Raw genomic sequence first — 72,089 nt, 5'->3', positions numbered from 1 at the left:
GTTCTCCTTGATGTTCTTGGAGATCTATTCGATGTAATTCTTTTTGCGATGTGTTTGCCGAGATCCGATGAATTGTGGGTTTATGATTAAGATTATCTATGAACAATATTTGATTCTTCTCTGAATTCTTATATGCATGATTTGATATCTTTGCAAGTCTCTTCGAATTATCAGTTTGGTTTGGCCTACTAGATTGATCTTTCTTGCAATGGGAGAAGTGCTTAGCTTTGGGTTCAATCTTGCGGTGTCCTTTCCCAGTGATAGGAGGGGCAGCAAGGCACGTATTGTATTGTTGCCATCGAGGATAGAAAGATGGGGGTTTATATCATATTGCTTGAGTTTATCCCTCTACATCATGTCATCTTGCCTAATGTGTTACTATGTTCTTATGAACTTAATACTCTAGATGCATGCTGATAACCCACAAGTATAGGGGATCACAATAGTTTTCGAGGGTGGAGTATTCAACCCAAATTTATTGATTCGACACAAGGGGAGCCAAAGAATATTCTCAAGTATTAGCAGCTGAGTTGTCAATTCAACCACACCTGGAAACTTAATATCTGCATCAAAGTGTTTAGTAGCAAAGTGATATGATAGTAGTGATAACGGCAGCAAAAGGTAACAATAGTAAAAGTAATGTTTTGGTGTTTTGTAGTGATGATAGCAATAGCAACGGAAAAGTAAATAAGCGAAGAACAATATATGGAAAGCTCGTAGGCAATGGATCAGTGATGGAGAATTATGTCAGATGCGGTTCATCATGTAACAGTCATAACCTAGGGTGACACAGAACTAGCTCCAGTTCATTGATATAATGTAGGCATGTATTCCGAACATAGTCATACGTGCTTATGGAAAAGAACTTGCATGACATCTTTTGTCCTACCCTCCCGTGGCAGCGGGGTCCTTACGGAAACTAAGGGATATTAAGGCCTCCTTTTAATAGAGAACCGGAACAATGCATTAACAGATAGTGAATACACGAACTCCTAAAACTACGGTCATCACCGGTAAGTATCCCGATTATTGTCACTTCGGGGTTAACGGATCATAACACACAATAGGTGACTATAGACTTGCAAGATAGGATCAAGAACACTCATATATTGATGAAAACATAATAGGTTCAGATCTGAAATCATGGCACTCGGGCCCTAGTGACAAGCATTAAGCATAGCAAAGTCATAGCAACATCAATCTCAGAACATAGTGGATACTTGGGATCAAACCCTAACAAAACTAACTCGATTACATGATAGATCCCATCCAACCCATCACCATCCAGCAAGCCTACGATGGAATTACTCATGCACGACGGTGAGCATCATGAAATTGGTGATGGAGGATGGTTGATGATGACGATGGCGAAGGATTCCCCTCTCTGGAGCCCTGAACGGACTCTAGATCAGCCCTCCCGAGAGGTTTTAGGGCTTGGCGGCGGCTCCGTATTGTAAAACGCGATGATTTCTTCTCTCTGATTTTTTTTCTCCCCAAAACTCAATATATGGAGTTGGAGTTGGAGTCGGAGACGCAACAGGGGGCCCACAAGGTAGGGGGCGCGCCCTAGGGGGGCAGGCGCGCCCCGCACCCTCGTGGCAAGGTGGTGGGCCCCCTGGCCTTCATCTTTTGCAGGTATTTTTCTTATTTTCTGAAAAGTGGCTCCGTGAAGTTTCAGGTCATTCTGAGAATGTTTGCTCCTGCACATAAATAACACCATGGTAATTCTGCTGAAAACAGCGTCAATCCGGGTTAGTTCCATTCAAATCATGCAAGTTAGAGTCCAAAACAAGGGCAAAAGTGTTTGGAAAAGTAGATACGTTGGAGATGTATCAACTCCCCCAAGCTTAAACCTTTGCTTGTCCTCAAGCAAGTCAGTTGACAAACTGAAAGTAATAAAGAAAAAAATTTACAAACTCTGTTTGCTCTTGTTGTTGTAAATATGTAAAGCCAGCATTCAATTTTTCAGCACAGATTATAACTAACCACATTCACAATAATGCATAGGTCTCAAGTTTACTCATATCAATAGCATAATCAACTAGCGAGCCATAATAATAAATCTCGGATGACAACACTTTCTCAAAACAATCATAATATGATATAACAAGATGGTATCTCGCTAGCCCTTTCTGAGACCGCAAAACATAAATGCAGAGCACCTTTAAAGACCAAGGAATGACTAGACATTGTAATTCGTGGTAAAAGAGATCCAGTCAAGTCATACTCAATGTAAACTAACAGTAATGAATGCAAATGATAGCGGTGCTCTCCAACTGGTGCTTTTTAATAAGAGGATGATGACTCGGCATAAAAGTAAATAGATAGGCCCTTCGCAGAGGGAAGCAGTGATTTGTAGAGGTGCCAGAGCTCGGTTTTGAAATAGAGGTGAATAATATTTTGAGCGGTATAATTTTATTGTCAACATAAAAACCAAGAGATGGTGATATCTTCCATGCTACACACATTATAGGCGGTTCCCAAACAGAATGGTAAAGTTTATACCCCCCTTCCACAAAAAAGCTTCAATCCATGGCTTGCTCGAAACAACGAGTGCCTCCAACTAACAAGAGTCCCAGGGGGAGTTTTGTTTGCAATTATTTTGATTTAGTTTGCATAAAGCATGGGACAGGGCATCCCGGTGACCCGCCATTTATCTCGTGAGTGAGGAGCGGAGTCCACTCCTCTTGAGAATAACTCGCCTAACATGGAAGATACGGACAGCCCTAGTTGATACATGAGCTATTTGAGTATACAAAACAGGATATTTATTTGAAGGTTTAGAGTTTGGCACATACAAATTTACTTGGAACGGCAGGTAGATACCGTATATAGGTAGGTATAGTGGACTCATGTGGAATAACTTTGGGGTTTAAGGAGTTCGGATGCACAAGCAGTATTCCCACTTAGTATAGGTGAAGGCTAGCAAAAGACTGGGAAGCGACCAGCTAGAGAGTGACAACAGTCATGAACATGCATTAAAATTAATCAACACCGAATGCAAGCATGAGTAGGATATAATCCACCATGGACATAAATATCGTGAAGGCTATGTTGATTTTGTTTCAACTACATGTGTGAACATGTGCCAAGTCAAGTCACTTAAATAATTCAGAGGAGGATACCACCCTATCATACCACATCATAACTATCTCAATAGCATATTGGCATGCAAGGTAAACCATTATAACTCATAGCTAATCAAGCATGGCACAAGAAGCTATGATCTCTAGTTGTCATTGCAAACATGTTTATTCATAATAGGCTGAATCAGGAATGATGAACTAATCATATTTACAAAAACAAAAGAGGTCGAGTTCATACCAGCTTTTCTCATCTCAGTCAGTCCATCGTATATCGTCATAATTGCCTTTCACTTGCACAGCCGAACGATGTGAATAATAATAATAGTGCACGTGCATTGGACTAAGCTGGAATCTGCAGGCATTCAATAAACAGGAGAAGACAAGGCAATATGAGCTCTTTTGTCAGATAAACAATAATGCATATAAGAGCCATTTCAACAATTTAATTATGGTCTTCTCCTATCGACCCCCAAAGAAAAGAAAAGAAATAAAACTATTTACACGGGAAATCTCCCAACAAGCAAAATAAGAACAGGAAATATTTTTGGGTTTTCTTTTTAATTACTACTACAAGCATGGAAATTAAAACTAGCTAAAAGCTACAACTGATTTTTTTGGTTTTTCTTAAGGTTTATTAAACATACAAGAAGAAAGCATAAAAAGGAAAATAAACTAGCATGGATGATACAATGAAAAAGTATGAGCACCAACATCTAGCAATGAGTGTGTGAACATAAATGTAATGTCGGTGGGAAATACGTACTCCCCCAAGCTTAGGCTTTTGGCCTAAGTTGGTCTATGGCCACGACTGGCCTGGCGGATATCCATAATAGTAGCTGGGGTCATACTGAGATGCAGCAGCTATCGCCTGCTGAGCTGCAGCGTGGCGATGAGCGGCCTCCTCTCTCCTCTCGTACTCATCTTCCTCCTCTCTAGTAATAGTATATCCTCCTCTTGCGTGATAATCAAAGAAGGCAGGAGCAAGGAGAGTAATATGGATAGCACGTCGTCTGTCAAAGATTAGTCGATACTGGAGAGGTGATTCGTTCCTCTCGACAAACTGGTGGTGAACCATAGCATTAAAATCTAGATAAGCAGGAGGTAATTCAATATCATCTTCATGTATGGCTATACCAAGAAAATTAGCTATGTGGGTTGCATAAATTCCACCAAAGAAATCTCCATTAAGTCTATTAAGATGCAACCTACGTGCAACAATGGCTCCCAAATTATATGATTTGTCTCCTAACATAGCACTCCTAAGAATACTAAGATCGGGGACACACATGTGACATGCCTCATCTTTACCATTAATTCATCTACCTATGAAGAGAGCAAAATATTGTATAGCAGGAAAGTGAATGCTCCCTATGGTAGCTTGTGTAATATCTCTAGATTCTCCCACAGTTATGCTGGCAAGAAAATCTCTAAATTCATATTTGCGAGGATCCCTTATACTACCCCATTGTGGAAGTTTGCAAGCAGTGGTAAAACCCTCTAAGTCCATAGTGTAAGATTTATCATAAAGATCAAACAGGACAGTTGGAGAATTACGTGAAGTTGAAAATTCAAACCTCCTCACAAAGGTACTGGTGAGGTTGTGATACTGGCTGCACTTCTCTTCCTCGAAGCTCACGAGATCAGCGTTACGCAAAAATGCGTTGAATTCTTCCTTAATTCCCACTCGATCCATAAAGTTCTGAGAAGGCCATTCACAAGGACGCACTGGAGCATCTCTTGGTGGCTCTTCATCAGCATCACGCATTGCAAGCCTGGGTCCTTGCTTCCTTGAAGAACCACCTTGGAACATTTTCCTAAGCATATTTCTTCCTCTGAAAAATTCTGAATTTTTTAGTAACTTCAAAATAAAAGTAAACCAAACTCAATAATATTGATAGCAACTACTCCTACAAGTGCCTAGGGCCTATATCATGCATCAAAACTACTTTTGACCATATAAATTTGACATGCAAGCTCAAGAACAGGGTCACCTAAGCAGTAAAAATTTGCAATGAATAAAGCACTAGAACAAAAACTAATTGGACCAATGGAGGAGTCACATACCAAGGAACAATCTCCCCAGGCAGTTTTGTGAGAGGTGCTTTGAGCAAGGAGATCGAAAATGGCAGCAAAGTGAGCTAAAACTCGTGCTTGAGCTGGATATTCGTGTTTGTGGGAGGAAGAAGAAGTGTATGGGTGAAAGGATAAGTGGAGGAGGGCCACCGTGGGCCCACGAGGTAGGGGGCACACCCAGGGGTGTAGGGCGCGCCCTCCACCCTCGTGGGCAGGTGGTTGTCCCCCCTGTTGTGTTCTCAATGCCAAATATTCTCAAATATTCTATAAAAAATCATATTTAAATTTCAGGGCATTTGGAGAACTTTTATTTTCGAGGTATTTTTATATTGCACGGATAATCAGATAACAGACAGATAAGTATTTAATTTAATTTTATTTAATATAAATAACAGAAAGTAAAAGTGGGGTACAGAAGGTTGTGCCTTCTAGTTTCATCCATCTCATGATCATCAAAAGGAATCCTCTAACAAGGTTGATCAAGTCTTGTTAACGAACTCATTCCGAATAACATGGAACCGGAGAAATTTTGAATAACACTATGTTACCTCAACGGGGATATGCACATACCCAATAATAAGAATATCATATTTCTTCTTGACAGTAGGAAGAGGAAATTCAAAACCTCCAAATATAATCGATGGAATTTTTCCAATAGAGTTGATACTATGAACTTGAGGTTGTTTCCTCGGAAAGTGTACCGTATGCTCATTACCATTAACATGAAAAGTGACATTGCCTTTAGTGCAGTCAATAACAGCCCCTGCAGTATTCAAAAAGGGTCTTACAAGAATAATAGACATATTATCGTCCTCGGGAATATCAAGAATAACAAAGTCCGTTAAAATAGTAACGTTTGCAAATACAATAGGCACATCCTCACAAATACCGACAGGTATAGCAGTAGATTTATCAGCCATTTGCAAATATATTTCAGTAGGTGTCAATTTATTCAAATCAAGTCTATGATATAAAGAGAGAGGCATAACGCTAACACCGGCTCCAAGATCACATAAAGCAGTTTTAACATAGTTTCTTTTAATAGAGCATGGTATAGTGGATACTCCTGGGTCTCCAAGTTTCTTTGGTATTCCACCCTTAAAGGTATAATTAGCAAGCATGGTGGAAATTTCAGCTTCCAGTATCTTTCTTTTATTTGTAATAGTATCTTTCATGTACTTAGCATAAGGATTGGTTTTGAGCATATCAGTTAATCGGATACGCAAAAAGATAGGTCTAATCATTTCAGCAGAGCGCTCAAAATCCTCATCATCCTTTTTCTTGGATGGCTTGGAAGGAAAAGGCATGGGTTTCTGAACCCAAGGCTCTCTTTCTTTACCATGTTTCCTAGCAACAAAGTCTTTTTTATCACAACGTTGATTCTTTGGTTGTGGGTTATCAAGATCAACAGCAGGTTCAATTTCTATATCGTTATCATTACTAGGTTGAGCATCATTATGAACATTATCATTAACATTGTCACTAATTTCAGGTTCCTTACCAAATTGAGTTTCAGCATCAGAAATAGAAATATCATTTGGATTCTCAGGTGTTTCAACAATAGGATCACTAGAAGCATGCAAAGTCCTATGATACGTCTCCAACGTATCTATAATTTTTGATTGCTCCAAGCTATATTATATATTGTTTTGGACTATATTGGGCTTTATTTTCCACTTTTATATTATTTTTGGGACTAACCTATTAACCGGAGGCCCAGCCCAGAATTGCTGTTTTTTGCCTATTTCAGTGTTTTGAAGAAACAGAATATCAAACGGAGTCCAAACAGAAAAATCCTTTTTGGAACGTGATTTTCTTCTCAGATAAGACCGAGGAGACTTGTACCCTACTCCAAGAAGTACCGGAGGTGGTCACGAGGGTAGGGGCGCGCCCCCCCTACAGGGCGCGCCCCCTGCCTCGTGGGCCCCTCGGTGCTCCACCGACGTACTCCTTCTTCCTATATATTCCCACGTACCCCCAAACGATCAGAACAGGAGCCAAAAACCTAATTCCACTGCCGCAACTTTCTGTATCAACAAGATCCCATCTTGGGGCCTGTTCCGGAGCTCCGCCGGAGAGGGCCATCATCACGGAGGGCTTCTACATCATCATAGCCCCTCCGATGAAGTCTGTGTAGTTTACCTTAGACCTTCGGGTCCATAGTTATTACCTAGATGGCTTCTTCTCTCTTTTTGGATCTCAATACAATGTTCCCCCCCTCTCTTGTGGAGATCTATTTGATGTAATCTTCTTCTTTTGCGGTGTGTTTGTTGAGACCGATGAATTGTGGGTTTATGATCAAGTCTATCTATGAACAATATTTGAATCTTCTCTGAATTCTTTTATGTATGATTGGTTATCTTTGCAAGTCTCTTCGAATTATCCATTTGGTTTGGCCAACTAGATTGGTAGTTCTTGCCATGGGAGAAGTGCTTAGCTTTGGGTTCGATCTTGCGGTGTTCTTTCCCAGTGACAGAAGGGGCAGCAAGACACATATTGTATCGTTGCCATCGAGGATAACAAGATGGGGTTTATTTCATATTGCATGAATTTATCTCTCTACATCATGTCATCTTGCTTAAAGCGTTACTCTGTTTTTAACTTAATACTCTAGATGCATGCTGGATAGCGGTCGATGAGTGGAGTAATAGTAGTAGATGCAGAATCGTTTCGATCTACTTGTCACGGACGTGATGCCTATATACATGATCATGCCTAGATATTCTCATAACTATGCTCAATTCTGTCAATTGCTCAATAGTAATTTGTTCACCCACCGTAGAAAACTTATGCTCTTGAGAGAAGCCACTAGTGAAACCTATGGCCCCCGGGTCTGTTCTCATCATATCAATCTCCATCACTTTAATCTTGCTTTGTTTTTACTTTGCCTTTTACTTTTCACTTTGCATCTTTATATCAAAAATACCAAAAATATTATCTATCAGATCTCACTTCCGTAAGTGACCGTGAAGGGATTGACAACCCCTAATCGCGTTGGTTGCGTTGAGCTCTTTGTCTTGTGTAGGTACGAGGGACTTGCGTGTGGCCTCCTACTGGATTGATACCTTGGTTCTCAAAAACTGAGGGAAATACTTACGCTACTCTACTGCATCATCCTTTCCTCTTCGGGGAAAACCAACGCAAGCTCAAGAGGTAGCAAGAAGAATTTCTAGCGCTGTTGCCGGGGAGTCTACGCAAAAAGTCAACATACCAAGTACCCATCACAATCCCTATCTCCCGCATTACATTAGTTTCCATTTGCCTCTCGTTTTCCTCTCCCCCACTTCACCCTTGTCGTTTTATTTGCCCTCTCTTTCTCCTTCCCCTTCTCCTTCTCCGTTTGAATTTTTCTCGCTTGTCTTGTCGTCATGGCTAGTCTTATATCTCCTCCGTTATCTCCCGAGAACGAAGTTCTAAATTTTAAACAAAAGGAGGGAGAAAATCTGAAAGATGCTTGGTATAGAATTTGCAATGCTCAAAACAGAGCTACCAGGAAGCAATCTACTTCAGTTCTTCTTCGTAATTTTTATGTGGGTGCTAGTCCTTGGTATAGATATATCCTTGATACCACTACCGGAGGGAATTTCTTGGGTAGCCATACTTTTGATTCTTATAATGCTATGATAGACTTATTTGGCTCACCACCTCTTTTGGTTAATGGAACTATATTAACTTTGGAGCATGTTATGCAAAGGCTTGAAATTATTGAAAACAAAGTTGCTACTATTGAATCAATTGAAAATCTAGATAAAAAGATTCATAATCAAATCACTCAATATGGGTCTAAGGTAGGAATGACTTTGAAAAATATTAAGGAGAAGGAACCCATGGTAGATGAGAAAATAAATCTAGATTCCTCTAGAATCGATAAACTTGAGGGTATCATTACCAATTTGGGAACCACTTTTTCTTCCGCAAAGAATACTCCTAGTCCTCCCACTAAAATTGCTAAGCTTATGTATGTTCCTAAGAATAAGTGTGAATCATCTAGTAAGGAAACTGCGGATCTTAAATCTATAAGTATTCATCCCAATATTTTTGATTTCATTAAAGAACCATTTGCTACAAATGAATTTTTCGATCTTGTGCCTAAAAGTTTGATAATTACTAAAAAGAAAGAGATCTCTAAGAAAGGTAGATGCCTCATTGAAGAATTGCCTTCCAAAGATGGCAACACCTAGATCTATCCTCGCTTTTATGCCTAGCTAGGGGCGTTAAACGATAGCGCTTGTTGGGAGGCAACCAAATTTTATTTTTTGTTTTTTTGTGTTTTTCTTCTGTTAGGGAATAAATAACCCATCTACCCTCTGTTTGGATGTGTTTTTGTGTTTTAATTAGTGTTTGTGCCAAGCTAGACCTATTGGATCTTCTTGGATGACAGTTATTTGATCTTGCTGTAATTTCCAGAAACTTTGCGTTCAGTGCCCGAATTACTAAAAATCATCAGAACGTGATAAAATACTGATTACAATTTCTGCTGATCAATAAACAAATTATCTAGGTCGTCTAATTTTGGTAGATTTTTGGAGTTCCATAAGTTTGCGTTAGTTACAGATTACTACAGACTGTTCTGTTTTTGACAGATTCTGTTTTTCGTGTGTTGTTTGCTTATTTTGATGAATCTATGGTTAGTAAAATAGTTTATAATCCATAGAGAAGTTGGAATACAGTAGGTTTAACACCAAAATAAATAAAGAATGAGTTCATTACAGTAACTTGAAGTGGTTTTATGTTTTCTTTCTCTAACGGAGCTCACGAGATTTCTATTGAGTTTTGTGTTGTGAAGTTTTCAAGTTTTGGGTGAGTTCTTTTGATGGATTATGGAACAAGGAGTGGCAAGAGCCTAAGCTTGGGGATGCCCATGGAACCCCCAAGATAATCCAAGGACACCAAAAAGTCAAAGCTTGGGGATGCCCCGGAAGGCATCCCCTCTTTCGTCCACTTCCATCGGTAATTTACTTGGAGCTATATTTTTATTCACCAACATGATATGTGTTTTGCTTGGAGCGTCTTGTATTATTTGTTTCTTTGTTTGTTAGTGTGCCACAATCATACTTGCTGTACACAACTTTTGAGAGAGTCATCTATGAATTAAAATTTGATAGAATACTCTATGAGCTTCACTTATATCTTTTGAGCTATGTAGTTTTGCTCTATGTGCTTCACTTATATCTTTTGAGCGTTGAAATTTTGCTCTATGTGCTTCACTTAAATCTTTTAGAGCACGGTGGTGGTTTGTTTTAAAGAAACTATGATCTCTCATGCTTCACTTAAATTATTTTGAGAGTCGTAATAGCATGGTAATTTGCTTAATAATAACTTGCTTGGTATCCAATATTTATGAAACTTTCTTTTGAGTGCGTTGAATACTAAGAAAAGTTGGATGCTTGATAATTGTTTTGAGATATGGAGGTAGTAATATCAAAGTCATGCTAGTATAGTAATTGTGAATTTGAGAAGTGCTTGAGTTAAAGTTTGCAAGTCCGGTAGCATGCACGTATGGTTGACATTATGCAACAAATTTGAAACATGAGGTGTTATTTGATTGTCCTCCTTATGAGTGGCGGTCGGGGATGAGCGATGGTCTTTTCCTACCAATCTATCCCCCTAGGAGCATGCGTGTAATACTTTGGTTTTTTTGATGGCTTGTAGATTTTTGCAATAAGTATATGAGTTCTTTATGACTAATGTTGAGTCCATGGATTATACGCACTCTCACCCTTCCATCATTGCTAGCCTCTACGGTACCCTGCATTGCCCTTTCTCACATTGAGAGTTGGTGCAAACTTCGCTGGTGCATCCAAACCCCGTGATATGATACACTCTTTCACACATAAACCTCTTTATATCTTCCTCAAAACAGCCACCATACCTACCTATTATGGCATTTCCATAGCCATTCCGAGATATATTGCCATGCAACTTTCCACCATCCAATTTATCATGACACATTCATCATTGTCATATTGCTTAGCATGATCATGTAGTTGACATAGTATTTGTGGCAAAGCCACCGTTCATAATTTTTACTTGTCACTCTTGATTCATTGCATATCCCGGTACACCGCCGGAGGCATTCATATAGAGTCATACTTTGTTCTAGTATCGAGTTGTAATCATTGAGTTGTAAATAAATAGAAGTGTGATGATCATCATTTAATAGAGCATTGTCCCAAAAAAGGCCAAAAAAAAGAGAAGGCCCAAAAAAACAAAACAAAAAGGGGCAATGTTACTATCCTTTTTTCCACACTTGTGCTTCAAAGTAGCACCATGATATAGCGAGTCTCATATATTGTGCTTCAAAGTAGCACCATGTTCTTCATATAGAGAGTCTCTTGAGTTATCACTTTCATATACCAGTGGGAATTTTTCATTATAGAACTTGGCTTGTATATTCCAACAATGGGCCTCCTCAAGTGCCCTAGGTCTTCATGAGCAAGCAAGTTGGATGCACACCCACTTAGTTTCTTTTGTTGAGCTTTCATACATTTATAGCTCTAGTGCATCTGTTGCATTCTGATCCCTACTCCTCGCATTAACATCAATCGATGGGCATCTCCCTAGCCCATTGATTAGCCTCGTTGACGTGAGACTTTCTCCTTTTTTGTCTTCTCCACACAACCCCCATCATTATATTCTATTCCACCCATAGTGCTATATCCAAGGTTCACGCTCATGTATTGCGTGAAAGTTTATGAGTTTGAAATTATTAAGGTATGGAACAATTGCTTGGCTTGTCATAGGGGTTGTGCATGATGAGAGCATTCTTGTGTGACGAAAATGGAGCATGACTAAACTATATGATTTTGTAGGGATGAACTTTCTTTGGCCATGTTACTTTGAGAAAACATAATTGCTTTGTTAGTTTGCTTGAAGTGTTATTATTCTTTATGTCAATATGAACTTTTGTCTTGAATCTTTCTAATCTGAATATTCATACCACAATTAAGAAATTTTGCATTGAAATTATGCCAAGTAGCACTCCGCATCAAAAATTCTCTTTTTATCATTTACCTACTCGAGGACGAGCATGAATTAAGCTTGGGGATGCCCGATACGTCTCCAACGTATCTATAATTTTTGATTGCTCCATGCTATATTATCTACAGTTTTGGACTATATTGGGCTTTATTTTCCACTTTTATATTATTATTGGGACTAACCTATTAACCGGAGGCCCAGCCCAGAGTTGTTGTTTTTGCCTATTTCAGTGTTTCGAAGAAACAGAATATCAAACGGAGTCCAAACAGAAAAATCCTTTTTGGAACGTGATTTTCTTCTCGGATAAGACCCAGGAGACTTGGACCCTACTCCAAGAAGTACCGGAGGCGGTCACGAGGGAGGGGGTGCGCCCCCCCTACAGGGTGTGCCCCTGCCTCGTGGGCCCCTCGGTACTCCACCGACGTACTCCTTCCTCCTATATATACCCACGTACCCCCAAACGATCAGAACAGGAGCCAAAAACCTAATTCCACCGCCGCAACTTTCTGTATCCACGAGATCCCATCTTGGGGCCTGTTCCGGAGCTTCGCCGGAGAGGCCCGTCATCACGGAGGGCTTCTACATCATCATAGCACCTCCGATGAAGTGTGAGTAGTTTAACTCAGACCTTCGGGTCCATAGTTATTAGCTAGATGGCTTCTTCTCTCTTTTTGGATCTCAATACAATGTTCTCCCCCTCTCTTGTGGAGATCTATTCGATGTAATCTTCTTCTTTTGCGGTGTGTTTGTTGAGACCGATGAATTGTGGGTTTATGATCAAGTCTATCTATGAACAATATTTGAATCTTCTCTGAATTCTTTTATGTATGATTGGTTATCTTTGCAAGTCTCTTCGAATTATCCATTTGGTTTGGCCAACTAGATTGGTAGTTCTTGCCATGGGAGAAGTGCTTAGCTTTGGGTTCGATCTTGCGGTGTTCTTTCCCAGTGACAGAAGGGGCAGCAAGACACGTATTGTATCGTTGCCATCGAGGATAACAAGATGGGGTTTATTTCATATTGCATGAATTTATCTCTCTACATCATGTCATCTTGCTTAAAGCGTTACTCTGTTTTTAACTTAATACTCTAGATGCATGCTGGATAGCGGTCGATGAGTGGAGTAATAGTAGTAGATGCAGAATCATTTCGATCTACTTGTCACGGACGTGATGCCTATATACATGATCATGCCTAGATATTCTCATAACTATGCTCAATTCTGTCAATTGCTCAACAGTAATTTGTTCACCCACCGTAGAAAACTTATGCTCTTGAGAGAAGCCACTAGTGAAACCTATGGCCCCCGGGTCTATTCTCATCATATCAATCTCCATCACTTTAATCTTGTTTTGTTTTCACTTTGCCTTTTACTTTTCACTTTGCATCTTTATATCAAAAATACCAAAAATATTATCTATCGGATCTCACTTCCATAAGTGACCGTGAAGGGATTGACAACCTCTAATCGGGTTGGTTGCGTTGAGATCTTTGTGTTGTGTAGGTACGAGGGACTTGCGCGTGGCCTCCTACTGGATTGATACCTTGGTTCTCAAAAACTGAGGGAAATACTTACGCTACTCTGCTGCATCATCCTTTCCTCTTCGGGGAAAACCAACGCAAGCTCAAGAGGTAGCATCCTATCATTTTTCTTTTTATTCTTTTTAGTAGAACTAGGTACATCTATATTATTTCTCTGAGAATCTTGCTCAATTTTCTTAGGGTGGCCTTCAGGATACAAAGGTTCTTGAGTCATTCTACCAGTTTGTCGGTGTACTAGAGTAGGGGTACCCTAGTATCCCGAACTTGTGCACGGGCAGTTGCAGCGCCGCGCGGCAAGGCTTGCCGGACGACCGCCAGAGTCCTCCGTGGGTTCCTTTGGGGCCATTCAAGAATAAAGCATTGAAGATGAAGAGACAAGGCCCCGGCAAGAGGAGCTTGCCGGGAAGGCCAACCACGGCACTTCCAGAAACTTGCCGCGATGCACCGCACGTCCCGGCAAGGTCCGGTGAGCGACAAGCTTCTGGACTCGACAAGACGACGACCCCGACAAGGTACTTGCCGAGGCCCGCTGCCACTCTGTACCCACGCTCCAGCGCACCCACCCGCGTGTCGCCATGAGGCTTCCTCAGGGGCGCGTGGCGGGAGCCTGTGCAGCCAGGGGTACGCGGTGACAAGCGGAGATAAAGAGAAGGCCATCGTGGCAAACGGTGGCGCTCCTAACGGTCACTTTTTGCACTGTTTAGGCAACTCAGATGGGCATTCAATGACCTTGTCCCCTGCCGTCAGAGTTAGGTAGGGTGCACTGTGTCCACAGTAGCGGTAGCTGCACCTACCGCATCCTTTTCCATTTTTACCCTTCTAGTCTACGTTGCCACCTGTCGGTGACCCCTTGAAAGTATAAAAGGAGGCCCAAGCGCAACGTAGAAGGGGTTCGGCTCATTCGAAACATCAGGAACACTCTCATGCTCGGTCTGGCAGCGTCCAACGCTCCTGAGCAAGAATTCAATGCACACAAACAAGCAGCAGTAGGGTTTTACGCATCCGTGCGGCCCGAAGCTGGGTAAAACTGCTCACGTGTACCGCCTCGATCCGCTCTTTGTGCGGCCTCTGCCCCCCTCCGAACCGAAAGGGGCCCGGTCCCCATAGGTGTTGGTGGATCAGTTTCCCCGACATCTTTGGCACGCCAGGTAGGGGGCATCGAGATTGTGCGAACCCGATCCGGCGTGCACGCGAGCTAAATCTTCATCGTCTTCATCGACATGCCACCGAAGAAGAAGGATTCAGAGGCAGCTATTCCGTCTGCGTTGCTTTCACCGCCTCCGGAGCAAACGGGTGGTGGAGTGGACGCTGGCGGAAGAATGGGCGTCGACGAGGGAGCCCTCAATGCGGCCAAGTCCAAGGACAAGGCGGCACAGACCTCGGCGTCCATGCGTGCACCGCGGCCCTCTCAGGAGGCGCGGGACCAGCAGCGTCATGGCGTTCGCAGCGCCATACGTCCGCTGGGCCAAGATCAAGCTGGTGGTTCTCGTGGTGCTCAAGACCAGAACTTTCGACAGGCTGCACAAGTGCGGAAGAAACTGGATCGAGGAGCTGCCGGTGATTCTTTGGTCGATCAGGACGACGCCAAATCGAGCCACTGGCCAGACACCCTTCGCTCTAGTCTACGGAGCAGAGGCAGTTCTCCCCATGGAACTCGTTTACGGGTCGCCTCGAGTGCTCGCTTATGATGAGCTCGAGCAAGAGCAGCTGCGACAAGATGACGCGCTGCTCCTTGAGGAAGACCGTCTTCAGGCTGTTGTGCGAGCCGCTCGCTACCAGCAAGCTTTGCGTCGCTACCATAGCCGCAAAGTTAAAGCCAGAAGCTTCGAGGAAGGCGACCTTGTTCTTCGGCGTGTTCAGTCCGCCAAGAATTCCAACAAGTTGACGCCGAAGTGGGAAGGCCCTTATCGGGTGAAACGAGTCACTAGGCCCGGCGCTGTCCGCCTTGAGACCGAAGATGGCATTCCGGTGAGCAACTCCTGGAACATAGAACATCTTCGTAAGTTTTACCCGTAGGGCGCGGTTGCCGGAAGCTTTTCCGGCAACCACCTTTTGTACAAGTCTTGCCGTTGTTGCATGTAATCCTTTGTACAAAGCCGGGCGCAGACCCCGTGCACCAGTAAAGTTCATGTGCCCCGCACATCTTGTCAGTTTTTATGCTATAATCCTTTTTTGCATATGTTATCTGACACTTCGTGCAGCACCAGACCCCGGTAAGTGATAACGAGCCCAAGGCTCCATATCATAACTTTATTTCTCTGTTTCTTTCTCAAAAGAAGGAAGGTTCCCTCGCCCACAAGGTTTACCGGGGGGGAAGGAGAAGATAATGGTGTGGACCAGGCCGTTCAAGAAAGTTTCTCCTTGCCGGGAAGCAGACGACAGAAAAGCTAAGTTGCTAAAGTTTGAGCAATCAGTTTTTTAAGTTTTTGAGTTATTTTCCTTGAACGACCGTGCTTTGTATGGAAAACCTGTGCGCGGAGGAACCAACTCGTAGCTAGCTGCGCCCTTACTTTGTTTCGAGTCCGCTCAACAACTTAAGTGAGCTGCAACTAGTTGCGACAAGGTTGCTTGTCGGTAGCGACCCCGCCAGCAGGCTGCTGAAGTTCCGCACTCGGCGCTCGCGGCAAGGGTGCCTGCACCGGCAAGTTTCCCTAGAAAGCATAGGGCAGAACCATACAAAGCCAAGAGTCGAGTAAAGGAAGTAACACAGCAATTTTTTGCCTAAGATAGAGTTATATTACAAAAATAACTTGTCGCGCCTCTAATAAAGTGTTCCCATGACATGACTGGCAGCGACAAGAAAAGAAGAAAACGGACGGCCTAATCTACGCGACCGCCGTCAACCCTTTTGACCTCATTCACCCTGTCCACAATGGGTGCGACGAGGGCCTTAAGTGCGTCAAGATCAGCGTCCGCCGGCAGCCTCTTGAGGACGTTGGTGAGGTTGAGGCCCGGATTGCGGAAGGCCACCTTCACCAGCACCTTCTCCAGAACTCCGGCACAAATCGAGCGTGACTCGTCGGCCAACTGCTTTGGGATCCGTTCCCGGAGTTGCTGGAGCGCCGCCGCCACGCCTTTGAAGAACAGAGTGAGCTTGGCGCTGGGTTGGAGGTTCTCGTCGGAGGAGTACCCGAAGCCTTCCACCCCGAATTGCACCAGCTCCTCTTTGATGACTGCAGCAATGTTCACGAGGCCCTCCGTCCAGAGCGCCACAGTATCTCTGAGAAGATTCTGGGTTTCGGCGGCCCTCGCTAGCAGCGCCTCGTTGGCCTTGATGTCCTTCTTCAAGTCCGCCTCCCGTTTCTTGGCGCCGTCCAACGTCTCCGTCAGGGTGGCCAGCTTCAGCTCCAGATCAGCATTGGAATTCTTGGCGGCGCGCAGCTCTTTGCCCTTCTCGGAGAGTTGGCCCTGCAGCTCACCATGGGCAAGGGCGTCCTTCTCGCGCTCCCGCTTGAGCGCGGCAAGCTCTTCGCCACCCACCTTCAGATCAGCCTCCAGCTGCGCCACCTTTACTTCCAATTCCTTCTTGGCGGTCTCGGCAGCCGTAGCCGCATCCTTTGCCTCTTGGAGCGACCCGCCAAGTGCCCGTTCACGCCCGGCAAGCTCCTCCTCGTGGCTGTCGAGGTTCACTTTCCGCTGAGTCAGCTCGCCTTCTCGCGCGTATAGCTTCTCGCCGGTGAGCCGCTGCTGCTCTTCAGCTTCGGCCTTCTCGAGGAGGAAGGCCTTCCGCTCTTCAGCAAGCTACTCCTGCTCCTCCGCCAAGGCCCGGAGAGCTTCCTGGCGAAAACCCCGGAGCTCCTCCGCGTGCTTCTCTATATCCACGCTCGCTTTCACGACGAGCGCTTCCCGGGACTCCAACTTGACTTGACGGGCGCGATAGAGCGCCAGCAGCCTCCGCAGCAGCCGCTCCTCCTCGGGCTCGTCACTGCTGCTTCCCGGCGCGTCAACGATCGACAACCCGGCGGAGGCGAGCACCTCCCCATCCAAAACTTCTCCTTCCACCGGCGCCTTGGAGCTTGACGCCCAAGGGAGCTTGATGAAGATGCCCTCGCCAGCCTTCAGATAGGCGCCGGGCTGGGGCTCCTCGGAGCCTGACGCTGTGGCAGCGGCGGAGGGATCGGCGGTCGGTGCAGCGCCTGACGCTCCTGCGGCCTCAGGGCCGTCAGTGCGATCGCTAGATCCCCCGCCAGCTTCCTCGGCGGCAGCCTTGGCGGCCTCTTCACCGGCAGGCACATCGGCACCAGCTCCGTCTTCGGCGGCCACGGCATCATCAGTGTTGCCGCGCGCGTCCTCTCCGCCGCCCGCCTCGGTCTCCATCGGATCCGCGGAGGGTGGACTTGACGACCGGAGAAGAATGAGAAGTCAAACAAGCACTCAAGAAGAAAAATCAACAGAAGAATACAAAGAAAGTTTCGGGCAGGAAGGATTACCTGTGCTGGGATCCGCTGTCATAAGCTCCACTACCGGTGGATCGTTAGCACTGTCCCTTGCCGGAGACTCCTCCCTTGCCGGAGGCTCCTCCCTTACCGGAGAATGTTCCCTTGCCGGGGAGTCCGCCCTTGGCGGCATAGTCGAAGCAGACGACGAGTCGGAGGAGATCACCACGCCCTCCTGATGAAGCTGTTCTGCTCCTGCACAAACAAACCAGTGATCAGATGTCAACAAAGGAAAAGAGCAACCTCGCGCACCCAGAAGCAGAAAGTAAACCATATGCTTACGCTGGGGGCTGCGCTGGGAGCTGCTCTGTGAAGTGATGGCCGGATCCGGCAAGATGGTCTCGGGCGCGCCTCCTGTTGTCGCAGTGGGCTCGTCCTCGATGACCACCACCTGAGCCTTGGCCCTCTTCGCCGCCCTCTGGGCCAGAGTCCTGAAAAGGGAGAGTCCAGGGTGGGTCAGATCAGATGCAAGACAGGAATGGCAAGTTGAAGAACTACAAGAACAATAAGGGAATCTTACTCTTCTTCCTCTTCCTCGTCGGAGCTGAGCGCGGAGAGGTCGAAGTTCGGCCCACCTCCGGAGCGACGAGGTGGAGGGGTGGGATCCCTTGGCCGCTTGGCGGGGACTGCGGCGCCAGCCCGAGATGACCCCGCCCCAGTTGCCACTGCGGCGGGAGGCACACCCGCGGCAACTGTACTTGCCGCAGCGGAGCGCGTCGCGCGGAGCTGCGGCTGTTGACCAGCTTGCCGCCCTGCTGCGTCCCCGATCCTGCGGAGGCGCCTTCTTGGCTGCACTGGGGGCTGCGTTCCGGGCCCTGTTCCTGGCAAGCTCCCCGGAGATGGCGGGCCGCTCGCACCCTCGGCGGGCTCACTCAACTCGGCGTCGGGCGCGGCAAGCTCTTCTTCGTCTTCGGGCCACTCCCGCTCAGCAAGACTCATCGCCGAGGCCGCGTCCGCTTCCTCCACCGTGAACCCAAATTCACCCGCGGCTGCGGCTGCCGCCGCCTCTTCCGCCCTGGTGGCGATGCGTTCCATCTCTTGATCGGTGGTGTCGCGGGTGAGGAGCTTGTTGTCGTCAGCATTGACCGCTACTTCCACTAGGCTGTCGAAGAACTGCTGCACAACGTCTCCGACAGGCTCTTGCCAAGTTGGAGCGATCCCGTGCGAATCACACAACGGCATCATGGCGCATATGCGGTCGCGCGAGGAGTTGTTGCACAGAGGAACGACGCCTGCCGGCAACCTGAACCACTCGGGATGCTGTGGGTCGTGCTTGAATATCTCCTTGAGTATCCCGTCCAACTCTATGACGGTGAAATTGAAGTTGAGGCCTGGGCGCAACCTCATGATATTTGCCGGGCCTCCAAATTCCCAGGCGGGTCTTCCCCTCGCCTGCAGAGGGGCGATGCGCCGGCGAAGGAAATCTGCGCCGACAGCTCCTACAGTCAGCCCGGCAAGCCTGAGACGCAAGATCCGAGTGGTGGCGATCTTCAGCTTGTCGTCGTCCACGGACAGAGCGCTCCAGTCATTGCCACGCACTGCTGGGGCTTGGCGCAGGGCGGTGAACGGCTGCGGACTCTCTTCTACGACCCAGCACCAATCTGCTCTCCACTCATCCCACTTGCTGCGGAGCTCCCCCTCCAGATAGGTCTCCTTCTTGCCGGCCCGCGAGATCCAGGCGATCCCGCCGACAAGAGGTTCCCCTCTCTCGACACGAGGCATAAAGAAATGGCGGAAGAGAGCTACGTTGGGGTGGACTCCGACAAAGTTTTCACATAGATGGGCGAAAACTGCCATGGTCAGAACGGCGTTGGGGGTGAAGTCAAGGAGGTGGAGTCCATAGGTGTTCATGACGTCGCAAAAGAAATCAGAGAATGGCGGGCAGAGCCCACAGTAGAAGAACACGGCGAAGAAAGGATATCCGCCAACTGGAGCTGCTTGCGAGGCGACGGCGGAGAGTACCTTCGTGCGCGGATGCGCCCGCGTCTCCGTCGACCAGAAGAGATAGTACCACTCCCTCAGCTCCTTCGCAGAGAACTCGGGGGGGGGGGGAGTGGCCCGCTCCTTCCGCAGCGCCTCAAGCCGCTGCGCTTCGGTCAACTTCACAGCTTTCGCGGCCGCGGCCTTCGTGGCCTTCCCCTTCCCAGGCTTCGGAGGCATGGCGGAAGCGGTGGGGGAGATCGACGGTGCTGGTGGTGGCGGCAGCGACGGGGGCGGAGCGCTGCCCTCTTTCAACTCTGCAAACGGAGGAGGGCGGCGGAGATTTCTGAGATGGCAGCAGCGAAGGGCGAAGGTGGGGGAAATGCCCCTGTTTCCCCTGCTTATAAAGAGGGACGGGGCGGACATTTCGGCCTTCCAAATAAACAACCACCCACGATCTCTCCCACGACTCCGCGATTGACGCGTGCCGTTACGGGGGGCGCGGTGGATACGGAGTTAGATTCGGCATAACCCAGGCTCCGCACGTGCCCGTGCCCTGTTTTGGGCCTGGCCCAACAGCGCTCGGCACCGTGTGTGGCCCAGGCCCGGGGGCTCCTGTCGGTGTACTAGAGTAGGGGTACCCTAGTAGCCCGAACTTGTGCACGGGCAGTTGCAGCGCCGCGCGGCAAGGCTTGCCGGACGACCGCCAGAGTCCTCCGTGGGTTCCTTTGGGGCCATTCAAGAACAAAGCATTGAAGATGAAGAGACAAGGCCCCGGCAAGAGGAGCTTGCCGGGAAGGCCAACCACGGCACTTCAAGAAACTTGCCGCGATGCACCGCACGTCCCGGCAAGGTCCGGTGAGCGACAAGCTTCTGGACTCGACAAGACGACGACCCCGACAAGGTACTTGCCGGGGGCCCGCTGCCACTCTGTACCCACGCTCCAGCGCACCCACCCGCGTGTCGCCATGAGGCTTCCTCAGGGGCGCGTGGCGGGAGCCTGTGCAGCCAGGGGTACGCGGTGACAAGCGGAGATGAAGAGAAGGCCATCGTGGCAAACGGTGGCGCTCCTAACGGTCACTTTTTGCACTGTTTAGGCAACTCAGACGGGCATTCAATGACCTTGTCCCCTGCCGTCAGAGTTAGGTAGGGTGCACTGTGTCCACAGTAGCGGTAGCTGCACCTACTGCATCCTTTTCCATTTTTACCCTTCTAGTCTACGTTGCCACCTGTCGACCCCTTGAAAGTATAAAAGGAGGCCCAAGCGCAACGTAGAAGGGGTTCGGCTCATTCGAAACATCAGGAACACTCTCACGCTCGGTCTGGCAGCGTCCAACGCTCCTGAGCAAGAATTCAATGCACACAAACAAGCAGCAGTAGGGTTTTACGCATCCGTGCAGCCTGAAGCTGGGTAAAACTGCTCGCGTGTACCGCCTCGATCCGCTCTTTGTGCGGCCTCCGCCCCCCTCCGAACTGAAAGGGGCCCGGTCCCCATAGGTGTTGGTGGATCAGTTTCCCCGACACAGTTCTAGTAGCCACTCTAACAGCATTATCATTATATTTACTATTCAATTCATTGAGCAAATCATTTTTAGCTTTAAGTACTTGTTCTACTTGAGTGGTAACCATAGAAGCATGTTTACTAATAAGTTTAAGTTCACCTTTGACATTAGCCATATAATTACCCAAGTGTTCAAGCATATTTGAATTGTATTTCAATTGTCTACCAAAATAAGCATTAAAATCTTCTTGCTTAGCCATAAATTTATCAAACTCATCTAAGCATGGGCTAGCAAATTTAGTAAATGGGATTTTAGCTTTATCATATATGTAGAGAGAATTTACCTTTACTACCTGTGTCGGGTTATCAAGACCATGAGTTTCTTCAATAGGTAATGGATTAAGATCATATGTTTCTTCAACAGGCGGTAAATTTAGACCATGTATTTCTTCAATAGGAGGTAAATTCTTAACATCTTCAGCTTTAATACCTTTTTCTTTCATAGATTTTTTTCCTCTTGCATATCTTCAGGGCTGAGAAATAGAATACCCCTATTCTTCGGAGTTGGTTTAGGAATAGGCTCAGGAATTGGCTCCGGAGGTGTCCAATTATTTTCATTTGTCAACATATTATTTGAATAGAATTTCAGCTTCACCCAGTGTTCTTTCCCTGAAAACAGAACCAGCACAACTATCCAGGTAATCTCTGGAGGCATCGGTTAGTCCATTATAAAAAATATCAAGTATTTCATTTTTCTTAAGAGGATGGTCAGGCAAAGCATTAAGTAATTGGAGAATCCTCCCCCAAAGCTTGTGGGAGACTCTCTTCTTCAATTTGCACAAAATTATATATATCGCTTAAAGCAACTTGTTTCTTATGAGCAGGGAAATATTTAGCAGAGAAGTAATAAATCATATCCTAGGGACTACGCACACAACCAGGATCAAGAGAATTAAACCATATCTTAGCATCACCCTTTAATGAGAACGGAAATATTTTGAGGATGTAAAAGTAACGAGTTCTCTCATCTTTAGTGAACAGGGTAGCTATATCATTTAATTTAGTAAGATGTGCCACAACAGTTTCAGATTCATAACCATGAAAAGGATCAGATTCAACCAAAGTAATTATATCAGGATCAACAGAGAATTCATAATCCTTATCAGTAAAAAAGATAGGTGAAGTAGCAAAAGCAGGGTCAGGTTTCATTCTAGCATTTAGAGATTGCTTACTCCATTTAGCTAATAATCTTTTCAGTTCATTTCTATTTTGGCAAGCTAAAATAGCAAAAGAAGTTTCTTGATCAAAAACATAACCCTTAGGGATAACAAGTGATTCTTCATCATCACTTTCATCAGTATCATCAGATTCAATATTTTCAATTTCTCTAGCCCTAGCAAGTTGTTCATCAAGGAAATCACTAAGTGGCATAGTAGTATCAGGCATAGAGGTAGTTTCATCATAAGTATCATGCATAGTAGAAGTGGCATCATCAATAACATGCGACGTATCAGAACGAATAGCAGAAGCAGGTGTAGGTATCGCAAACTTACTCATAACAGAAGGTGAATCAAGTGTAGAGCTAGATGGTAGTTCCTTACCTCCCCTCGTAGTTGAGGGATAGATCTTGGTTTTTGGATCTCTCAAGTTCTTCATAATGATAAGCAGATATATATCCCAAGTGACTCAAAGAATAGAGCTATGCTCCCCGGCAACGGCGCCAAAAAATAGTCTTGATAACCCACAAGTATAGGGGATCACAACAGTTTTCGAGGGTAGAGTATTCAACCCAAATTTATTGATTCGACACAAGGGGAGCCAAAGAATATTCTCAAGTATTAGCAGCTGAGTTGTCAATTCAACCACACCTAGAAACTTAATATCTGCAGCAAAGTGTTTAGTAGCAAAGTAATATGATAGGAGTGATAACGGCGGCAAAAGGTAACAATAGTAAAAGTAATGTTTTTGGTGTTTTGTAGTGATGATAGCAATAGCAACGGAAAAGTAAATGAGCGAAGAACAATATATGGAAAGCTCATAGGCAATGAATTAGTGATGGAGAATTATGCTGAATGCGGTTCATCATGTAACAGTCATAACCTAGGGTGACACAGAACTAGCTCCAGTTCATTGATATAATGTAGGCATGTATTCTGAACATAGTCATACGTGCTTATGGAAAAGAACTTGCATGACATCTTTTGTCCTACCCTCCCGTGGCAGCGGGGTCCTTACGGAAACTAAGGGATATTAAGGTCTCCTTTTAATAGAGAACCGGAACAAAGCATTAACACATAGTGAATACATGAACTCCTCAAACTACGGTCATCACCGGTAAGTATCCCGATTATTGTCGCTTCAGGGTTAACAGATCATAACACATAGTAGGTGACTATAGACTTGCAAGATAGGATCAAGAACACTCATATATTGATGAAAACATAATAGGTTCAGATCTGAAATCATGACACTCGGGCCCTAGTGACAAGCATTAAGCATAGCAAAGTCATAGCAACATCAATCTCAGAACATAGTGGATACTAGGGATCAAAGCCCAACAAAACTAACTCGATTACATGATAGATCCCATCCAACCCATCATCGTCAAGCAAGCCTACGATGTAATTACTCATGCACTGCGGTGAGCATCATGAAATTGGTGATGGAGGATGGTTGATGATGACGATGGCGACGGATTCCCCTCTCCAGAGCCCCGAACGGACTCCAGATCAGCCCTCCCGAGAGGTTTTAGGGCTTGGCGACGGCTCCGTATCGTAAAACGCGATGATTTCTTCTCTCTGATTTTTTTCTCCCCGAAACTCAATATATGGAGTTGGAGTTGGAGTCGGAGACGCAACATGGGGCCCACGAGGTAGGGGGCGCACCCTAGGGGGGCAGGCGTGCCCCCACCCTCGTGGCAAGGTGGTGGGCCCCCTGGCCTTCATCTTTTGCAGGTAATTTTCTTATTTTCTGAAAAGTGGCTCCGTGAAGTTTCAGGTCATTTCGAGAACGTTTGCTCCTGCACATAAATAACACCATGGTAATTCTGCTGAAAACAACATCGGTCCGGGTTAGTTCCATTCAAATCATGCAAGTTAGAGTCCAAAACAAGGGCAAAAGTGCTTGGAAAAGTAGATACGTTGGAGATGTATCACATGCTGGATAGTGGCCGATGTGTGCAGTAATAGTAGTAGATGCAGAATTATTTTGGTCTACTTGACACAGACGTGATGCCTATGTTCATGATCATGCCTAGATATCATCATAACTATGCACTTTTTTATCAATTGCTCGGCAGTAATTTTTTCACCCACCGTAATTCATGCTATCTTGAGAGAAGCCACTAGTGAAACCTATGGCCCCCGGGTCTACTTTACATCATATAAATTTCCCGTCAACTAGCTATTTCTATCGCCGTTTATTTTGCAATATTTACTTTCCAATCTATAAAAAAATACCAAAAATATTTATCTTATTATCTTTACCAGATCTCACTTTTGCAAGTGGCCGTGAAGGGATTGACAACCCCTTTATCGCGTTGGTTGCAAGGTTCTTATTTATTTGTGCAGGTACTAGGCGATTTGCGTGTAGTCTCCTACTAGATTGATACCTTGATTCTCAAAAACTGAGGGAAATACTTGCGCTACTTTGCTGCATCACCCTTTCCTCTTCAAGGGAAAACCAACGCATGCTCAAGAGGTAGCAATGGCCATATCATATCACTTATTTGATTGCATGTGATGTTTATCCTTTATGCATCTTATTTTGCTTAGTACGTCGGTAGCATTATAAGATGATCTCTCACTAAATTTCAAGGTACAAGTGTTGTCCCTGAGTATGGACCGTTGCTACAGTTCGTCGTGCCGAGACACCACGTGACGATCGGGTGTGATAAGCTCTACGTTCACATACAACGGGTGCAAGCCAGTTTTGCACACGCAGAATACTCGGTTTAAACTTGACGAGCCTAGCATATGCAGATATGGCCTCGGAACACCGAGACCGAAAGGTTGAGCATGAATCATATAGTAGATATGATCAACATAGTGATATTCACCATTGAAAACTACTCCATCTCACGTGATGATCAGACATGGTTTAGTTGATATGGATCACGTGATCACTTAGATGATTAGAGGGATGTCTATCTAAGTGGGAGTTCTTAAGTAATATGATTAATTGAACTTTAATTTATCATGAACTTAGTACCTGATAGTATTTTGCATTTCTATGTTGTTTTAGATAAATGGACCGTGCTACTGTTCCGTTGAATTTTAATGCGTTCCTAGAGAAAGCTAAGTTGAAAGATGATGGTGGCAACTACACGGACTGGGTCCGTAACTTGAGGATTATCCTCATTGCTGCACAGAAGAATTACGTCCTAGAAGCACCGCTAGGTGCCAAACCCGCTGCAGGAGAAACTCCAGATGTTATGAACACATGGCAGAGCCAAGCTGATAACTACTCGATAGTTCAGTGTGCCATGCTTTACGGCTTAGAACCGGGACTTCAACGACGTTTTGAACGCCATGGAGCATATGAGATGTTCCAGGAGTTGAAGTTAATATTTCAAGCAAATGCCTAGATTGAGAGATATGAAGTCTCCAATAAGTTCTACAGCTGCAAAATGGAGGAGAATAGTTCTGTCATTGAGCATATACTCAAAATGTCTGGGTACCATAATCACTTGACTCAGCTGGGAGTTAATCTTTCGGTTGATAGTGTCATAGACAGAGTTCTTCAATCACTTCCACCAAGCTACAGAAGCTTCGTGATGAACTATAATATGCAAGGGAGGGATAATACAATTCCCGAGCTCTTCGCGATGCTAAAGGCTGCGGAGGTAGAAATCAAGAAGGAGCATAAAGTGTTGATGGTCAATAAGACCACTAGTTTCAAGAAAAAGGGCAAAGGGGAGAAGGGGAACTTCAAGAAGAACAACAAGCAAGTTGCTGCTCAAGTGAAGAAGCCCAAGTCTGGACCTTAGCCTGAGACTGAGTTCTTCTACTGCAAAGGGACCGGTCATTGGAAACGGAACTTACCCAAGTGTTTGGTGGAGAAGAAGGACGGCAAAGTGAAAGGTATATTTGATATACATGGTATTGATGTGTACCTTACTAATGCTCGCAGTAGCGCCTGGGTATTTGTTACTGGTTCCATTGCTAATATTTGCAACTAGAAACAGGGGCTACGGATTAAGCGAAGATTGGCTAAGGACGAGGTGACGATGCGCATGGGAAATGGTTCCAAAGTCGATGTGATCGCCGTCAGCACGCTGCCTCTACATCTACCTTCGGGATTAGTTTTAGACCTGAATAATTGTTATTTCGTGCCAGCGTTAAGCATGAACATTATATCTGGATCTTGTTTGATGCGAGACGGTTATTCATTTAAATCATAGAATAATAGTTGTTCTATTTATATGAGTAATATCTTTTATGGTCATGCACCCTTGATGAGTGGTCTATTTTTTACTAAATCTTGATAGTAGTGATACACATATTCATAGTATTGAAGCAAAAAGATATAAGTTTAATAATGATAGTGCAACTTATTTGTGGCACTGCCGTTTAGGTCATATTGGTGTAAAGCGCATGAAGAAACTCCATGCTGATGGGCTTTTGGAATCACTTGATGCTTGCGAACCATGCCTCATGGGCAAGATGACTAAAACTCCGTTCTACGGAACAATGGAGCGAGCAACAGACTTATTGGAAATAATACATATTGCTATATGCGGTCCGATGAGTGTTGATGCTCGCGGCGGGTACCGTTATTTTCTGACCTTCACAGATGATTTAAATAGATATGTGATACATCTCCAACGATCTATAATTTTTGATTGTTCCATGCTATTATATTATCAATCTTGGATGTTTTATATGCATTTATATGCTATTTTATATGATTTTTGGGACTAACCTATTAACCTAGAGCCCAGTGCTAGTTTCTGTTTTTTCCTTGTTTTTGAGTTTTACAGAAAAGGAATACCAAACAGAGTCCAATTGACGTGCCAATTTTTGATGATTTTTTATGGACCAAAAGAAGCTCCCGAAGTAAAAGAGTTGGGCCAGAAGAGTCCCGAGCCGTCCACAGATGATTTTTTCCTTGTTTTTGAGTGTTGATGCTCGCGGCGGGTACCGTTATTTTCTGACCTTCACAGATGATTTAAATAGATATGTGATACATCTCCAACGATCTATAATTTTTGATTGTTCCATGCTATTATATTATCAATCTTGGATGTTTTATATGCATTTATATGCTATTTTATATGATTTTTGGGACTAACCTATTAACCTAGAGCCCAGTGCTAGTTTCTGTTTTTTCCTTGTTTTTGAGTTTTACAGAAAAGGAATACCAAACAGAGTCCAATTGACGTGCCAATTTTTGATGATTTTTTATGGACCAAAAGAAGCTCCCGAAGTAAAAGAGTTGGGCCAGAAGAGTCCCGAGCCGTCCACGAGGGTGGGGGCGCGCCCTACCCCCTAGGCGCGTCCCCTATCTCATGGACAACTTGGAGACCCCCCCCCTGACGTGAGACCGACGCCAAAAATTCCTATAAATACCCAAACCTCTAGAAAATAACCTAGATCGGGAGTTCCGCCGTCGCAAGCCTCTGTAGCCACCAAAAACCAATCGAGACCCTGTTCCGGCACCCTGTCGGAGGGGGGATCCATCACCAGTGGCCATCTTTATCATCCTGGCGCTCTCCATGATGAGGAAGGAGTAGTTCACCCTCGGGGCTGAGGGTATGTACCAGTAGCTATGTGTTTGATCTCTCTCTCTCTCTCTCGTGTTCTTGATTCGGCACGATCTTGATGTATCACTAGCTTTGCTATTATAGTTGGATCTTATGATGTTTCTCCCCCTCTACTCTCTTGTAATGGATTGAGTTTTCTCTTTAAAGTTATCTTATCGGATTGAGTCTTTAAGGATTTGAGAACACTTGATGTATGTCTTGCATGTGCTTATCTGTGGTGACAATGGGATATTCACGTGATCTACTTAATGTATGTTTTGGTGATCAACTTGCGGGTTCAGTGACCTTGTGAACTTATGCATAGGGGTTGGCACACGTTTTCTGGTAGAAACTTTGGGGCACTCTTTGAAGTTCTTTGTGTTGGTTGAATAGATGAATCTGAGATTGTGTGATGCATATCATATAATCATACCCACGGATACTTGAGGTGACATTAGGGTTTTGGTTGATTAGTGTCTTAAGGTGTTATTCTAGTACAAAATCTAGGATAGATCGAACGGAAAGAATAGCTTCGTGTTATTTTACTATGGACTCTTGAATAGATCGATCAGAAAGGATAACTTTGAGGTGGTTTCGTACCCTACAATAATCTCTTCGTTTGTTCTCCGCTATTAGTGACTTTGGAGTGACTCTTTGTTGCATGTTGATGGCTTGTTATATGATCTAATTATGCTATTGTTGTTGAGAGAACTTGCACTAGTGAAAGTATGAACCTTAGGCCTTGTTTCAACGCATTGCAATACAGTTTGGGCTCACTTTTATCATTAGTTACCTTGCAGTTTTATATTTTCAGATTACAAAAACCTATATCTACCATCCATATTGCACTTGTATCACCATCTCTTCCCCGAACTAGTGCACCTATACAATTTACCATTGTATTGGGTGTGTTGGGGACACAAGAGACTCTTTGTTATTTGGTGCAGGGTTGTTTGAGAGAGACCATCCTACGCCTCCCATGGATTGATAAACCTTAGGTCATCCACTTGAGGGAAATTTGCTACTGTCCTACAAACCTCTGCACTTGGAGGCCCAACAACGTCTACAAGAAGAAGGTTGTGTAGTAGACATCAATATTGGTATATCTACTTGATGAAACATACGTCTGAAACATTTGAAAAGTTCAACGAATTTCAGAGTGAAGTGGAAAATCATCGTAACAAAAAAAATAAAGTTTCTACGATCTGATTGTGGAGGAGAATATTTGAGTTACGAGTTTGGTCTTCATTTGAAACAATGTGGAATAGTTTCGCAACTCACGCCACCCGAAACACCACAGCGTAATGGTGTGTCCAAACATCGTAATCGTACTTTATTAGATATGGTGCGATCTATGATGTCTCTTACTGATTACCGCTATCATTTTGGGGTTATCCTTTAGAGACGGCTGCATTCACATTAAGTAGGGCACCATCTAAATCTGTTGAGACGACGCCATATGAATTGTGGTTTGGCAAGAAACCCAAGTTGTCGTTTCTTAAAGTTTGGGGCTGCGATGCTTATGTGAAAAAGCTTCAACCTGATAAGCTCGAACCCAAATCGGAGAAATGTGTCTTCATAGGATACTCAAAGGAGACTGTTGGGTACACCTTCTATCACAGATCCGAAGGCAAGATATTCGTTGCTAAAAATGGATCCTTTCTAGAGAAGGAGTTTCTCTCGAAAGAAGTGAGTGGGAGGAAAGTAGAACTTGATGAGGTAATTGTACCTGCTCCCTTGTTGGAAAGTAGTTCATCACAGAAATCAGTTCCAGTGATTCCTACACCAATTAGTGAGGAAGCTAATGATGATGATCATGAAACTTCTGATCAACTTACTATCGAACCTCGTAGGCCAACCAGAGTAAGATCCGCACCAGAGTGGTATGGTAATCCTGTTCTGGAGGTCATGTTACTTGACCATGATGAACCTACGAACTATGAGGAAGCGATGATGAGCCCAGATTCCACGAAATGGCTTGAGGCCATGAAATCTAAGATGGGATCCATGTATGAGAACAAAGTGTGGACTTTGGTTGACTTGTGATACGTCTCCAATGTATCTATAATTTTTTATTGTTCCATGCTATTATATTATCTGTTTTGGATGTTTAACGGGCTTTAATATGCTCTTTTATATTATTTTTGGGACTAACCTATTAACTGGAGGCCCAGTGCCAGTTTCTGTTTTTTTGCCTATTTTAGAGTTTCGTAGAAAAGGAATACCAAACGGAATGAAACCTTCGCGATGATCTTTCTTGGACCGAAAGCAAACCAGAAGATGTGGAGTTGAAGTCTAGAACTCCGTGAGGCGGCCACGAGGCAGGAGGGCGCGCCCAGGGGGTAGGCGCGCCCCCACCCTTGTGGGCCCCACGAAGCTCCACCGACGTACTTCTTCCGCCTATATATACTCTTATACCCTAGATCGATCACAGAGAGCAACGAAACCACTTTTCCACCACAGCAACCTTCTGTACCCATGAGATCCCATCTTGGGGACTTTTCCTGCGATCTGCCGGAGGGGGAATCGATCACGAAGGGCTTCTACATCAACACCATAGCCTCTCCGATGAAGCGTGAGTAGTTTACCACATACCTTCGGGTCCATAGTTATTAGCTAGATGGCTTCTTCTCTCTCTTTGATTCTCAATACAAAGTTCTCCTCGATGTTCTTGGAGATCTATTCGATGTAATACTCTTTTGCGGTGTGTTTACCGAGATCCGATGAATTTTGGGTTTATGAACAAGATTATCTATGAATATTATTTTGTTCTTCTCTGAATTCTTATATGCATGATCTGATATCTTTGCAAGACTCTTCGAATTATCGGTTTAGTTTGGCCTACTAGATTGATCTTTCTTGCAATGGGAGAAGTGCTTAGCTTTGGGTTCAATCTTCCGGTGTCCTTTCCCGGTGACAGTAGGGGCAGCAAGGCACGTATTGTATTGTTGCCATCGAGGATAAAAAGGTGGGGTTTATATCATATTTCTTGAGTTTATCCCTCTACATCATGTCATCTTGCTTAAAGCGTTACTCTGTTCTTATGAACTTAATACTCTAGATGCATGCTAGATAGCGATCGATGTGTGGAGTAATAGTAGTAGATGCAAAATCGTTTCGATCTACTTGACACGGACATGATGCCTATATTCATGATAAATGCCTTAGATATCTTCAAAGCTATGCACTTTTCTATCAATTACTCGGCAATAATTTGTTCACCCACCGTAATATATGCTATCTTGAGAGAAGCCACTAGTGCAACCTATGCCCCTCGGGTCTCTTTCTTATTATATTGCATCTCTTTTATTTACATCGCATCTCGTTTACTATTTTGCAATCTTTACTTTCCAATCTATACAACAAAAATACCAAAAATATTTACTTTACTATATTTATCAGATCTCACTTTTGCGAGTGACCGTGAAGGGATTGACAACCCCTTTATCGCGTTGGTTGCGAGGTTCTTACTTGTTTGTGCAGGTACTAGGTGACTTGTCCGTTGTCTCCTACTGGATTGATACCTTGGTTCTAAAAAACTGAGGGAAATACAAACGCTACTTTGTTGCATCACCCTTTCCTCTTCAAGGGAAAACCAACGCATGCTCAAGAGGTAGCAAGAAGGATTTCTGGCGCCGTTGCCGGGGAGATCTACGCCAAGTCAAGACATACCAAGTACCCATCATAAACTCTTCTCCCTCGCATTACATTAATTGCCATTCGCCTCTCGTTTTCCTCTCCCCCACTTCACCTTTGCCGTTTTATTCGCCCCTCTTCCGTTCGTCTCTTTTCGCTTGCTTCTTATGCATCCGTGTGTTAGATCGTCTGTTTCGCCCTCATGGCTAGTCCTCCTATCATAGTTAATACTCCTGATAATGAAGTTCTTAATTTTAAACAAAGGGAGGGAGAAAACTTAAAATATGCTTGCTATAGAATTTGCAATGCTAAAAATAGATCTACTAGAAAGCAATCTACTTCCGTTCTTCTTTGCAATTTTTACGTAGGCATCACTCCTTGGAATAGATATGTTCTTGACACCATTACCGGAGAGAATTTCTTGGGAAGCCACACTTTTGATTCTTATAATGCTATGATAGATTTGTTAGGCCCACCACCTCTTTTGGTCAATGGAACTATTTTAACTTTGGAAAATGTGATGCAAAGGCTTGATATTATTGAAAATAAAATTGTCACTATAGAGTTGATTGAAAATATGGATAAAAAGATCCACAACCAAATTACCCAATACGGATCTAAGGTAGGAGTTACTCTGAAAATTCTTAGGGAAAAGGAACCCATAGTTAATGAGAAGATAGATCAAGATTCCATTACAATTGATAAACTCGAAGATATTACTACCAACTTGGGGACCGTTTTTTCTGCCGTTAAAAATACCTCAAATCCTCCTCCTACTAAAATTTCCAAGTTTATCTATGTTCCTAAAAACAAGGGTGAATCTTCTAATAAGGAAAATGAAGACCTCAAATCAATAAGTGTTCACCCCAACTTTTTCGATATCATTAAGGAACCTTTTGCTACAAATGAATTTCTTGATTTCTTGCCTAGGAGTTTGATCATTAAAAAAAACAAAGAACCTCCTAGGGGTTATGTGTGCCCAGTTGAAGAATTGCATACCAAAGATGACAATACCTAGATCTATTCTTATTTTTATGCCTAGCTAGGGGCGTTAAACGATAGTGCTTGTTGGGAGGCAACCCAATTTTATTTTTGTTCTTTACTTTTTGTTCCTGTTTAGTAATAAATAATTCATCTAGCTTCTGTTATGATTGTGTTTTTTATGTTTTAATTAGTGTTTGTGCCAAGTGAAGCCTTTAGGATCTTCTTGGGTGATTATTGTTTGATCTTGCTGATAAAAACAGAAAGTATGTGCTCACGAAAATAGTCATCATTTTTTACCAGAGAGCAATAAAATACCAATTCCAACTGCAGTAGATCAATATACAAATTATCCTGGTCATCCTAATTTTTCAGAATTTTTGGAGTTACAGAAGTATTCGAAACCTCCAGATTGCTACAGACTGTTCTGTTTTTGACAGATTCTGTTTTTCGTGTGTTGCTTGCTTATTTTGATGCATCTATGGCTAGTATCGGGGGGTATGAACCATAGAGAAGTTGGAATACAGTAGGTTTAACACCAATATAAATAAAGAATGAGTCATTACAGTACCTAAAAGTGGTGGTTTATTTTCTTATACTAACAGAGCTCATGAGATTTTATGTTGAGTTTTGTGCTGTGAAGTTTTCAAGTTTTTGGGTAAAGATTTGATGGATTTTGGAATAAGGAGTGGCAAGAGCCTAAGATTGGGGATGCCCAAGGCACCCCAAGGTAAAATTCAAGGGCAACCAAAAGCCTAATCTTGGGGATGCCCCGGAAGGCATCCCCTCTTTCGTCTTCGTCTATCGGTAACTTTACTTGAGGCTATATTTTTATTCACCACATGATATGTGTTTTGCTTGGAGCGTCTTGTACGATATGAGTCTTTGCTTTTTAGTTACCACAATCATCCTTTCTGTACACACCTTTTGGTAGAGACACGCATGAATCTGAATTTATTAGAATACTCTATGTGCTTCACTTATATCTTTTGAGCTAGATAATTTTGCTCTAGTGCTTCACTTATATCTTTTTAGAGCACGGCGGTGGTTTTTATTTTATAGAAATTATTGATCTCTCATGCATCACTTATATTATTTTGAGAGTCCTTTAGAACAACATGGTAATTTGCTTTGGCTATAAAATTAGTCATAATATGATGGGCATCCAAGATGGGTATAATAAAAACTTTCATATAAAGTGCATTGAATACTATGAGAAGTTTGATTCCTTATGATTGTTTTGAGATATAAAGATGGTGATATTAGATTCATGCTAGTTGATTAGTTGTGAATTTGAGAGATACTTGTGTTAAAGTTTGTGATTCCCGTAGCATGCACGTATGGTGAACCTTTATGTGATGAAGTTGGAGCATGATTTATTTATTGATTGTCTTCCTTATGAGTGGCAGTCGGGGACGAGCGATGGTCTTTTCCTACCAATCTACCCCCCCTAGGATCATGTGTGTAGTACTTTATTTCGATAACTAATAGATTTTTGCAATAAGTATGTGAGTTATTTATGACTAATGTTGAGTCCATGGATTATACGCACTCTCACCCTTCCACCACCGCTAGCCTCTCTAGTATCGCACAACTTTCGCCGGTACCATAAACCCACCATTTACCTTCCTCAAAATAGACATCATACCTACCTATTATGGCATTTCCATAGCCATTCCGAGATATATTGCCATGAAACTTTCCACGGTTCCGTTTATTATGACACGCTCCATCATTGTCATATTGCTTTGCATGATCATGTAGTTGACATCGTAGTTGTGGCAAAGCCACCGTTCATAAATTTTCATACATGTCACTCTTGAATCATTGCACATACCGGTACACCGCCGGAGGCATTCACATAGAGTCATATTTTGTTCTAAGTATCGAATTGTAATTCTTGAGTTGTAAGTAAATAAAAGTGTGATGATCATCATTATTAGAGCATTGTCCAAGTGAGGAAAGGATGATGGAGACTATGATTCCCCCACAAGTTGGGATGAGACTCCGGAAAAAAAAGGAGGCCATAAAAAAGAGAAAATGCCCAAATAAAAAAACAAGAGAGAAAGAGAGAAGGGACAATGCTACTATCCTTTTCCACACTTGTGCTTCAAAGTAGCACCATGATCTTCATGATAGAGAGTCTCCTATGTTGTCACTTTCATATACTAGTGGGAATTTTTCATTATAGAACTTGGCTTGTATATTCCAATGATGGGCTTCCTCAAAATGCCCTAGGTCTTCGTGAGTAAGCAAGTTGGATGCACACCCACTTAGTTTCCTTTTGAGCTTTCATACACTTATAGCTGTAGTGCATCCGTTGCATGGCAATCCCTACTCACTCACATTGATATCTATTGATGGGCATCTCCATAGCCCGTTGATATGCCTAGTTGATGTGAGACTATCTTCTCCTTTTTGTCTTCTCCACAACCACCATTCTATTCCACCTATAGTGCTATGTCCATGGCTCACGCTTATGTATTGCGTGAAGATTGAAAAAGTTTAAGAACATCAAAAGTATGAAACAATTACTTGGCTTGTCATCGGGGTTGTGCATGATTAAATATTTTGTGTGATGAAGATAGAGAATATCCGGACTATATGATTTTGTAGGGATAGCTTTCTTTGGCCATGTTATTATCAGAAGACATGATTACTTTGTTAGTATGCTTGAAGTATCATTATTTTTATGTCAATATTAAATTTTTGTCTTGAATCTTTTGGACCTGAACATTCATGCCACAATAAAGAAAATTACATTGATAATTATGTTAGGTAGCATTCCACATCAAAAATTATGTTTTTATCATTTACCTACTCGAGGACGAGCAGGAATTAAGCTTGGGGATGCTTGATACGTCTCTAAAATATCTATAATTTTTTATTGTTCCATGCTATTATATTACCTATTTTGGATGTTTAACGGGCTTTAATATGATATTTTATATTATTTTTGGGACTAACCTATTAACCGGAGGCCCAGTGCCAGTTTCTATTTTTTTGCCAATTTTAGAGTTTCACAGAAAAGGAATACCAAATGGAATCCAAACGGAATGAAACCTTCGCGATGATCTTTCTTGGACCGAAAGCAAACCAAAAGACTTGGAGTTGAAGTCTGGAACTCTGTGAGGCGGTCACGAGACAGGAGGGCACGCCTTCCACCCTCATGGGCCCCACGAAGCTCCACCGACATACTTCTTCCGCCTATATACTCTTATACCCTAGATCAATCACAGAGAGCCACGAAACCACTTTTCCACCGCCGCAACCTTCTGTACCCGTGAGATCCTATATTGGGGCCTTTTCTGGTGATCTGCCGAAGGGGGAATCGATCACGGAGGGCTTCTACATCAACACCATAGCCTCTCTGATGAAGCACGAGTAGTTTACCACAGACCTTCGGGTCCATAGTTATTAGCTAGATGGCTTCTTCTCTCTCTTTGGTTCTCAATACAAAGTTCTCCTCGATGTTCTTGGAGATCTATTCAATGTAATACTCTTTTGCGGTGTGTTTTCCGAGATCCGATAAATTGTGGGTTTATGAACAAGATTATCTATGAATATTATTTGGTTCTTCTCTGAATTCTTATATGCTTGATTTGATATCTTTGCAAGTCTCTTCGAATTATCGGTTTAGTTTGGCCTACTAGATTGATCTTTCTTGCAATGGGAGAAGTGCTTAGCTTTGGGTTCAATCTTGCGGTGTTCTTTCCCAGTGACAATAGGGGCAGCAAGGCACGTATTGTATTGTTGCCATCGAGGATAAAAAGATGGGGTTTATATCATATTGCTTGAGTTTATGCCTCTACATCATGTCATCTTGCTTAAAGCGTTACTCTGTTCTTATGAACTTAATACTCTAGATGCATGCTAGATAGCGGTCAATGTGTGGAGTAATAGTAGTAGATGCAGAATCGTTTCGGTCTACTTGACACAGACGTGATGCCTATATTGATGAGCATTGCCTTAGATATCTTCATAACTATGCACTTTTCTATCAATTGCTCGGCAGTAATTTGTTCACCCACCGTAATATATGCTATCTTGAGAGAAGCCACTAGTGAAACCTATGGCCACCGGGTCTATTTATTATTATATTTCATCTCTTTTATTTACATCAGATCTCATTTACTATTTTGCAATCTTTACTTTCCAATCTATACAGCAAAAATACCAAAAAATATTTACTTTACTATCTTTATCAGATCTCACTTTTGCGAGTGACCGTGAAGGGATTGACAACCCCTTTATTGCGTTGGATTTACTTTACTATCTTTATCCCTTGATTGTTTGTGCAGGTACTAGGTGACTTGTGTGTTGTCTCCTACTGGATTGATACCTTGGTTCTCAAAAACTGAGCGAAATACTTACGCTACTTTGCTTCATCACCCTTTCCTCTTCAAGGGAAAACCAATGCATGCTCAAGAGGTAGCAACTTGCCCGATGATCCGCAAGCAATAGAGAGTAAATGTATTTTCAAGAAGAAGACCGACGCTGATGGTAATGTTACTGTCTACAAAGCTCGACTTGTTTCAAAAGGTTTTCAACAAGTTCGAGGAGTTGACTATGATGAGACCTTCTCACCATAGCGATGCTTAAGTTCGTCTGAATCATGTTAGCAATTGCCACATTTTATGATTATGAAATTTGGCAAATGGATGTCAAAACTGCATTCCTTAATGGATATCTTAAAGAAGAGTTGTATATGATGCAACCAGAAGGTTTTCTCGATCCAAAAGGTGCTAACAAAGTGTGTAAGCTCCAGCGATCCATTTATGGACTCGTGCAAGCATCTCGGAGTTGGAATATATGCTTTGATAGTGTGATCAAAGCATATGGTTTTATACAGACTTTTGGAGAAGCATGTATTTACAAGAAAGTGAGTGGGAGCTCTGTAGCATTTCTGATATTATATGTGGATGACATATTGTTGATCGGAAATGATACTGAATTTCTGAATAGCATAAAAGTATACTTGAATAAGAATTTTCAATGAAAGACCTTGGTGAAGCTGCTTATATATTGGGCATCAAGATCTATAGAGATAGATCAAGATGCTTAATTGGACTTTCACAAAGCACATACCTTGACAAAGTTTTGAAGAAGTTCAAAATCGATCAAGCAAAGAAAGGGTTCTTGCCTGTGTTACAAGGTGTGAAGTTGAGTCAGACTCAATGCCCGACCACTGCAGAAGATAGAGAGAAAATGAAAGTCATTCCCTATGCTTCAGCCATAGGTTCTATCATGTATGCAATGTTGTGTAGCAGACCTCATGTGTGCCTTGCTATTAGTTTAGCAGGTAAGTACCAAAGTAATCCAGGAGTGGATCATTGGACAGCGGTCAAGAACATCCTGAAATACCTGAAAAGGACTAAGGATATGTTTCTCGTTTATGGAGGTGACAAAGAGCTCGTCATAAATGGTTACGTCGATGCAAGCTTTGACACTGATCTAGATGACTCTAAGTCACAAACTAGATATGTATTTATATTGAATGGTGGAGCTATCAGTTAGTGCAGTTCCAAGCAGAGCGTCATGGCGTGATCTACGTGTGAAGTGGAATACATAGCTGCTTCGGAAGCAGCAAATGAAGGAGTCTGGATGAAGGAGTTCATATCCGATCTAGGTGTCATACCTAGTGCATCGGGTCCATGATACGTCCATTTAGCATCATGCTTTTATATCGATATTTATTGCATTGTGGGCTGTTATTACACATTATGTCACAATACTTATGCTTTTTCTCTCTTATTTTACAAGGTTCACATGAAGAGGGAATGCCGACAGCTGGAATTCTGGGCTGGAAAAGGAGCAAATATTGGAGAGCTATTGTGCACAACTCCAAAAGTCCTGAAACTCCACGAAAGTCAGTTTGGAATATATTAAAAATATTGGGCGAAGAAAGCACCAGAGGGGAGCCAGCCACCGTCCACGAGGGTGGGGGCATGCCCTACCCCCCTGGGTGCACCCACTGCCTCGTGGGCCACCTGGCAGGCCCCTGATGCCCATCTTCTGGTATAAGGTGTATTTTGCCCTGGAAAAAATAAGTAGGAAGCTTTTGGGACAAAGCGCCGCCATCTCGAGGCAGAACCTGTTGGAAATATGCCCTAGAGGCAATAATAAAATGGTTATTATTATATTCCCTTGTTCATGATAATTGTATATTGTTCATGCTATAATTGTGTTATCTGGAAATCGTAATACATGTGTGAATACATAGACCACAACATGTCCTTAGTGAGCCTCTAGTTGACTAGCTCGTTTATCAATAGATGGTCGTGGTTTCCTGACCATGTACATTGGATGTCATTGATAATGGGATCACATCATTAGGAGAATGATGTGATGGACAAGACCCAATCCTAAGCATAGCACAAGATTGTGTAGTTCGTCTGCTAAAGCTTTTCTAATGTCAAGTATCTTTTCCTTAGACCATGACATTGTGCAACTCCCGGATACTGTAGGAATGCTTTGGGTGTGCCAAACGTCACAACGTAACTGGTGGCTATAAAGGTGCACTATGGGTATCTCCGAAAGTGTCTCTTGGGTTGGCACGAATCGAGACTGGGATTTGTCACTCCGTATGACAGAGAGGTATCTCTGGGCCCACTCAGTAATGCATCATCATAATGAGCTCAATGTGACTAAGGAGTTGTTCATGAGATCATGCATTACGGAACGAGTAAAGTGACTTGTCGGTAATGAGATTGAACGAGGTATTGGGATACTGACGATCAAATCTCGGGCAAGTAACATATCGATGGACAAAGGGAATTGTATAGAGGATTGATTGAATCCCTGACATCATGGTTCATCCGATGAGATCATCGTGGGACATGTAGGAGCCGACATGGGTATCTAGATCCCGCTGTTGGTTATTGATCGGAGAGATGTTTCGGTCATGTCTACATGCCTCCTGAACCCGTAGGGTCTACACACTTAAGGTTCGATGACGCTAGGGTTATAGGGAAAGTTTGTACGTGGTTACCAAATGTTGTTCGGAGTCCCGAATAAGATCTCGGACGCCACGAGGAGTTCTGGAATGGTCTGGAGGTAAAGAATAATATATACGAAATGAGGTTTTGGCCACCGGAAGTATTTCGGGTGTCACTGGTAATGTACCGAGACCACCGGAAGGGTTCCGGGGGTCCACCGGGAGGGGCCACTAGCCCCGGAGGCTTGCATGGGCCAAGAGTGGGAAGGGACCAGCCCCTGAGTGGGCTGGTGCGCCTCCCACCAAGGCCCAAGGCGCAGCTAGGAGGAGAGGGGGAAACCCTAGGCGCAGATGGGTCTAAAGGCCCACCTTAGGGCGCGCCCCCTCTCCCCCTCTTGTCCGCCCCCTCCAATCCCATCTAGGGCTGCCGCACCCCCTAGGGTGGGAACCCTAGAGGGGGCGCAGCCACCTCCCCTCCTCCTATATATATTGGGAATTTTGGGGCTGCCAAGGACACGAGTCTCTCTCTCCCTCGGCGCAGCCCTACCTCTCCACATCCTCATCCTTCGTAGTGCTTGGCGAAGCCCTGCTGGAAACCACGCTGCTCCACCACCACCACGCCATCGTACTGCTGCTGGAGTTGTCTTCCTCAACCTCACCCTCCTCCTTGCTGGATCAAGGTGCGGGAGACGTCACCGGACTGCACGTGTGTGGAACGCGGAGGCGCCGTTGTTCGGTGCTTAGATCGGAATCAACCGCGATCTGAATCACTGCGTGTACGACTCCTCCAACCGCGTTCTTGTAACGCTTCCGCATCGCGATCTTCAAGGGTATGAACATACACTCCCCTCTCTCTCGTTGCTAGTCTCTCCATAGATTGATCTTGGTGATGCGTAGAAAATTTTAATTTCTACAACGATCCCCAAGAGTGGCATCATGAGCTAGGTCTATGCATAGTTTCTATGCACCAATAGAACACAAGTTGTTGTGGGTGTCGATTTTGCCAATTTACTTGTTGTTACTAGTCTTATATTGATTTGGCGGCATCGTGGGATGAAGCGGCCCGGACCGACCTTACACGTACACTTACGTGAGACAGGTTCCACCGACTGACATGCACTAGTTGCATAAGGTGGCTAGAGGGTTTTTGTCTCTCCCACTTTAGTCGGATCAGATTCGATGAGAAGGGTCCTTATGAAGGGTAAATAGAAATTGGCATATCATGTTGTGGTTTTGGCGTAGGTAAGAAAGGTTCTTGCTAGAAACCTATGGCAGCCACGTAAAAACTTGCAACAACAATTAGAGGACGTCTAACTTGTTCTTGCAGCATATGCCGTGTGATGTGATATGGCCAAAAGGATGTGATGAATGATATATGTGATGTATGAGATTGACCATGTTCTTGTAATAGGAATCACAACTCGCATGTCGATGAGTATGACAACCGGTAGGAGCCATAGGAGTTGTCTTAATTTATTATATGACCTGTGTGTCAATCAAAACGCCATGTAATTACTTTACTTTATTGCTAACCGTTAGCCATAGTAGTAGAAGTAACAGTTGGCGAAACAACTTCATGAAGACACGATCATGGAGATCACGATGATGGGGATCATGGTGTCATGCCGGTGACGATGATGATCATGGCGCCCCGAAGATGGAGATCAAAAAGAGCAAAATGATATTGGCCATATCATGTCACTGTTTGATTGCATGTGATGTTTATCATGCTTTTACATCTTATTTGCTTAGAACGGCGGTAGCTTAAATAAGATGATCCCTCGCTAAAATTTCAAGAAAGTGTCCCCCCTAACCGTGCACCATTGCGAACGTTCGTTGTTTCGAAGCACCACGTGATGATCAGTGTGATAGATTCTAACGTTCGAATACAACGGGTGTAAGCCAGATTTACACATGCAAAACACTTAGGTTGACTTGACGAGCCTAGCATGTACAGACATGGCCTCGGAACACGAGAGACCGAAAGGTCGAACATGAGTCGTATAGTAGATACGATCAACATGGAGATGTTCACCGTTGATGACTAGTCCGTCTCACGTGATGATCGGACATGGCCTAGTCGATTCGGATCATGTATCACTTAGATGACTAGAGGGATGTCTGTCTGAGTGGGAGTTCATTAAATAATTTGATTAGATGAACTTAATTATCATGAACTTAGTCTAAATGTCTTTACAATATGTCTTGTAGATCAAATGGCCCATGCTAATGTTGCCCTCAACTTCAACGTGTTCCTAGAGAAAACCAAGCTGAAAGACGATGGTAGCAACTATACGGACTGGGTCCGTAACTTGAGTATCATCCTCATAGCTGCAAAGAAGGCATATGTCCTTGAAGCACCGCTAGGTGAAGCACCCATTTTCCCAGCAACTCAAGACGTTATGAATGCCTGGCAGTCGCGTAGTGATGATTACTCCCTGGTTTACTGCGGCATGCTTTATAGCTTAGAACCGGGGCTCCAAAAGCGTTTTGAGCAACATGGAGCATATGAGATGCTCCATGGGCTGAAAATGGTTTTCCAATCTCATGCCCGGGTCGAGAGATATGAACTCATTGACAAGTGCTACAGTTGTAAGATGGAGGAGAATAGTTCTGTCAGCGAGCACATACTCAAAATGTCTGGGTTGCACAACCGCTTGTCTCAGCTGGGACTTAATCTCCCGGATGACGCGGTCGTTGACAGAATCCTTCAGTCGCTCCCACCTAGCTACAAGAGCTTTGTGATGAATTTCAATATGCAGGGGATGGAGAAAACCATTCCTGAGGTATACTCAATGCTGAAATCAGCGGAGGTGGAGATCAAAAAGGAACATCAAGTGTTGACGGTCAATAAAACCACTAGTTTCAAGAAAGGCAAGGGTAATAAGAACTTCACGAAGGACGACAAGGGAGTTGCGGCGCCCGGTAAGCCAGTTGCCGGGAAGAAGCCAAAGCATGGACCCAAGCCTGAGACTGAGTGCTTTTATGGCAAGGGAAACGATCACTGGAAGCGGAACTGTCCCAAGTACTTAGCGGATAAGAAGGCCGACAATATCAAAGGTATATATGATATACATGTTATTGATGTGTACCTTACCAGCACTCGTAGTAGCTCCTGGGTATTTGATACCGGTGCGGTTGCTCATATTTGTAACTCAAAACAGGAGTTGCGGAATAAGCGGAGACTGGCGAAGGACGAGGTGACAATGCGCGTCGGGAATGGTTCCAAGGTCGATGTGATCGCCGTCGGCATGCTCCCTCTACATCTACCTACGGGATTAGTTTTAAACCTCAATAACTGTTATTTAGTACCAGCTTTGAGCATGAACATTGTATCTGGATCTCGTTTAATGCGAGATGGCTACTCATTTAAATCTGAGAATAATGGTTGTTCCATTTATATGAGAGATATGTTTTATGGTCATGCCCCGCTGGTCAATGGTTTATTCTTGTTTAATCTCGAACGTGATGTTACACATATTCATAGTGTGAGTGCCAAGAAGTGTAAGGTTGATAACGATAGTCCCACATACTTGTGGCACTGCAGCCTTGGTCACATTGGTGTCAAGCGCATGAAGAAATTCCATGCAGATGGACTTCTGGAGTCTCTTGATTATGAATCATTTGGCACGTGCGAACCATGTCTTATGGGCAAAATGACCAAGACTCCATTCTATGGAACAATGGAGCGAGCAACCAACTTATTGGAAATCATACATACCCATGTGTGCGGTCCAATGAGCGTTGAGGCTCGTGGTGGCTATCGTTATGTTCTCACCCTCACTGATGACTTAAGTAGATATGGGTATGTCTACTTAATGAAACACAAGTCTGAGACCTTTGAAAAGTTCAAGGAATTTCAGAGTGAGGTAGAGAATCAACGTGAAAGGAAAATAAATTTCTTACGATTAGATCATGGGGGAGAATATTTCAGTCACGAATTTGGCACGCACTTAAGGAAATGTGGAATTGTTTCACAACTCACGCCGCTTGGAACACTTCCGCGTAATGGTGTGTTCGAACATCGTAATCGCACTCTATTGGATATGGTGCGATCGATGATGTCTCTTACCGATCTATCGTTATCATTTTGGGGTTGTGCTTTAGAGATTGCCACATTCACTTTAAATAGGGCTCCGTCGAAATCCATCGAGACAACACCGTATGACTTATGGTTTGGGAAGAAACCTAAGCTGTCGTTTCTGAAAGTTTGGGATGCGATGCTTATGTTAAGAAACTTCAACCTGAAAATCTCGAACCCAAGTCGGAAAAATGCGTCTTCATAGGATACCCTAAGGAAACTATTGGGTATACCATCTACCTCAGATCCGAAGGCAAGGTCTTTGTTGCCAAGAATGGATCCTTTCTGGAGAAAGAGTTTCTCTCGAAAGAAGTAAGTGGGAGGAAAGTAGAACTTGATGAGGTACTGCCTCTTGAACCGGAGAGTAGCGCAACTCAGGAAGATGTTTCTGTGGTGCCTGCACCGACTAGAGAGGAAGTTAATGATGATGATCATGAAACTTCAGATCAAGTTGCTACTGAACTTCGTAGGTCCACAAGGACACGTATCGCACCAGAGTGGTACGGCAACCTCTTTCCTGGAAATCATGTTGTTAGACAATGGTGAACCTTCGAACTATGAAGAAGTGATGGCGGGCCCGGATTCCAACAAATGGCTTGAAGCCATGAAATCCGAGATAGGATCCATCTATGAAAATGAAGTATGGACTTTGATAGACTTGCCCGATGATTGGTGAGCCATAGAAAATAAATGGATCTTTAAGAAGAAGACAGCCGTGGATGGTAATGTAACCATCTATAAGGCTCGGCTTGTTGCTAAGGGTTACCGACAAGTTCAAGGGGTTGACTACGATGAGACCTTCTCACCCGTAGCGAAGCTGAAGTCTGTCCGAATCATGTTAGCAATTGCCGCATTCTATGATTATGAGATATGGCAGATGGACGTCAAAACGACATTCCTTAATGGTTTCCTTAAGGAAGAATTGTATATGATCCAGCCGGAAGGTTTTGTTGATCCTAAGAATGCTGACAAGGTATGCAAGCTCCAGCGCTCAATCTATGGGCTGGTGCAAGCATCTCGGAGTTGGAACATTCGCTTTGATGAGATGATCAAAGCGTCTGGGTTTACACAGACTTATGGAGAAGCCTGTGTTTACAAGGAAGTGAGTGGGAGCTCTATGGCATTTCTCATATTATATGTGGATGACATACTATTGATGGGAAATGATATCGAATTTTTGGAAAGCATAAAGGCCTACTTGAATAAGTGTTTTTCAATGAAGGACCTTGGAGAAGCTGCTTACATATTAGGCATCAAGATCTATAGAGATATATCGAGACGCCTCATTGGTCTTTCACAAAGGACATACCTTGACAAGATATTGAAGAAGTTCAATATGGATCAATCCAAGAAGGGGTTCTTGCTTGAATTGCAAGGTGTGAGATTGAGCACGGCTCAATGCCCGACCACGGCAGAAGATAGAGAAAAGATGAGTGTCATCCCCTATGCCTCAGCCATAGGGTCTATTATGTATGCCATGCTGTGTACCAGACCTGGTGTGAACCTTGCCATAAGTTTGGTAGGGAGGTACCAAAGTAATCCCGACATGGAACACTGGACAACGGTCAAGAATATCATGAAGTACCTGAAAAGGACTAAGGATATGTTTCTCGTTTATGGAGGTGACGAAGAGCTCGTCATAAAGGGTTACGTCGATGCTAGCTTCGACACAGATCTGGATGACTCCAAGTCACAAACCTGATACGTGTATATTTTGAATGGTGGGGCAGTCAGCTGGTGCAGTTGCAAGCAAAGCGTTGTGGCGGGATCTACATGTGAAGCGGAATACATGGCAGCCTCGGAGGCAACACATGAAGCAATCTAGATGAAGGAGTTCATTACCGACCCAGGAGTTATTCCCAACGCGTCGGGCATGATGCCTCTCTTCTGTGACAACACTGGAACTATTGCCCTTGCCATGGAGCCCAGGTTTCACAAGAAGACCAGGCATATCAAGCGTCACTTCAACTCCATTCGTAAAAATGTTCAAGATGGAGACATAGATATTTGTAAAGTGCATACGGACCTGAATGTCCCAGATCCATTGACTAAACCTCTTCCATGAGCAAAACATGATCAACACTAGAACTCTATGGGTGTTTGATTCATCACAATGTAACTAGATTATTAACTCTAGTGCAAGTGGGAGACTGTTGGAAATATGCCCTAGAGGCAATAATAAAATGGTTATTATTATATTTCCTTGTTCATGATAATTGTCTATTCTTCATGCTATAATTGCGTTATCCAGAAATCGTAATACATGTGTGAATACATAGACCACAACATGTCCCTAGTGAGCCTCTAGTTGACTAGCTCGTTGATCAATAGATGGTCGTGGTTTCCTGACCATGGACATTGGATGTCATTGATAACGGGATCACATCATTAGGAGAATGATGTGATGGACAAGACCCAATCCTAAGCATAGCACAAGATCGTGTAGTTCATCTGCTAAAGCTTTTCTAATGTCAAGTATCTTTTCCTTAGACCATGAGATTGTGCAACTCCCGTATACTGTAGGAATGCTTTCGGTGTGCCAAACGTCACAACGTAACTGGGTGGCTATAAAGGTGCACTACGAGTATCTCCGAAAGTGTCTGTTGGGTTGGCACAAATCGAGACTGGGATTTGTCACTCCGTATGACAGAGAGGTATCTCTGGGCCCACTCGGTAATGCATCATCATAATGAGCTCAATGTGACTAAGGAGTTGGTCACAGTATCATGCATTACGGAACGAGTAAAGTGACTTGCCGGTAACGAGATTGAACGAGGTATTGAGATACTGACGATCGAATCTCGGGCAAGTAACATACCAATGGACAAAGGGAATTGTATACGAGATTGATTGAATCCCCGACATCGTGCTTCATCTGATGAGATCATCGTGGAACATGTGGGAGCCAACATGGGTATCCAGATCCTGCTGTTGGTTATTGATCGGAGAGATGTCTTGGTCATGTCTACATGCCTCCCGACCTGTAGGGTCTACACACTTAAGGTTCAATGACGCTAGGGTTATAGGGAAAGTTTTTACGTGGTTACTGAATGTTGTTCGGAGTCCCGGATAAGATCCCAGACGTCACGAGGAGTTCCGGAATGGTACGTAGGTAAAGAATAATATGTAGGAAGTGAGGTTTTGGCCACCAGAAGTATTTCGGGTGTCACCGGTAATGTACCGAGACCACCGAAAGGGTTTCGGGGGTCCACCGGGAGGGGCCACTAGCCCCGGAGGCTTGCATGGGCCAAGAGTGGGAAGGGACCATCACCTGAGTGGGCTGGTGCGCCTCCCACCAAGGCCCAAGGCGCAGCTAGGAGGAGAGGGGGGAAACCCTAGGCGCAGATGGGCCTAAAGGCGCACCCTAGGGCGCCCCCATCCCCCCCTCTTTGCCGCCCCCCTCCAATCCCATCTAGGGCTGCCGCACCCCCTAGGGTGGGAACCCTAGAGGGGGCGCAGCCACCTCCCCTCCTCCTATATATATTGGGGTTTTTGGGGCTGCCAAGGACACGAGTCTCTCTCTCTCCCTTGGCGCAGCCCTACCTCTCCACATCCTCATCCTTCGTAGTGCTTGGCGAAGCCCTGCTGGAAACCACGCTGCTCCACCACCACCACGCCGTCGTGCTGCTGCTGGAGTTGTCTTCGCCAACTTCTCCCTCCTCCTTGCTGGATCAAGGCGCGGGAGATGTCACCGAACTGCACGTGTGTTGAACGCGGAGGCGCCGTTGTTCGGTGCTTAGATCGGAATCGACTGCGATCTTAATTGTTGTGTGTACCATCGTGGATCTAAGACTGAGAGTAGAATGGCGGGTAGGTATGAGGAGGCAAGATCCTAGCTATGGCGAAGTTGTACACACGAGTTTTACGAGTTCACGCCCTTCGCGGAGGAAGTAACAGCCCTACGTCTTGGTGCCCGGAGGCGGTCGACTGTATTATGTGTGTGTGTTACTCGGGGTGTGAACCCTTATGCCAGTGGAGGGGGGTGGCTTATATAGAGTGCGCCCATACCCTAGCCAGCCCACGTTACAAGGGGTTTAAGGTACATAAAGAGATGGTGTTACAGGTAACGCCAGTAATAAAGTGACATAAATGACTATTAAGTCTATGGAGTAAACGCCTGGCCGTTGTTGTGTAGAGTGACTTTAGATCTTCTATCTGTCGAGTGATAATTCTTGCGGTCGAGTGTCTTCGGGTCTTCCAAGTGGAATGCTTCTGGTCGTGTGGATGATGCTATCTCTTGAATGCTTCTAGTTTTATGGTGATATCCTAGGGGAGGGTGTTTAGGTCAGGCCTATGACCCTACCCTAGGTACATAGCTACATCATTAGCCCCCAAATGGTTTAGGGTTCGAGTGGAGAAGGAGTTGAGAATACCTCCGACTCAACTTTCGCACTTCGGAAGCGTCTTACTGAGATCAAATGAACAATCATGATGACTTCAACTTCTTTTTTAGTCGCCTTGATCCATTCTTAGTTTGTCGAGTGAACTTCTACTGAAAAGCTTTGAGTGCTGATACGGAAAAAATCTCCCGTCTGACAGGTTGCTCTGCTGCTCGTGGATTTGGCGGGATTCAAATTTTGGGAAGCGTGCGGGGTGGAGAAGGTTGCAGTAATCGGGATGGATTAGGCAGGGTTGCCTCGATCTATGCGCCACCTTTTTCGCCATGTATTGCGCGCGCGACTGTTGCGGGATTTGACAGGATCGCCCGGGCCCGCAAGTCAGCCACTCGGAAGTGGCCCCATATAAGGCGCTGGATTGGAGTTTTTGCACAGTGCGCCCCATTCTCTCTCTCTCTCTCTCTCTTTCTTCTCTGTTTCTCCATCCACCTCTGCTCTTGGTGCTGCCGGCCCGCTCGAGCTCCATTCGCTGCAATGGGGAAGGAGAAGACGGCAGTCTTGGAGCACGTGAAGAAGGTGATGGTGAAGGCGAAGGGGATGAAGACCAGCCGGAGCGGATCCTCGTCAAGATCCGGCTTGCCGTGCGGCTGGATCCAGGGAGATTGGATTCGGTCGACGATCCGGCAAGACGACATCGACGATCTGGTTGAGGGAGGACTAATTGCCCACAAGTCAGTCCGGCTCCCGGCAGGCGAGACCGAGCCGCGGCCGCGGGAGGGTGAGTGCGTGCTCATCGCCACCCATGTCGACTGTGGTTTTTCTTTGCCTCCCCACCCTTTCTTCAAAGGTTTCTTGAACTTCTTTGGGGCACAACTTCATCACTTTTCCCCCAATACTATCATGTACCTCGCTACATTCGTGTCCATGTGTGAAAATTTCCTGGGTTGTCGACCACATTGGGGCCTCTTCAAACACATTTTCACATGTTGATCTCAGTCGGTCAAAAAGGCCAATCCGAGTGATGAGAGGACACACGTGATCTGGATGTGCGGGGGTCTTGGGATCCAGATGAGAGGAAAAAGTACTTTCCCAGCCATGATTCTTCCCGAGTCAGTCAGAGGTTGGCAGTCGACCTGGTTCTACTGCAGAGACCAGCCGACTCCGGGCCAGTCGACTGGACTTCCCCCCTTTTCCATGGCCCGAGTCAAGAAGCCCTCTGCCTTAAAAGTGACTCCAGAGGAGAAAGAGGAGGTGACGGTGCTAGTCGAGCGAGTGGTCCAGCTCGTTCGTAATGGTGTGACTGGCATGGATCTGCTGGAGGTCTTCCTCAAACGACGCATTCAGCCACTTCAAGCTCGCGACCATCCGATGTGGATGTATTCGGGCCTCGAAGATACCACTTGGATCCACCCAGAAGAAGTCGACGAGGATACGGTGGAGCAGTGGTTGAGGGGTATCACTAGCAACAAAGATAACCCCAGGGGGTCCAGGAGAATCCCTCCACTCGACAACTCATATGAACCAGACAAGGTCCAATTATATCTTCTGAGTGTTTTTTGATCTATCATGTAATTGATTTTTGCCAATCGACTGACATTTATTCTACTTGTTGTCTTTTAGGCTCTCATTGAGATGTACTCGATGCCCAATGGAGAACAGGAGTAGGACCCGGAAGGGGGCGAGTGGAGGTGAAAGCATGGATTGGCAATCTGACGGAGGGGAAGAGGAGGAGGAAAGCGAGGACTCGAGCAGCGGTGAGGGAGTCACCGCCTCGCACTGAAAAACGTTCCAAACATAAGCACGACCCGGCGAGTGTCTGTGGAGAAGTAGCTAGGTCGACCGGGCGAACTTCCAAGCACACTCGGACTTCTTCCCTTGTGCTGACTGAGAAGGCCCCGAAGCAGCAAAAGATTACAGAACCAAAGCCTCAGAAGGCTCTACCCAAGATCAAGATTGACGTCCCCGTCGCTTCTGCGTAAGTGTCTTGTCTCCACTTTTCAATCGAGGATTTATGATGTTGACTCTCTTTCTCATTTGTCCGATTGAATCTTGAAACTTGCAGAGCTGCCACTTCTGGGACTTCTGCCTACAGGGATGATGACAAAGGCATATAAGACATGGTCACTTCTAACCCGGGTATGATTTTGCAAACTTGCCTTTGCTTTCTCAGCCATTTTGTTGACCGACTGAATTCCAACAACTAACTCTTCTTTGCAGATCCTCCTCATGTCATTGATCTTCCGGATGATGATGAGGACGTGCCGCTGAGGCCTAGGAGGAGTAAGAAGGCATCAACTGGCAAGACGTCCCAATCGGTGCCGCTGGCAGAACTAGTGACCCAACAGCCTGAAGATGTGACTCGGGCTTCTATTACTTTCGCTGCTCCAGTATCAAGTGAACACCCTACATCGTCGACCGTACCAGTGTTTGCTTCAACTATCCAGCCTCATGTCTCGGAACTTCAAGCTGCCACGACCGCACCGTCAACCCCATTCTTTACCACTCATCACGTTCCAGAAAGCCAGGCCGACGCAGCCGCAGAAGCCATTCGCCAAGCTGGCATAATGATGGAGCGAGTGAAGGTGGTCCACGAAAATAGTCAGGCTGCTTACGACGCCGGTGCGGCCCTTCGAGCCAATGTCTAGGTAAGTTGGCTTCCCACTGAACTCGTATCTTGTTGCTTGTTCTGTTAGGATATGCTACCTGAAAACTTTTCTCCGTGCAACTTCCTGTTATTCTGCACTTCGCTTCTGCACACCCCCTGGGTGTTTGATGTCTTTATTGTTTCACTCTTCCACTCGGTCTGTGCGGACCATGTCGAGTGGAATTCGAACCAGTGGGGGCACGCTAAGTGCACCCACTGGGTGTAGTCCCCGAGACCGCAGTCGACTGCTGGCAGACGGTTGGGGTCTGAGTATGTCTTTCTCTCTTCCGTTTTTTACTCAATTTGGGTAGGCCAGGTCGAGTAGAAACCAGTGGGGGCACGATAAGTGCACCCACTGGGTGTAGTCCCCGAGACTACTGTAGAATGTTTGATTCTGCAGTAGTCTTAGAGTTCTATTCACTCGGAAGCGAATGATCTTTGATCTTATCCATTGATGTATCTTTTGCCGACTGTAGAAATCATGTGAGCTTATCTCCAAGTTCGCCGAATTCGAGGAAAAGCAGAGGAAACTCATACTTGATTTGGAACTGGCCAATCAAAACGTGAAAAAGGCTCGAGACGAAGTAGCTAGTATGGAAGGTAATGACCTGTCGACTGTTTGTCTTGACCATCTCTCGAATTATCTCTTCGTTCCTTTCCTTGACCCGAGTGCACATTCTTCAGAGAAAATGAAGCAAGCCTTGGCGCAAAAGGATCTTGGCCTTGCAGCTGCGTAGAAGGAGGCTAAGGAAAAGACCGCACTTGCTGACAAGAAGCTGGCTTCAGTCGGAGCACTGGAGGAAGACAACGTCAAGCTAAAGGCATATCTCACTGAGGCCAACAAAGAAGCGACCCGTCTGAAGAAGGACAAAGTTGCTCTGAACGAGAAGATTGAAGGCATTTCTCGTAAGAGAAATGACCTAGAGGCTTATCAGGGGGCACTCGCCAAAAAGTTGTTCCTTATGCTTGAAGGTATTTCCCTTTGTTCGACTGTTTAACTGTCGTTGATTCGTCAGGCATTCGTCGACTCATTATTTCTTTGGGTTTGTAGAATTCTGTCAAAACTTTGAAGAAGAGACTAGGCAGGTTGATACAGGTCTGGACCCTGTCCTTTCTCCCGTCGGTGATGCTGCTGCTATGAACGTGCTTCAACTGGAATCCAGTGTTGCCAGTGTTACGAGCTATCTTGCTTGCCTGAAGGTGGCTATGTCGCGCATCGATACAACACTCTGGCCAAGGGCGACACTTCAAAATGATCTCGAGTCTCTGATGACTCGACTCAATGAGGTCCCTGGCTGAGTGCAAGAATGGAAGAAGTCTTCTACTCGATGTGGTGCTGACGTGGCTCTGTCACTAGTTCGTGTCCACTTCAAGGAAGCCCGAGAAGAGAAGCTGGCAGCGATCAAAGTTGTCAATACCAAGAGGCATGACTTCTGATCATTCATGGAAACCTTCATTGTTGCTGCCACTCGGATTGCTGACGGGATTGATCCGGACGAGTTCGTCGAGCCTGCAAGCCCTCCTCCTGCGGAGTGAACAAACTTTATGCCTCGCCTTAAATTTGCCTCGGAATGCCGAGTGATTTTGTATCCGTTAAACTCCTTTGGGCCTGATGTCCGAGTACTTTAATCCGTGCTCTGGAACCTTAGGATTTTATCTGAACTTGGTTTATCTCTGCGTATGCTTGTATTTTCCTTTGAGTGGAACTTGTTCTTCACTCGGAATAGTCTTTGTACTTGAGATGCAGCTCTGAGGAGGAGGTCCCAGTCGACCTTTACCTCGTCGTCCTTGCAGATCAGGATGGAGCGCACGCTATACTTGTGGCGCAGCTCCGACAAAAAGGTCGCAGTCGACATGTACCTCGTCGTCCTTGCGGATGAGGATGGAGCGCACGTTGTATTTGTGGCGCAGCTCCGAAGAGAAGGTTGCAGTCAACCTGCACCTCGTCGTCCTTGCGGATGAGGATGGAGCGCATGTTGTATTTATGGCGCAGCTCTGAAGAGAAGGTTGCAGTCGACCTGCACCTCGTCGTCCTTGCTGATAGGCATGTGTTTCAAACTTAGGCGAGTGCTGGACTGCAACTAAGCCCCCGAGTGAGAGGATTGCTCACCACTCAATAGGATTTTTCAAACTTAGGCGAGTACTGGACTATAGCTAAGCCCTCGAGTGAGAGGCTTGCTCACCACTCGGTAGGATTTTTCAAACTTAGGCGAGTACTGGACTGCAGCTAAGCCCTCGAGTGAGAGGCTTGCTGACCACTCGGTAGGATTTTTTAAACTTAGGCGAGTACTGGACTGCAGCTAAGCCCCTGAGTGAGAGGCTTGCTCACCAGTCGGTAGGATTTTTCAAACTTAGGCGAGTACTGGACTGCAGCTAAGCCCCCGAGTGAGAGGCTTGCTCACCGCTCGGTAGGATTTTTTAAACTTAGGCGAGTAGTGGACTGTAACTAAGCCTCGAGTGAGAAGCTTGCTCACCACTCGGTAGGATTTTTCAAACTTAGGTGAAATGGATTTGCAACTAAGCCTCTGAGTGGGAGGCCTGCTCACCACTCGGTAGAATTTTTCGAACTTAGGCGAAACGGATTCGCAGCTAAGCCTCTGAGTGGGAGCGTTGCTCACCACTCGGTAGGATTTTTCGAACTTAGGCGAAACGGGTTCGCAGCTAAGCCACCCACTGGGGGATTTAGAGCATAAAAGGAACAACAATCATTTATGAGACTGTAAAACTGTGTCTTTGATAATCAAACCAGAGGGTATTTCTTATTATGTCTCAACGGTCTGAGTGCTTTTAAGTGTAAAGGGGGCGGAGCAGCACCGCATTCCAAGCGCGTGGCTCATCTTTCTTGTGCTCGACATTGTAAAGATGGTACGCTCCATTGTGGAGCACTCTGGTGACAATGAAGGGGCCTTCCCAAGCAGGAGCGAGCTTGTGAGGTTTCTGCCGATCCACTTGAAGAACCAAGTCTCCCTGTTGAAATGCTCGACCCCTCACGTTTCTGGCATGGAATCGACGCAAGTCTTGCTGATAAATGGTCGACCGGATCAGGGCCATCTCTCTTTCCTCTTCCAGGAGATCAACTGCATCTTGCCGAGCCTGTTTCGCTTCATCTTCAGAAAAAAGCTCGACTCGGGGTGCATTGTGAAGCAAGTCACTCGGTAGAATAGCTTCAACTCCATAGACCAAGAAGAATGGAGTTCGGCCAGTCGACCGATTTGGAGCTGTCCTCAATCCCCAAAGCACTGATGGAAGTTCAACGACCCAGGCGCCTGTTGCATGCTTGAGATTATGCATCAATCAGGGTTTCAGTCCTTTGAGAATCAATCCATTTGCTCTTTCTGCTTGTCCATTTGACTAGGGATGGGCGACTGAAGCATAGTCGACTCGAGTGCCTTGGGAAGCACAGAAAGCTCGGAACTCATCAGAATCGAAGTTAGATCCATTGTTGGTGATGATGTTGTGCGGAACACCATATCTGAATGTTAATTCTCTGATGAAGCTGACAGCAGTACTGGCTTCAAGATTTTTGATAGGCTTGGCTTCAATCCATTTGGTGAACTTGTCGGCTGCCACGAGCACATGAGTGAAGCCGCTCCTGCCAGTCCTCAGAGGTCCGACCATGTCCAATCCCCAAACAGCAAAGGGCTAGACGAGTGGAATGGTCTTCAGGGCTGGTGCAGGTTTGTGAGACATGTTCGAGTAAAACTGGCAACCTTCACATTTGTCGACTATTTCTTTCACCATTTCATTTTCTCGTGGCTAATAAAATCCTGCTCGGTATGCTTTGGCTACAATGGTCCAAGAGGACGCATGGTGACCACAGGTCCCCGAGTGGATGTCGTTGAGGATCACTCGACCTTCTTCTGGTGTTATACATTTCTGACTAACTCCAGTTACACTTTCTCTGTACAGCTGTCCTCTTATCACAGTAAAGGCTTTGGATCGACGGACGATCTGTCGAGCCTCTTCTTCATCCTCTGGAAGTTCCTTCCTAAGAATGTACGCAATGTACGGTACTGTCCAGTCGGGAGTGATGACCAAAACCTCCATGATCAAGTCGACCACGGTTGGGACTTCGACTTCAGTCGGGTCAGTGGCACTCTTTGGTTGTGGGGGCTCTTTAGTGAAAGGGTCTTCCTGAACTGAAGGTGTATGAATATGTTCCAAAAACACATTGCTGGGAATGGCCTCCCTCTTGGAACCTATCTTTGCCAAATCATCAGCTGCTTGATTTTTCAGTCAGGGTATGTGATGGAGCTCTAAACCCTCAAACTTCTTCTCTAACTTTCTCACTGCATTACAATAGCCAGTCATAGCCGGGCTTCTGATGTCCCACTCCTTCATTACTTGATTAACCACCAAATCTGAGTCGTCGTAGACCATGAGGCGACGGACGCCAAGTGAAATGGCCGTACGCAACCCGTACAGAAGTGCTTCATATTCAGCTTCATTGTTGGAGGAGTCAAAACGAATCTGGAGAACATAGCTGAGTTTGTCGCCTCGGGGGGATACCAATACCACCCCAGCACCGGAACCATTCAAAATCTTGGATCCATCAAAGAACATGGTCCAATGCTCCGAGTGAATCTAAGTTGGCAGTTGCTGTTCGACCTACTCGGCGAGGAAATATGCTATTGCTTGGGACTTGATATCCAAGGGAAGGAGTTCAATCGCCCACTTTGCCACTTGACCAGTTGCATCTCTGTTGTTCAGAATTTCTGACAATGGTGCGTCGCTGACGATTGTAATGGAGTGATCAGAAAAATAGTGTGCAACCTTCTTCGTGGTCATGTAAATCCCATAAACAAGCTTCTGATAATGTGGATATCTTTGCTTGGATGGAGTCAGAACTTAAGAAACATAGTATACTGGGCGCTGAACTTTATAGGCTTTTCCTTCTTCTTCCCGCTCGACCGTGAGTACTGTACTGACAACTTGTCCAGTGGCTGCAATATAAAGCAGTAAAGTCTCTTTGCTGATTGGGGCAGCGAGCACCGGCTGGGTGGAAAGCAGGGCTTTGAGTTCTGCAAACGCTGCATCAGCTTCAGGAGTCCACTCGAACTTGTCAGATTTCTTCATCAGTCGGTAAAGAGGGAATGCCTTTTCACCGAGGCGAGAAATGAATCGACTCAAGGCGTCCAAACAACTAGTAAGCTTATGGACATCATGCACACGCACATGGCACTTCATCCGGAGTATGGAACCAACTTTCTCTGGGTTCGCGTCGATCCCTCGTTCGGAAATGAGGAAGCCGAGTAACTTTCTGCCAGGAACTCCGAATGTGCACTTTGATGGGTTAAGCTTGATATCATACCTTCTCAGGTTGGCAAAGGTTTCAGCAAGGTCAGCCAGCAGGTCAGAACCTTTATGCGACTTGACCACAATGTCATCCATGTATGCTTCCACATTTCGACTGATTTGAGTGAGCAGACACTTCTGAATCATCCTCATGAATGTGGCTCCAGCGTTCTTGAGACCGAATGGCATGGTGACATAACAAAAACACCCGAATGGAGTGATGAAAGCTATTTTTATCTCATCGGGTCCATACAGTCGGATCTGATGGTACCCGGAATAGGCGTCTAGAAAAGACAAACGCTCACACCCCACAGTCGAGTCGACAATTTGGTCGATGCGGGGGAGAGGAAAATGATCTTTTGGGCAAGCCCGATTGATATGCTTGAAGTCAATGCACATGCGAAGTGAGCCGTCCTTCTTGGGGACCATGACAACATTGGCGAGCCACTCGGAGTGGTAAATCTCTCGGATGAACTCAGCTGCCAGGAGCCTCCACTTCCTCACCAATTGCTTTTCTCTTCTGTACGACGGACCGTCGAAGATGTTCCTTGACTGGTTTTACTTTCGGGTTGACTCGCAAACGATGCTTAGCCAGTCCCCTGGGTACACCCGGCATGTCAGAAGGTTTCCGTGAAAAGATGTCCCAGTTCTCACGGAGGAACTGGATGAGCGCTTCCAGTGGTAGATCCAGGATTTGAACCTACCCGGGGCGGACTTATAAAGGAAACAAAAAATCAAACACAATGCAATCAAAGAAGAAAATAAAGAAAATTAATTGGCCTAGTAGTATGATTCAAGCAGGACGATCCACATAATTAATTGTTCAAACTAGTTTCATTCTAAGAACTAGGAGAAAAATATATGACTCACCACAAAATTTATATAAATTCTAACTCTGACTTCTACTTTATCCAAAAATCTCTAATCATGCAATTGGTAACTAAAACATGTAAAAGAAGTATTAATATTAAGATAAATATTTTAGCATACTCTTGAATTTATTTTTGAAGGCCCGGGGTAGGTTCAATGTATGCTTGATTAAATATTCAAGGAACATTAGCTCGCAAATTGTACGTATCAGTTTCTTAACTTAATAATTCAGGAATATTATCTAACTCTTGAAGGGTTATTCGTAGTTCTGACTCTAGAATTTTTTTGAGTTGATTTGCCCTTAGATGGGGGAACATGGGAGCATGGGAGAGGGCTCCCGATCAATAGCATGATGGGGAACGAAGAAGGTTGTGTACAAAAAATAAATGGGCTCTTCTTGTTTTCTATTGGGCCTTACTTATTGCCCATCTCCTTAGGACCTTAGTGAATCGTTTTCTTTCCACAATTCCTCTTCTTATCTTCCTCTCGACCTCGCCATCAACGGAACACACAGGCAGAGCTTCTCTCGCCTCCCATGGTGGTCACTGGCCTGGCCAAAGCAGCAGGGTACACTAGGTGTAAAAAAATTACCCGGGGTGGCCGCCCCTACATGACCCCACGCTGGCGCTGCCCCTGAGCGCTTCTTCCTATTTGCTATCGAGTGATGTTGAGATATGAGTAGGAGCAGCATTAGGATTGGTCGGGTGAATATGAATCGGCTTGGTGTCACCGGACGACTGAAATGCAGAATCTGTGGCAGGCTTCTTGGAGCGCAGCAAATCACTCGGATCTGCATTTTTCCGGTATTCTTGCATTTCGACTGCTGCCATTTGTGCATCGGCGATTTTTGAGCCCTTCTAGAAGCACTCTTCTGCCTTCTGTCGATTGCCAGTGATAGTGATCACTCCTCTGGGACTAGGCATTTTCAATTTGAGGTACACGTAACATGGTCGAGCCATGAAACGTGCATAGGCAGGCCTACCCAGAATAGCATGGTAAGCAGTCTAGAAATCCACTACTTCAAATGTCAACTTTTCCTTGCGGTAATTCTTGGAATCACCGAAAAGCACATCAAGGGCGATCTGGCCGAGTGATTCAGCCTTCTTGCCAGGTATAACGCCATGAAAGCTCATATTACTTTCACTAAGCTTGGACATTGGAATACCCATTCCCTTCAAGGTTTCAGCATAAAGGATATTCAGGCCGCTACCGCCATCCATCAACACTTTAGTCAGTCGAGTGCCCTCAACAACTGGGTCAACCACCAACGCTTGCCTCCCAGGGGTGGCTATACATGCTGGATGGTTAGACTGGTCGAACGTGATGGTAGTGTGGGACCACTTCAAATAACTTGGTGTTGCCGGAGCAACCATGTTTACTTCTCTGTTGATAACTTCCAATCGACTTTTGCTCTCAACATCACCAAAAATCATCAAAGTGGAGTTGACGTTGGGAAAACCATCATCATCCTCTTCCTTATCCTCACCCTTGTCCGACTCCTTTTCCTTCTCATTTGGTTGTTTCTCTCGGAACTGTTGGATCAGGAGTCGACACTATCGAGTGGTGTGTTTAGGGTAAATCAGATTACCCTCTTCATCTTTCTTGGTGTGAATGTGGCATGGTAAATCCAACACATCATTTCTGGCTTGATCTTTCACTTTCTTGGGGATCCAGGCCCATTTGGGCTTCCCATTGAACTTTCCTTGAGCCACGACTAAGGCTTCACCAGGAGCAGCTGGCTCGGCCTTGCGCTTCTGTTTTCAACTGGAATTCCCTCCTACGGTTTCCTGGGTGACTATTTTGTGCTTGCCACTCCGGAGTCGGTCTTCCTCTTTGCCGTTAGCGTATTTGGTGGCAATCTCCGTCATCCGAGTCAGGGACATATCCCCTGTTCGACCAAATTTCAGATTCAACTCTCGATACTTAACGCCTTCTTTGAAGGCACAAACTGCTTGGTGATCTGACACATTCTCCACTGTATGGTGCAATGTGATCCATCTCTGGATATAGTCTCTTAGGGTTTCATTCGGTTTTTGCACACAATGCTGCAATTCTGTGAACCCCGCTGGTTTTTTGCAAGTACCTTCAAAAGTCCTAACAAACACTCGGGCGAGTTCCTCCCAACTGAATATATTGCCAGGTGCTAACTGGTTCAACCATGCTCTGGCCGAGCCTTCCAACATCAGAGGAAGGTGCTTCATGGCCACTTCATCATTGCCGCCACCAATTTGTACAACCACTCAGTAGTCTTCAAGACAAGTGTTAGGCTTAGACTCACCATTAAACTTGCTGACTCCAGTCGCCAACCTGAAGTTGGGAGGAATCACTGCAGCCCTGATGGCTCTGCTAAAACACTCGGGACCTGAAACATGCACTCTGCTGCTAATCCGGTAATTTCTGTCATGGCCTTCTCTGTGTGCTCTGTTCCTGTCAACCAAACCTTGAACGAGAATAGATCTCGCATCAAAGCCCGGCTCCCTTGGGTCGACTGGTACTCTTCGCCCGCCGCTGTGGGGGCGTCTATCATCATTCTGCCGAGGCACGTACGACCCACTCCTCGGAGGAGCTGTGGGCACTCGACGACGGTCATCATGGCTGAGTCGGTGATCATATTGCTCGTGGTTTCTGTACTGATCTTGCCTGTGCCCACGTCCTTCACGCCGCGGGGGCGATCTTGGGCTGTGAGCCGACTGGACCGTATCTGCCATCACAGATCTGCTATGAATGCTATTTCGCGACTGAGACACTGCCGTGTTCTGCTCTCCGGCTGCTCGGAGCAAGGCCCGGATCTGCATCAAACCTCTGCCAGCTTCCGACTGGGAAGGCTAAATTGACTCTGCTATTCGGGCTGCAGCTATGAGATTTTGAATCGGAGTGCGGTATACGTGAGTTTGAGGCGGAAAAAGCTGTCATCGACTGGATTCAGGGATCCGCTGCCGAGCACACTCATCGAGAGCATGCTGAATGTTCTCTAGTCGAGTGCGCTCAGCCAAGTTGGCCAGGCGCGCCTCCTCCAAGGCCCGGGCCTCGGGGGTTTCTCCAACGATAGGAGTGTGAAGGGCATCCATATTGCGGCGGCGAAGCTCTACCCTCCGCTGCGAAGAAAGGGACTTGGGGCAGTATTCCTCGTGAACGCGTGACAGATCGCCGCCGCCATCACCACCGTCGTCGCGAGGGGAGCCAGGAGGACTGCATGATCCGTTGACCATCAAGACTTCCGCCCCGGGATCGCTGTTGTCGCACTCGGATGCGGTCTCGACGGAGCCAGTCGAACAGGCCGTAGAGAGTTTCATCGAGCTCGATTGCCGTGATTTGTGGGGTGGCCGACTGCTGGGCCACCATGTGTCTCACCCACCGCTGGAGCCGCGACCGACCGGAACGCTTGCGCCGATGAACAACGGGGGCGAGGACACCATAGGAGCCGACCGATACTGGGTCGACGGCTGCCGGAGAAGGATGCCGCGGACACACGCGTGAAAGTGCGTCGCCCCACGGACGGGGAGCGCCTCGACGTTGAGTGGAGCTTCGTGAAGCCAAGCGGAGTCATCGACAATGAAAACGAGCGCGCCGAGATGGATCTCGCGGCCCTCAACCAGTCCGCCGGCGGAAACCATGATGATGAGAATCGGAAAAAATCGCAACTCCACCAAAAAGTCGCTAAGACACCTGCCCCACGGTGGGCGCCAACTGTCGTGGATCTAAGACTGACAGTAGAATGGGGGTAGGTATGAGGAGGCAAGATCCTAGCTATGGCGAAGTTGTACACACGAGTTTTACGAGTTCAGGCCCTTCGCGGAGGAAGTAACAGCCCTACGTCTCGGTGCCCAGAGGCGGTCGACTGTATTATGTGTGTGTGTGTATGTGTTACACAGGGTGTGAATCCTTATGCCAATGGAGGGGGTGGCTTATATAGAGTGCGCCCAGACCCCAGCCAGCCCACATTACTAGGGGTTTAAGGTACATATAGAGATGGCGTTACAGGTAACGCCAGTAATAAAGTGACATGAATGACTATTAATTCTATGGAGTAAACGCCCGACCGTTGCTGTGTAGAGTGACTTTAGATCTTCTATCTGTCGAGTGATAATTCTTGCGGTCGAGTGTCTTCGGGTCTTCTGAGTGGAATGCTTCTGGTCTTGTGGATGATGCTATCTCTTGAATGCTTCTGGTTTTAGGGTGATGTCCTAGGGGAGGATGTTTAGGTCAGGCCTATGACCCTATCCTAGGTACATAGCTACATCATGTACGACTCCTCCAACCGCGTTCTTGTAATGCTTCCGCATCGCGATCTTCAAGGGTATGAAGATACACTCCCCTCACTCTCGTTGCTAGTCTCTCCATAGATTGATCTTGGTGATGCGTAGAAAATTTTAATTTCTGCAACGATCTCCAACAGAACCTTGGTGGAACCAATCTAGGGCTCCGGCGGAGCTGTTCTGCCGGGGAAACATCGCTTCGGGAGGGGGAAATTGTCACCATCATCATCACCATCGATCCTCTCATCGGGAGGGGGTCAATATCCATCAACATCTTCACCAACACCATCTCCTCTCAAACCTTAGTTCATCTCTTGTATCCAATCTTTGTCTCAAAACCTCAGATTGGTACCTGTGGGTTGCTAGTAGTGTTGATTACTCCTTGTAGTTGATGCTAGTTGGTTTATTCGGTGGAAGATTATATGTTCAGATCCTTTATGCATATTAATACCCCTCTGATTATGAACATGAATATGATTTGTGAGTAGTTACATTTGTTCCCGAGGACATGGGAGAAGTCTTGCTATAAGTAGTCATGTGAATTTGGTATTCGTTCGATTTTGATGAGATGTACGTTGTCTTTCCTCCAGTGGTGTTATGTGAACGTCGACTACATGACACTTCACCATTGTTTGGGCCTAGGGGAAGGCATTGGGAAGTAATAAGTAGATGATTGGTTGCTAGAGTGACAGAAGCTTAAACCCTAGTTTATGCGTTGCTTCGTAAGGGGCTGATTTGGATCCATATGTTTCATGCTATGGTTAGGTTCACCTTAATTCTTCTTTTGTAGTTGCGGATGCTTGTGAAGGGGGTTAATCATTAGTGGGATGCTTTTCCAAGTAAGGGCAGTACCCAAGAACCGGTCCACCCACATGTCAAATTATCATAGTAACTAACGTGAATCATATGAGCATGATGAAAACTAGCTTGACGATAATTCCCATGTGTCCTCAGGAGCACTTTCCTTTATATAAGAGTTTGTCCAGGCTTGTCCGTTGCTACAAAAAGGATTGGTCCACCTTGATGCACCTTGTTTACTTTTATTACTTGCTACCTGTTACGAATTACCTTATCACAAAACTATCTATTACCGATAATTTCAGTGCTTGCAGAGAATACCTTACTAAAAACCGCTTGTCATTTCTTTCTGCTCCTCGTTGGGTTCGATACTCTTACTTATCGAAAGTACTACAATATATCCCCTATACTTGTGGGTCATCAAGACTCTTTTCTGGCGCCGTTGCCGGGGAGTGAAGCGCCTTTGGTAAGGAAAAATTTATATAGTGTGCTGAAATTTACTTCACTTGTTACTATGGAAAACAATCCTTTGAGGGGCTTGTTCGGGGTATCTTCACCCCAACCAGTAGAGCAAAGAGTTGCTCCTCAACCTACTGAACCTTCTAAATTTTTTTACTTTGAAATTCCTTCGGGTATGATAGATAAACTACTGGCTAGTCCTTTTACGGGAGATGGAACATTACATCCCGATATGCACCTAATCTATGTGGATGGAGTTTGTGGATCATTTAAGCTTGTAGGTAAGCCCGAGGATGTTATCAAGAAGAAGGTCTTCCCTTTATCTTTGAAGAGAAGGTAATTTACATGGTTTAGGCTATGTGATGATATTGGATCATGGAACTACAACCGATTGAAATTGGAATTTCATCAGAAGTTTTATCCTATGCATCTGGTTCATCGTGATCGTAATTATATATATAATTTTTGGCCTTGTGAAGGAGAAAACATCGCTCAAGCTTGGGGAGGCTTAAGTCAATGTTATATTCATGCCCCAATCATGAGCTCTCAAGATAAATTATTATTCAAAAAATTTATGCTCGGCTTTCTCTCAATAATCGCTCCATGCTCGATACTTCTTGCACTGGTTCTTTTATGATGAATACTATTGAATTCAGATGGGATTTATTGGAAAGAATTAAACGCAAATCTGAAGATTGGGAACTTGACGAAGGTAAGGAGTCAAGTATAACACCTAAGTTTGATTGTGTTAAATCTTTTATGGATATCGATGCTTTTCGTGAATTTAGCACTAAATATGGACTTGACTCTGAGATAGTAGCTTCTTTCTGTGAATCATTTGCTACTCATGTTGATCTCCCTAAGGATAAGTGGTTTAAATATCATCCTCCCATCGAAGTAAAAGTAGTTTAACCTATTAAAGTTGAAGAAAAGACTATCACTTATAATGTTGATCCTATTGTTCCTACCGCTTATATTGAGGAACCACCTTTTCCTGTTAGAATGAAGGATCATGCTAAAGCTTCAACTGTGGTTCGTAAGAGTAATACTAGAACACCTACACCCTCTGATCAAATTAAAGTTGAACCTAGTATTGCTATGGTTAAGGATCTCTTGGTCGATAATATTGATGGGCATGTTATTTACTTCTGTGATGAAGCTGCTAGAATTGCTAGACCCGATACTAAAGATAACCATAGACCTATTGTTGGCATGCCTATTGTTTCTGTTAAAATAGGAGATCACTGTTATCATGGCTTATGTGATATGGGTGCTAGTGCAAGCGCAATACCTCATACCTTATATAAAGAAATTATGCATGATATTGCACCTGCTGAGATAGAAGATATTGATGTTACTATTAAGCTTGCCAATAGAGATACTATTTCACCAGTTGGGATTGTTAGAGATGTTGAAGTCTTGTGTGGGAAAGTTAAATATCCTACTGATTTTCTTGTTCTTGGTTCCCCACAAGATGACTTTTTTCCCATTATATTCGGTAGACCCTTCCTGAATACTGTTAATGCTAAGATAGACTGCAAAAAGGATATTGTTTCTGTTGGTTTAGGGGATATGTCTCATGATTTTAATTTTGCTAAATTTCATAGACAACCCCATGATAAAGAATTGCCTAGTAAAGATGAAATTAATAGCCTTGCTTCTATTGCCATGCCTCCTAATGATCCTTTAGAACAATGTTTGCTAGACCATGAAAGTGACATGTTTATGAATGAAAGAAGGGAATTAGATGAAGTATTCTTTAAACAGGGACCTATTTGAAACACAACTTGCCTGTTGAAATTCTAGGGGATCCTCCTCCACCCAAGGCTGATCCCGTATTTGAGCTTAAACCATTACCTGATACTCTTAAATATGCTTATCTTGATGAAAAGAAGATATATCCTGTTATTATTAGCGCTAACCTTTTAGAGTAGGAAGAAGAGAGATTATTGAAAACTCTGAAGAAGCACCGTGCTGCTATTGAATATACTCTTGATGATATTAAGGGCATTAGTCCCACTCTATGCTAGCACAAAATAAAATTGGAGAAAGATGCTAAACTGGTTGTTGATCACCAACGACGGTTAAATCCTAAGATGAAAGAAGTGGTAAGAAATGAAATACTAAAGCTTCTGGAGGCAGTATAATTTATCCTATTGCTGATAGTCAGTGGGTAAGTCCTGTCCATTGTGTCCCTAAGAAGGGAGGTATTACTATTGTTCCTAATGATAAAGATGAATTGATACCACAAAGAATTGTTACAGGTTATAGAATGGTAATTGATTTCCGCAAATTAAATAAATCTACTAGAAAGGATCATTACCCTTTACCTTTTATTGATCAAATGCTAGAAATATTATCCAAACATAAACATTTTTTCTTTCTAGATGGTTATTCCGGTTTCTCTCAAATACCTGTGTCGAAAGAAGATCAGGAAAAGACCACTTTTACTTGCCCTTTCGGTACCTTTTCTTATAGACGTATACCTTTTGGTTTATGTAATGCACCTGCTACCTTTCAAAGATGTATGACTGCTATATTCTCTGACTTTTGTGAAAATATTGTTGAGGTTTTCATGGATGATTTCTCTGTGTATGGAACTTCTTTTGATGATTGCTTAAGCAAACTTGATTGAGTTTTGCAGAGATGTGAAGAAACTAATCTTGTCTTGAATTAGGAGAAGTGCCACTTTGTGGTTATTGAAGGTATTGTCTTGGGGCATAAAGTTTTTTAAAGAGGTATTGAAGTTGATAAAGCTAAAGTTGATGCTATTGAAAATATGTCGTGTCCTAAGGACATCAAAGGTATAAGAAGTTTCCTTGGTCATGCCAGTTTTTATAGGAGGTTCATTAAAGACTTCTCAAAAATTTCTTGGCCTCTAACTAATCTCTTACAAAAAGATGTTCCTTTTGTATTTGATGATGATTGTGTAGAAGCATTTGAAATACTTAAGTAAGCCTTGATTTCTGCACCTATTGTTCAGCCACTTGATTGGAATTTACCCTTTGAAATTATGTGTGATGCTAGTGATTATGCTATAGGTGTTGTTCTAGGACAAAGAGTTCATAAGAAATTAAATGTTATCCAATATGCTAGTAAAACTCTAAACAGTGCCTAGAGAAATTATGCTACTACTAAAAAGAAATTTTTAGCAGTTGTATTTGCTTGTGATAAGTTCAGACCCTATATTGTTGATTCTAAAGTAACTATTCACACTGATCATGCTGCTATTAAATATATTATGGAAACGAAAGATGCTAAACCAAGACTTATTAGATGGGTTCTCTTGCTACAAGAATTTGACTTGCATATTATTGATAGAAAGGGAGCTGAGAACCCCGTTGCAGACAACTTGTCTAGGTTAGAAAATGTTCTTGATGACCCACTACCTATAGATGATAGCTTTCCTGATGAACAATTAGCTATCATAAACGCTTTTCATACTGCTCCATGGTATGCTGATTATGCTAATTACATTGTTGCTGAATTTATAGCACCTAGTTTCACATACCAGCAAAAGAAAAAGTTTTTCTATGATCTAAGACATTACTTCTGGGATGACCCACACCTTTATAAAGGAGTAGATTTGTGTTATTAGATGTTGTGTACCTGAGCATGAACAGGAACAGATCCTACGCAAGTGTCACTCCGAGGCTTATGGAGGACACCATGCTGGAGATAGAACTGCACATAAGGTATTGCAATCCAGTTTTTATTGGCCTACTCTCTTCAAAGATGCCCATAATTTTGTCTTGTCTTGTGATGAATGTCAAAGAATTGGTAATATTAGTAGACATCAAGAAATGCCTATGAACTATTCACTTGTTATCAAACCATTTGATATTTGGGGCTTTGATTATATGAGACTGTTTCCTTCCTCTAATGGGTATACACATATTTTAGTTGCTGCTGATTACATTACTAAGTGGGTAGAAGCTATTCCAACTAGTAGTGCTGATAACACCTCTATTAAGATGCTTAAAGAAGTTATTTTTCTGAGGTTTGGAGTCCCTAGATACTTAATGACTGATGGTGGTTCACATTTTATTCATGGTGCATTTCGTAAAATGCTTGCTAAATATGATGTTAATCATAGAATTGCATCTCCATATCACCCACAGTCTAGTGGTCAAGTAGAAATGAGTAATAGAGAGCTTAAATTAATTTTGCAAAAGACTATTAATAGATCTAGAAAGAATTGGTGCAAGAAACTTGATAATGCATTATGGGCCTATAGAAATGCATATAAAAATCCTATGGGTATGTCTCCGTATAAGATGGTTTATGGAAAAGCATGTCACTTACCTCTCGAACTAGAACATAAGGCATATTGGGCCATTAAAGAGCTCAATTATGATTTCAAACTTGCCGGTGAGAAGAGACTATTTGACATTAGCTCACTTGATGAGTGGAGAACCCAGGCCTATGAAAATGCCAAACTGTTTAAAGAAAAAGTTAAAAGATGGCATGATAAAAGGATACAAAAACATGAGTTTAATGTAGGTGATTATGTTTTGTTATACAACTCTCGTTCAAGATTTTTTGCAGGAAAACTCCTCTCTAAATGGGAAGGTCCTTATATTATCGAGGAGGTCTACCATTCTGGTGCCATAAAAATCAACAACTTCGAAGGCACAAATCCGAGGGTGGTGAACGGTCAAAGAATCAAACATTATATCTCAAGTAATCCCATAAATGTTGAAACTAATGTTAATGACACCGTAACCCCGGAGGAGTATATAAGGGACACTTTCCAGAATGTTTCAGACTCCGAAAAGGAATAGGTATGTGGTATGGTAAGTAAACCGACTCCAAAACAGTTCTAATAGCAATTTTTCTCCGTTTTGGAATATTTAAGAAAATAGGGAAAGAAGAAGCAGTCCGGAAAGGACACGAGGCGTCCACGAGGGTGGAGGGCGGGCCCTACCCCCTGGGCGCGCCCCTGCCTCGTGGGCACCTCATATGCCCTCCGGACTCTGATTTCTTGCATGATACTTCTTTTGGTCAGTAAAAATTCATTATATAATCCCCCGAAGGTTTTGACCATGTACCACGCAAAAATCTTCTGTTTTTGTTTTGAGTTGTCTCTGCTGCATATTTAGAGCAAGATGTCTTCTCAAGAGTTAGTTGGGGAGAGCCGGGTATCTCACCCGACACCGTGGCCAAAAGCAAACAGCGATGCCGATCACTTTGGGCCAGCCACTGAGGAAGAGATGGAGGTCGACTTGAAAAGGATAGACGCCATGGAGGAAGATCAAGAAGTTACCTCTCGTCTCCAAGCCAGATTCGTGATGGAGGAACTTCAGAGCTCAGCAATTCCAAACTCGGTCATTCCTCCCAATGTTAAATTTCTTTCTTATGAAAATATGAAAAAGAGTGTTACTTGTTCTCCCGCAGCTATGCAACATCCATGGATGCAAGGAGATTTAGCCGTCACGGGTAAGCTCCGCAGGGAAATAATGGATCTCAAGCAGCAAGTCAATAAGCTCGAGGAAGAGAATCATATCCTAAGGGGCATCATCGCCAAGAATATCACATCACCACCTCCGAAGAAAGAGACATAAATGTATGGGTATGGGCACTCCCCTTGGCAACTGCCAAGCTTGGGGGAGTGCCCCGATATCATATCACCATCACACTTCTATCTTTACCATTTTTCTTAGTTCGGTCCTTTTGATTGTATCTTGATCTAGTAGAATAAAGTTTAGTATGATCTAGCTTTCAGTTTAGTATTGATCCTTATCTATGTAATCGAGTCCGTGAGCTATATATAATAAAGATTAGTCTTGAGTCGAGGGCTTGGTTATCTTGTTATGATCTTGAGGGAATAAGGAAAAAAGGGGGAGAAAGAATAAAAAGAAAATAAAGAGATCATATTGATCTTATGGAGAGTAATGACTTCACATATAAAGAGTGTGATGAATAAAAGTTGCTGAGAGTTGACAATATATCATTGCAATTAATAGGAAGTAATAAATAAAGAGAGGTATTCACATATAAATATACTATCTTGGACATCTTTTATGATTGTGAGCACTCATTAAAATATGACATGCTAAAAAGTTGATGTTGGACAAGGAAGACAACCTAATGGGTTATATTTTCTTATATCCGAAATAAATTATATTGTCATGGATCATCCAACATGTTGAGCTTGCCTTTCTCCCTCATGCTAGCCAAATTCTTTGCACCAAGTAGAGATACTACTTGTGCATCCAAATATCCTTAAACCCAGTTTTGCCATGAGAGTCCACCATATCTACCTATGGATTGAATAAGATCCTTCAAGTAAGTTGTCATTATTGCAAGCAATAAAAAATGCTCTCTAAATATGTATGATCTATTAGTGTGGAGAAAATAATCTTTATACGATCTTGTGATATGGAAGAAATAAAAGCGACAGACTGCATAATAAAGGTCCCTATCACAAGTGGCAATATAAAGTGACGTTCTTTTGCATTAAGATTTTGTGCATCCAACCATAAAAGCACATGACAACCTATGCTTCCCTCTGCGAAGGGCCTATCTTTTATTTTTGTCATGTACCGTATACAAGAGTCATGGTGATCTTCACCTTTCCTTTTTACATTTTATCCTTTGGCAAGCACAATATGTTGGAAAGATCCTGATATATATAGCTAATTGGATGTGGGTTTTCATAAACTATTATTGTTGACATTACCCTTGAGGTAAAAGGTTGGGAGGCAAAACTATAAGCCCCTATCTTTCTTTGTGTCCGATTAAAACTTCATACCCATAAGTATTCTGTGAGTGTTAGCAATTGTGAAAGACTAAATGATAGTTGAGTATGTGGACTTGCTTAAAAGCTCTTATATTGACTCTTTCCGATGTTATGATAAATTGCAATTGCTTCAGTGACTGAGATTGTAGTTTGCTAGCTTTCAATGAAGTTTCTGATTCATACATTACATTGTGGATGGATTTTTACTTTAGCACTTTAGCATAAGAAATCATATGACTATATATATATTGTTGTTGTTGTTGTTGTTCTAAGAATGATCATGATGCCCTCATGTTCGTATTTTATTTTATCGAGACCTCTATCTCTAAAAATGTGGGCATATTTTTCGATATCGGCTTCCGCTTGAGGACAAGCGAGGTCTAAGCTTGGGGGAGTTGATACGTCCATTTTGCATCATGCTTTTATATCGATATTTATTGCATTGTGGGCTGTTATTACACATTATGTCACAATACTTATGCCTTTTCTCTCTTATTTTACAAGGTTTACATGAAGAGGGAGAATGCCGGCAGCTGGAATTCTGGGCTGGAAAAGGAGCAAATATTGGAGACCTATTCTGCACAACTCCAAAAGTCCTAAAACTCCACGAAAGTCAGTTTTCGAATATATTAAAAATATTTGGTGAAGAAAGCACCAGAGGGGAGCCAGCCACCGTCCACGAGGGTGGGGGCTCGCCCTACTCCCCTGGGCGCGCCCCCTACCTCGTGGGCCACTTGGCAGGCCCCCAATGCCCATACTCTGGTATAAGGTATCTTTTCCCCTGGAAAAAATAAGTAGGAAGCTTTCGGGATGAAGCGGCGCCGTCTCGAGGTGGAACCTTGGCGGAACCAATCTAGGGCTCCGGCGGAGCTGTTCTGTCGGGGAAACATCCCTCCGGTAGGGGGAAATCGTCACCATCGTCATCACCATCGATACTCTCATCGGGAGGGGGTCAATGTCCATCAACATCTTCACCGGCACCATCTCCTCTCAAACCCTAGTTCATCTCTTGTATCCGATCTTTGTCTCAAAACCTCAGATTGGTACCTGTGCGTTGCTGATACGTCTCCAACGTATCTATAATTTTGATTGTTCCATGCTATTAGATTATCAACCTTGGATGTTTTATATGCATTAATATGCTATTTTATATGATTTTTGGGACTAACCTATTAACCTAGAGCCCAGTGACAGTTTCTGTTTTTTCCTTGGTTTAGAGTATCACAGAAAAGGAAAATCAAACGGAGTCCAATTGACCTGAAACGTCACGGAACTTATTTTTGGAAGGAAAGCAACCCGGGAGACTTGGAGTAAACGTAAGGGAAGCAACGAAGAAGCCACGAGGCAGGGGGCGCGCCCACCCCCTGGGCGCGCCCTCCACCCTCGTGGGCCCCTCGTGGCTCCCCTGACGTACTTCTTCCGCCTATATATCTCCATATACCCTAAAACGATCAGGGAGCACAATAGATCGGGAGTTCCGCCACCAGAAGCCTCCGTAGCCACCGAAAACCAATCTAGACCGGTTCCGGCACCCTGCTGGAGGGGGCAATCCCTCTCCGGTGGCCATCTTCATCATCCTGGTGCTCTCCATGACGAGGAGGGAGTAGTTCTCCCTCGGGGCTGAGGGTATGTACCAGTAGCTATGTGTTTGATCTCTCTCTCTCTCTCTCTCTCGCGCGCGCTCTTGATTTGGCACGATCTTGATGTATCGCGAGCTTTGCTATTATAGTTGGATCTTATGTTTCTTCTCCCCCTCTACTCTCTTGTAATGGATTGAGTTTCCCTTCGAAGTTATCTTATCGTATTGAGTCTTTATAGATTTGAGAACACTTGATGTATGTCTTGCCGTGCGTATCTGTGGTGACAATGGGATATCACGTGATTCACTTGATGTATGTTTTGGTGATCAACTTGCGGGTTCCACCCATGAACCTGTGCATAGGGGTTGGCACACGTTTTCGTCGTGATTCTCCGATAGAAACTTTGGGGCACTCTTTGAGGTTCTATGTGTTGGTTGAATAGATGAATCTGAGATTGTGTGATGCATATCGTATAATCATACCCACGGATACTTGAGGTGACATTGGAGTATCTAGGTGACATTAGGGTTTTGGTTGATTTGTCTCTTAAGGTGTTATTCTAGTACGAACTCTAGGGCTGTTTGTGACACTTATAGGAATAGCCCAACGGATTGATTGGAAAGAATAACATTAAGGTGGTTTCGTACCCTACCATAATCTCTTCGTTTGTTCTCCGCTATTAGTGACTTTGGAGTGACTCTTTGTTGCATGTTGAGGGATAGTTATGTGATCCAATTATGTTATTATTGTTGAGAGGACTTGCACTAGTGAAACTATGAACCCTAGGCCTTGTTTCCTAGCATTGCAATACCGTTTACGCTCACTTTTATCATTAGTTACCTTGCTATTTTTATATTTTCAGATTACAAAAACCTATATCTACTATCCATATACCACTTGTATCACCATCTCTTCGCCGAACTAGTGCACCTCTACAATTTACCATTGTATTGGGTGTGTTGGGGACACAAGAGACTCTTTGTTATTTGGTTGCAGGGTTGCTTGAGAGAGACCATCTTCATCCTACGCCTCCTACGGATTGATAAACCTTAGGTCATCCACTTGAGGGAAATTTGCTACTGTCCTACAAACCTCTGCACTTGGAGGCCCAACAACGTCTACAAGAAGAAGGTTGTGTAGTAGACATCAAGCTCTTTTCTGGCACCGTTGCCGGGGAAGTTAGCGCTTGAAG

Source organism: Triticum aestivum, chromosome 4A, assembly GCF_018294505.1.
Source record: "Triticum aestivum cultivar Chinese Spring chromosome 4A, IWGSC CS RefSeq v2.1, whole genome shotgun sequence".
NCBI classification, from domain to species: Eukaryota; Viridiplantae; Streptophyta; class Magnoliopsida; order Poales; family Poaceae; genus Triticum; species Triticum aestivum.
The sequence above is the reverse complement of the archived record's forward strand: the minus strand, read 5'-3'. Positions refer to the sequence as shown.